Source organism: Alligator mississippiensis, chromosome 2 (genome assembly GCF_030867095.1).
Source record: "Alligator mississippiensis isolate rAllMis1 chromosome 2, rAllMis1, whole genome shotgun sequence".
Lineage (NCBI taxonomy): Eukaryota > Metazoa > Chordata > Crocodylia > Alligatoridae > Alligator > Alligator mississippiensis.
The window spans coordinates 132,197,777-132,269,632 of NC_081825.1; the positions used below are offsets into that span (position 1 = coordinate 132,197,777).

Below are 71,856 nucleotides of genomic sequence, written 5' to 3' on the forward strand. Positions count from 1 at the left end.
TAAACGTAATCATCTCACCATTAACCTGTTTTCTTTGGATTTCAAGAAATTTTCTGCTCTGTAAAGAAATAATCCTCTGTCTACATACAAATCTAAATGCTGTCAGACCTCAGACTGCCTGTGGGGAGGAAAGGATATGGAATGAGAGTTTGAAAAACTGGCAAATTTCAAAGCAATTAAGTCAAGGGACACAAACTCATTGGTGATAAATTAAGGCTTGTTGATTTATTGAGGTGAGATGGTAAATCCAAATGTTGGGTCTCTTTTTTTCCCCCAACATGAAACTAGACTCCATGTTTCCAGTGCAGATGTATTATACTGGATGTACATCTAATTGCTTAAGCAGGTACTATAAAATGTGACTGAGGCAAAATAATACTAATTTAGGATATAGATTTGGATAAAATCAAAACTCTATTTTAAGTGAAATTATGTGATTAAGATTTATCCAATCCCCATCCCATTTGAAGCACCTCTTGTTGTCAGATAGGCCTAAACTGTTAAAGAGGTCCATGGGAAATGATGTACATGATTCCTCCTGTTGCTAATGAGAGCTGTGTGCCTACCTTCCCATGCACAGAACAATTCAGATGGTATTGCTCTAAGGACTAGAGAACTTGAATAGTAGTAGCTTTGGAGAGCAAAGTGAGAAAGAAACCCACTAAGGGCATATGAAAATACAGCTGCTATTTCTTTTATTCCTAAACTGTGTTGTAGTAAATAACTGTTTTCGGACTCCCCTTTACATAAGTAACATGAAAAGGATAGGAGCATGACTTGCATCAAAATCCATTCAAAAGGTGCATTTGATGATCAGCCTTGCTCCTAAAATGAACCCCCCCCCCCCCCCAGGCCCCGGCCCTAGGTTAAGAAAATGAATCCTTTGGAGAAGTCTTTAAAATGCAATAACAGCAATAAATTATTCTTAATAGAGGATTTGACATGGGCTAGGTTAAAAAAAGAAAAGGAAATTTAAAAAGAAAAGAAAGGGGTGACTAAAATGAAGTTCCTGGATCCATAGGACACAAAGTGAGGACCAGTTGCAGGGATCTGGCCCTACAGCTTTAACCATAAAGGCAGTAGGGGGGAAGGGGGGAGGGGGAGGAAGCACAGAAATCTTACACAATTTCAGGCCTTCCTTACCTCTTAGGAGGTAGTAAAAGGGACAAAAAAACTGACCTGAAGCTATGAGATGGACACCCTGAAATGAAGGCCAGACCTAGAAATAAATGGTACAAAGTAACCAACGATCTGATTTCAACCATTTTATGGGCAACGTATGGATAAGAACCAAAAGTATTTACATTATATTTATGCCATTTGTTCCATTACCCACTATGGTAAACCTTAATCTTGCCATGAGTATTGCATGAGACAACTCTTGCACTCACATAGAACCCACCAAATCAATGAGGCTGGATCCCAGGGCAGAAGTCACGACATGCTGTTGTCATTTTTTATTACCAAAGTATCTAGGACCCATTGTGTTAAGCTCTGTTCCAGGAGTATCAAACATATGGCCTGCAAGCTAGATCTGCCCCATGGAGCTGCTCCATCCAGCCTGTCAGGTAAACAGTGGGCTAACAGCTTTGGGGTATGCCTAGTGTTGGGGGTATGGCTTCTGTTTGGTGGGGTGTGGCATGGCTACCTCTGCCAATATGGTGGCCCTGGTGGCTAATTCTGCAGCGGCCATTGCTGTTGCTACTGCTGCTCCAGGCCAGATCTGGCCCACGTGGAGTCCTGCAGTCTGAATCTGGCCTAGGGCCCAACAGGAGTTTGATACCCCTGCTCTACAGAAACATAGAAAAACTAGATAGTCCCTTACCTAAAGACCTTACATTCTAAATATTCAATAGGCGTCAGCAAATGGTACAAACAGAGAGTTGGGGTGATACAAAGAAACAATTAAATGAAAGGGATCCATGTAATAGACAGTGGTAGCAGTGTACTAGAAGTTGAACTGTTCTCAATTTTTTTGTAGACATTGCAACAGAGGAGAGTTTTAAGGACAGCTTCAAAAAATGACAATGAGGTAGAATTGTCGGATGCTTACAGGAAGCTCTTCACATGGTTGAGAAGAACCTGAGGAAGGAAAAAAACCCAAAGAAACCATAAAAGTGCTTGTTTGAAAATGAAAGAAGTGGGTGATGGATGGTGGCATCATTGGCCAGCTAGTAGGGCTGTGTGAAGCTTCAGGTGCTGATTCGATTCGGAGGAGATTTGGCCCAATTCAGTGGCCAAATCTCCAAATCCGAATCAAATTGGGAGATCAATATAAAGGTCCCAAATGATTCGAAGCTTTCTGAATTGATTCAGAAAAGATTTGGAGAGCTTCAGAGATTTGGGCAGTCTCTGCTTGCCACCACAGGGAGCTGAATCTGGACTCCATGCCTATAAGTAGGGGGCAAGGGGAGGGGGCTGGAGAAGGCATGGGGGGACCATGTGGGGACTCCTGCCAGGCCCCAACCCCTGCCAGCTCCCCAGCCCCTCTGAGCCTCCCCCGATTCCTGCCCACTGTCCTGGCCCCATCAATGGCTGGCTGCCCTGACTGGCCCCAGCTCCTGGCTCTTTAAAAAAATAATTAAAAAAAAAACGCCTGCACTCACCAGCTGCTGCAGTGGCCATTGGGGCTTCTGGGAACTCATGGCAGAGCCCCCCACACAGCACAGGGCAATGCGGGGCAGCAGGGATCACCCCCCCCCCCCGCCCCCGGCCTGGTACGAGCTGGTGAGTTCGGAGCTTTTTTTTTTTTTAAAGAGCCAGGACACTGGTGCTGGGCAGGTCATCCATTGATGGGGGCAGAGGCTGGGAGAGCAGGCCGGGGACGGGGCTTGTTTGATTTAGAGATTTGGCTGATTTAGTGGCGGCTGAATCTCCGAATCAGATTCAGCCGAATTGATTCAGGACAGTGATTTGAATCACTGTCCCCCGAATCGGCTGAATCAGAATCTGAAGCAAACACCAGCCACTTCGCACAGACCTACCACCTAGAGAGAGTGAATGGAGAGTTGACAAATAGGGTGGGAGTAGGTGCAGAAAGGGTTATCCCTACACTGAATCTCCCTCATGCCCCAGCCAGTCCCTCTGCAGCATGTTGAGCTGGGGGAGCAGCCCTGGGCAGGAAAACTGACTCCCCAGACCCCCTGCCAGGCGAGGCTGCTCTGCCCCAGCTTCATGAGCTGTGCCAGAATAAACTGCAGAGCTTATTGCTCTGGAGTTAATTGCTCCTGTGTGCACGTCCAAATAGCATACCCAGGAGCAATTAACTGTGGAGCAATAAGCTCCACAGTTTATTCAGGCACTGTAATTGCACATGTAGATGTGCCCATGGAGAAGGGAAAGCTAATGCAGAAATGTAAAGAAATGGGGGGTCATGTTCAGAGCAAAAGGTATCTTAGTTTTCCATGGGTTGCACAAAATTGCATTTAGCAAGGCCAGAGAAAAAGGTTATAGTACCGGACTGTGAGGAGCTGAGAGCCAAGATGAAAATTTTAGTTTCATGAACAGATAGGAAAAGATGTATCTTAGTTATGCGGAAAGAAGCTGAAATATTTGAGTATAAGTGAATCTGAAGACCTAGAAAGAGGTCCAAATTGAAGATGATGCTCACATCAATGAAGATAGGCACAACACTAGTATCCTAACAACCAGAAAACAATTGCTTCTGCATCTTCTGTTCAGCTTTCCTTTAGGCTTCTGTTGCTGCCTAGGCTGAGCAAACCATTTAGAAAGAGATCCAAATGCAGTCAGTCCCAAAGGCATCCTGCTCGCCACATACAGTTTTGATTCTGACCATCTGCACCTATGGACTTGTGTGTGTCCAAGCTCCCTCAAAAATGTTAACCTTTTCTTCCAGCCCTAGTAATTTCAAAACAAGCCTTTTGAACAGATTGGTACTGTATTTCTGGAGTAAGATTACTGATCAGATTAAAGCCTTGGGTTGCGAGAAGATTTCATAGGATGAAATGTTATCCTGTCCACTTATGAAACAGAGGACAAAACAGAGTGAAGGATGATGAACTTATATTACTGAAAATGCTAGAAACTGTTCTGGGGAATATAATTAAAAATAGAAAGGTGAAAATACAAAAAAACACACATTAATCAATTGGGAAAGCCATTGTAGGATCTATATTTCTCATGTACTACCAGAAGAGGGCACTCATGGCTTTTTTATGGCTTAAGAGATTAAAATCGAGATTTCCCTTGGTAACATTTCCCAGGCATAAATCAAAAACAAATGAATAACCTTTGATTTATCATTCCTAATGGAGATGTACATCATATTGTCGTGTCATCACATTTCAACATTGGCCATTATGATGCCAATCATATAGTAATTTTGTTCCATGTCATAATCAGTGATGAAGACGTACATTTCCATTTAGCACAATTAGATTTTCATGCATCTAAATGGTAGCTGAGGGCATTAGGCAGCATACCTGTCTCTGACTTCTTCACGATCATACTTTTGTAAAATCATACCCAAGCTAGCACCCAATCATCATATTCCTGTACTTTAATTCCTCCTATGCATATATATGTCTAGGTGAGAAAAATATTATTACTACAAACTGCAGATGTATGCATATCAAAATTCAAGTTAAGTACACACTGTCAAAAAACAGCCAGTCTTGCCATTTAAGAGCTGCTCAGTGCACTAGGTGAAATCCGTTTGTGTTTTCAGTCTTGCTCCTAGAAGACTAATATCCACAACAGAGAACCACAGCAAACAGTAGCCTTGTTAGCAGGTAGAGTACAGAAACCAAAGCCTGGCAAGGCTATAGCCTTAGATCCCAGCATGTAAGATGTTCCTCCAGGTCTGATTTAAAATACTTTTTGCCTAGTAATAAAATGAATGGCCACTGTTCAGGCTGAAACTCTTCCATTGGTAGAGGGCTTCTTTTAGCCTTGTGGATATGATGCGGACACCCACATCTCCTGAGTCGCTACAACTTCCAGCTCTTTCAATGATTTACAATGTCATTTGGGGCCAGAATTCCAAGGGATTTTGTGTGGCTAAAGAGCTAGGCACTTCTGAAAAATCTAGCCAACATAGATCTGCACCTTTAGACACCTAAATAGCATTGACTAACTGTTCTTTCCTTTCCATGCACCTAAAGCCATGTGCTGAGGTGCCTGCAGATTCTTTGAAGGGTGTTGGGAGGTGTACGGAAGTAAACAGGTAAGTGCAGGCATAGGCTTGTCTCTGCCTGGCTGATCTCCCACCCCCATTTGGCTAAGATCATGTGTGGGGGCATCTAAATCCCAAGACCTCTGGGCTTGGGCCTGCACACAGGATGCCTGCCTATGGATTTGGAACTATCTGAAGTCCCAGAGTGAGAGTCTGGGATGGAGGATGCTCATGGGTTTGTAGCACCATACATGTGGTTTAGAACAATTGAGTTCTTCCTGCTTAATCAATATGGTTTTTGGAATGATTGAGTTCTGCTCAGTGGTATGATTTGGAACTGATTTGGCTAATATGACCCGTACCATGAGATATATTATATTAAAAAAACAGTCTCCCACCCCCATTGCCTCCTTCTCACAAGGGTGTAAGCACTGTAATATATACATTTTTTTTTAAACTGGGTGCCACTCAAAATTTATGGAGGGATGTCCTAAGTCCAGTGAGGTGTGCTGTGTGTCCAGAAAGTCTGAGAACCACTGACTAAAGTCTCCCTCCATTAAACCAGACTAATAATACTTCAATCTCTCAAAGGATCATTATGGGAATAACTGATTCTCTAAGGGTGGGAGACAGGTAAATAGAGCACAACAGCCAGGGCCTTTTATTGCAACAAAATTCACAAGCTGTCTGACCTTTAAAATGCCCTTGTGTTTTCAAATGTTATGAAGGTATAGATCCATGATACAATCCATGAAACACTACCTTTCTGTGTTACTCCAAAGTTATGATCATAGAGGTTGTATTTTTAAGGTGCAACTTAGTGTATTGTAGTAAGAGGCCCATTACAGATCAGTGGAATATGAACATGTCAGTAGAGTTGCCTGTTAAATAGCAGACAGTTTAAATGTCACTTGCCTCCTCCTGTTTCAGGCGATCAGTGAATGGGTCAATAGCAGGCAACACTCTCAAAGGGAAATTGCATTGCACATCCTAGGTTACATCCATTACATCTATGAAAGATAGTAAGCAGGGGTGTTGTTTCAAAAGAAGTCAAAATGTGCGTGTAAATGTCACATCAAGCTTTTATTTTCGGTGGCAACTTCTGTGCCGGCAAAAGATTCTAATTTATATCCCCCATCCATTCAAAAATTAGAAGTGAGCCATTTATAGAATAATCCTGGAAAAGGGTGAGGAGGCAGTTGTCAAAAGAAGATGCCAAGTGATAGAAGTTAGAGATTCATGCTAAGCCTTTGTAGTGGAAAAGGCTTCTGGAGAGTGCTAGCAAGCAGCTAAATTCAGTTTATGCACTGCACCAGAACAAACCTGCAATGCACACAAGAATCTGAAGGAAAAGCCTGTCCAGCTAGTAAACAGCTTAAGTGCCTGCTCCCCCCACCTACCGCATGGCCACTTCCCCTTTAGCATCACCCTTGTCCTTTCAAACAATAGCCACATCCCCTCTCCCTGTAATATTGTTCTTGTCTTCCCACCCAGGGGGAACACTCTAAATTCTGTCGGCGTCTCCCATACCCACAGAGCTCCTTAGCCATTTAATTGTCTTCCTGCCCACCTGCAACAGCAATGATACACCTGAAAAAGCTTTGAACATGGCTCCTGCTGTGGGTGCATTAGCCTTCTGGATGCAGCAGCGCTGCGGCAGGTGCACAAGGCAGCAGATGGAGAACATCTCCCTCGGAAACTCTGTGAACATCAATGGAGCTGCAAGCTTTGCCTGGGGAGGGGGGTTAATTGTCCCCAGCAAATGATACCCCTGCTATTCAGAGCAGTAGTTAACCACCAGGTCCACTCTCAGCAGCTTAAACCTGTCCAGATCCTGGAACTGCAAGATTTATATGCAAATAAAAGAGCATAAAACCCAAGCAGCCTCCCAGGCAGATAATGTGAGAGAATGAAGAAAGGCAGACCCAAAGCGAAGGACCTTTTTACTTTGAGCCGGAAGAAATGGGAAGGGAGTTTAATGAAAAAGATCAGCTTTGTCATTTGATTTTAAACCATGCCTAGGGATTTCCAGGGCATTGCTCATTCGCACATTTATAATGAGATGCTGCGCCTGCTTTGCTCTCTGCTGCCTTTCAGGTCATGCCTTTAGCACCACAGCCTGAAAAAAAAATCTCTCCCCCTGCATTTGCTTTTTTTGGAGGTTGCCAGCCCCTAAAAGTCTGGGTCCAGCAAAGCTATTAACCCTTTATCAACATGGGTTTGCCCCCCCTAAAGGAGACTTAAGCAGCATAAGGTTGTATTTTTTTTTTGCTCCTTCCAGGAATGCAGTCTCTAAAAATAATCAGAAGCCCGCTCCCAAAATCCCACATATCACTATGAACATGATAGCAATTAAATCCCCATGGGTTGTGTGTGTGTGCATGCACACGTGTGTGCATGTGCACATAGAGAGGTAGAAGGCTGGGCTATAATATTTCATCTCTGCTGAAAACATGCCCCTCCTGCAGCCACCGGGTGAGACAACAGACAGCGTCACCCTGGCCTTAATGTGAGCCCCTATATTTCAAAGCTGAATCCTCAACCTGAATGACAAATTAAAAATAAATGATTGATCTCTCTGAGATGGGATGGGGAGGGGGTGGGTCTCACTCTCACTTTCTGCTTTCTTGGAGTATCCTCTTCTTCCTTTTCCCCCTCTATCCTTAGAGAAGGAGAGGGAGAGGGAAGGAGGGCAGGTTGTCTCATGGTTCAGGTGGGGAGAAAGATGTGGCAATGGCAGCTTCCTCACTGCTGGGTTTGTTTTGTTCCCTGCTGCGCCTGAGTAGGGAGCGCTCAGTGGAAGCAAAGCAGCGATCAAAAAGAATGTGCTCTTTTCCATTCAGCACAGCAGAGCAGGGTTACGCTTCTGTGATTAGTGCTTTGTCTGAGCCCAGGCAGAGCATTGCTGATTGCAATTCTCTACAGTCTAGCAGGCTGGGAAGAGGCAGCCTGGCTAAGAGTGGCATTTCTTTTAATATTGTTTTGCTCAATCCCTAAGCAGTATGTACAGAACAAAATGTACCTCGCGCAGCAGCTCATGTATTCTGGGAATAGATTTAAACAATTCCACTTTAGAAAACTGGCAGGGTTGTGTGTACAGTAGGAGTCCCCCCAAAAAACATGATCACCCCATGGAAAACACACTGTATAGATGCAAGATTATAGGACAAGACAAGTAAGGGCTTTGCAGAAGCCAGGGACAGGAATGGAAAGGAAGGAGAAGGAAGAGGAAAGAAAGACAAAAATGCCAAAAAAGAAAAAAAGGTGAAAAAAACCATTATAAAGCAGTCCTGTTCTGCTGCAAACTCCTCTTTAGTACTTGGTTGCTTGTTGTAGGTCCATTCCCAGTGCCACTACTAACTTTGGGTGATCTGAAGGAAATCATATAGCTATCGAGCTTTCAGACGTGCTCAGCCCTCCATATTCCAACTGAGAAGGCGCTGTGGATACTCAGTACCTCTGAAAGGAAGCCCAGGCTCACCTCATCATTCAGAGACTATGGATTCTTATCCCTTACCTGGAGTAGCTATTAACTCCAGCTGTTTACTCCTAGACCCCACACCCCCATATGTTAAGTGCCTTGTTTATCCATAACTATCTATTCAACTCACTGCTGTCAGCAGTGCCCTCTCCCCCCATCCATTTCCTTTTTATTTAAATTCCTTTCCACTAAAACTCCTTTTTTCTTGCAAGTCCATTCATAGCATCTGATGAAGTAGGCTGTTGCCTACAAAAGCTGTGCTTCTCTGAACAAGATAGGGCCTTGTTGTACAGGACACTTACTATGTGTTAAATTTGTGCAGTATTAAAGTTAGAACATGTTCTGAGCAGGTGCACAGTAATGTTTACAATGATCTCTAGCTTGCACAGCTCATCGATTGCTGGTCCCAGCCTGGGCACCGCACAAGGAATCTTGAACCAGCTCCAGTGTTGTGCCCAGGTTGGGACTGACTGCTTTACTTTTTGTTTTCCTAATTTCTACCTATTTACATTCTCACTGACATCCTATCACATTTTTAGCTTCTCTCATTCCTTGGAGTCTCAGAACAGCAAAGACTCCCTAGGCCTGAAGAAGGGTGACTGCACCTTAAAGCTTGCTATGAGCTTTTTTCCAACTACTCAGTTGGTCCAATAAAAGATATTGCCATCTACTGAAAGAACCTTGCCTGCTACAATACAAGTGCACTTATCATGTGTTTTACTGTTTGAATGTGTAGTTGCACATGTTTTAAGCACTTTTAACACCTAAGTGTAATGCGCAACATGGCCCATAGTTTTTATCCTGCCCCACCTTCTGCCTGACTTCAGACTAGCATGGCTAACCACCCCTCTGCTCTTGCTATCCAGGACCCAATCTATGAAATAGGGATAATAATCCTTTTCTGCTGCCCCCTATCTATTTATCTTGGATATTCTTCAGCAAAGAAGCTATTTCTGGGTATGCCTATATGGGACAAGGCAGCACCATACAAAGATGCCCATGTTCAGTAGCTCTGTGTACACTAGAAGCAGTATAGCTGTATGAGCATGGTGCTGCATCCAAGCTCATACAGCTCTACAGAAAGGGGCGCTCTGAACAGTGCTGTCTTGCACCAGACAGGTATAACCTTTGCCTTCTGTGAGTCTAAAATGGCATGGCCCATTCCTCTTTTGAGAAATCTAAACACAAGCATCACAGCCAGGGTAGAGATGAACCTTATAGACTAACATTAGTTTAAGGTGCGTCACTACCCCTGCCTTCTGCCTGACTTCAGCTTAATACAGTTAATTACCTTTCTCTACAAGCGTAATAGCAATAGTACACGAAACTAATAATGTAATAAAAAACAGAAAAGGGAGAATGAAAAGCTTCAGAGAGAGTGAATCAGTACCTTGAAAAGAAAGAAACTATTTTAAAGAGAGTAAACATGGTGATGAGGGGAGGGTAAATTGGGGAGAAACAGAAGAAAAGAAAGCCTGAAAGAAATAGATAGGAATAACTCACAAGCCCCATGATGTATGAATCTTGAGATACTTACATGTTTTAGCACTAGTGCTGTTTAGTTACACTGGTGTAGAACTGGATTCACAGAGAAGTCACATTTTCAAAAGCTAATCAGTAGGTGTTAGCATGGTCAGAGCAGGACACCTGTAGACACAACGCAAGTAATACTAAGCCATTGATTACAAAGCAAATAGAGTACAAATGTGCCAGTGCACAATATTTTATACACAGTGGGCATGTCTACATATGAGCTTTAATGCACAGTAGCCTATTTAAGTGTGCACTAAAGCGACGTGTAAAAAACCATGCTATTATGCTAATGCACAGTAAAATAGGCTACTGAACATTAAGAATCGCCTAAAAAGCATGTGCTTGTGCTACTGCACATTAGGGCAATCTAATACATATTTATTTAGTACCTCACATTCAAGGTACTAAATTTAATGCGCATTAGGAAAAGTGCATTAATGCACGTGTAGATGCACCCAGTTTTAATTTCACTGTAAGGCCTTTTTCCTTAGAAACCTGGTTTGATGACCAAACACAAAGGAAGCCAAGCAAAAAGTGGTTTAGGTGGTTGCTGGAAAGAAATGTGTAGGATTAATGCATTAGAGAGCACTGCATTTTGTTATTTCATCCACAAAACATGAGGAAATCCTGCTCCTACAAGTTGATATTGTTTAATGCTGGTGACTGGCATCAAATGCCTCTTTAATCTTGGGGCAACCATAGACTTTGCTAAAGCTACTGGATATGTTTGACACTTTTTATTCAGGTTATATGACTGAGCAGTTAAATGCCATTGGTTAAAGTAGATAGCTGAAACAGGAGAAGCTACCACCGAGGCCATGGATCAGAAGGGAATGTTTAACTAAAGAATCAGGCAAAGAGAATTAAAGGAGTTTCCCTAAAAATTGATAACAGGTACTGGAGCTGAAGCATAAATTGACAAAGTAGTCTGACTGTAAATCAGAGGCAGACAGCACCAAACAACTAGTGAAGCACATGAATGTACAGCATTGCCTTGAGATGCTTTGAACCAGGCAGTCTAGTGAAATGGCAGAACACATTATAGGCTGTGCCTTGGTACACTGAGTAGGTAAAGTACTTCCAAAGTGATTAGTTTGAAAGCATTAACGTATTACTTCCAATGTAAAATATGAATTCCTGACAAAGAAACTAGCTTGTTTCCTAGCAAGAAAAACATGTCAGTTCTTTCCTTGACTTGGGGAAAAACTTCCTGCTTACACTCTTGTCAGGTAAAGCCTGAAGGTTGTACATCTGTTTATAAACCCAGAGAATTGCTTTCCTTCCAATGCCTAGCAGAACTAAGCTTCAGACTCAAATTGAACTGAAAAATTGCAACTAGATTTAGAAGGTAGTTTTTCTACATTTATATTGGTATCAATATGAAAAATGTCTTTTTCTCCCTCTCTATATACGTCTTAAAGTTATGTCCTCTCCTCTCTTACCATGTCAAGCAATGGTACAATGTCAGAAATATGGCCCCTCACTGCTTTTGCTATACATGCTCCTGATGAGTCTGCTGAACCATATGAGATTTGCTGCTGAACAAACCAGGTTTTGCTAATGAACTTCAAAAAGTGGGGAGGTTCCAAATGAACCAAATAAGTGCCTAGAAGTTCTGATACTTATCCAGATCTTTTCTGTTTGCAAAACTCAGCCAGATGTCTTGCAAGAAGAGGGTCCCTCATGAAAGAAAATGTAAATTACAACAAAAAAATGTGGACAGCACCAAATATTAGAATATAATTCTTTTCTTAAATGGGGGGCCAGATCTTCAAATACTAGAATGCTGATTTCCGTGAAATAAATACAAACTGCCATTGACTTTGCATCAGTTGTCATTTATGGCACCCCAGAAGCATTCCATCTTAATTGAATACCATTAATGGAAGCAAAACAAGCTACATCATTTTCATGTTAACAACAGCTAAGATAGTGTAGATCCACTTGAAGGTGTTCATATGCAACTCAATGGAAGTGAACAAAAATTGTGTTTAATGGAAGTGCCCATTCTTGGAAAAAATCCATATACTAGCTAATTATCAACTAGGAAAAAAAGAAGAAAGTCAAAGTCGCTTTTGTCAAAGAGAGGAGGAGACAATTAAACTTTACTTGTGCTAGCTTTTGTTAGTCCTGCCTCTTCACACTCAAGCTAGTGTAGACTAGGGGTAATTCCTTTGAAGTTAGTGATGTCAGATTGACGTGAAATCTGTGAGAAGAGAATGAGACCTGTTGACCATCCTCTTGATACGCTATGTGCTACTAATGAATGAAGCTAGCTGCAACAGGCAGTATAGATGTGCACCTTATAGACTAGCTAAATCAGAGATATATAGCTTAAGTTTTTGTGAGCCCAAGCTAACTTCATCAGATGCTGTGAAAAGACATGCACAGAGCCATACCATTCTCATCTTTCTTGTTTTTGTTTTCAGTTTTGTTGATGTTTTTTTTTTAATTCAGACTGAGGAGCTGAATTGAGCTAAGGCTTTTATCAGTAAGTTTAGGTCAAAACCATAATTTTAACTCTGATCATCTTTGAATTTTTGTGGGAAGAGGTTTGAATTTAAATCCTCAGGTGAATTCAAAGAGCAGAAGGTTTGGATGTTGATATAATTTTGCAAGAACATCCAACTGTGATGGGTTTGGGAAGTGATGGAAAGTGAGAGAGGGGAGACACTTAGTGGATGTTGATTGGAACAGTTCTCAACAAGAAGCCACATGTCACAAGCCATGGCAAGACCTAAGAAAGGGCAGTTTTTGTCCAAAACCTTGTGTAACTTCTCTCCCAACTATACTGTTGGTCCAGTAAAAGATACCACAAGAGAACACTGCCCTCTTAAATATTTCCTGGACCATCCTGGCTATAGCAATGCTCTCCCCCCTTCACAAGGACATGAATCAGCTGTAGGTAAAGCAAAGAAAGAGCACACGATAAAGAATATCTTGCATTTGAAAGCTTCTCTAACTTTATCCCAACTATATAGGTGGTCCAATAAAAAGATGCCATCCTAAGAAATCCTTGACTCTCACATAATTTCTGGACCATCGCGGCTACAATATCACTCTTACACTGCAATTACATCCTGTCACACTTTTAGCTTCTTTCATTCCTTGGAGATCTCAGAACAGCACAGACTCCCTAAGCCTCAAGAAGGGTGCTTGTGCTCGAACACTTGCAAAGAACAATTTTCCATCTACTCAGTTGGTCTAATAAAAGATATCACATCTACCCAAAGAAGCTTGCCTGACAATTACATTAGATCATTTATAAACTTTGAAACAGGGATCATCAAGTGCATATACAGTGTCTACTACAATGGGCCCCCAATTTTTCTTGGTCTCTAACCATTTAAATAATAGCCATTTAAAGAATATCAATAATAATAAAAGATGAAGCCAAAGTTATGTAGCGAGGCTGCAATCTCAAATCATACATGTGTAAATCTCAAGTCAAACCACTGACTGGGACCACAATTTAGCCCCTTGAGAAGGAAGACTGAGTTAAATTCAAAGGAAAGGGGACCCAATGTAGAGATTAGAAGATGTGTGTGTGAGAACAAGAGGAGAAGGAGATATAAGATCAGAGCAAAAGAAAAAAAAACAGACAGACTGGATTTGGACAGATAAGAAGGGAGGGTCTGAAGAGGGAAGCTAAAATAGGGAGGGGACGTTTTAGAGCCTAAGACAGTTTTAGAAATGATGATAAAGCTTTATTGATTCAAAATTAGCATAGCTTGATTGAAGTCTATGGTATTGCATCAATTTACACCAGCTGAGGAGCTATGCTCTTAAACTGAAACCTATGCTTCTTAAACTGTTTGAAGATGTTCCAGGAGAAAAGATGTAAACTACTGCTACTCTCCTCAGTACTTGAATCAGTCTTAAACTGCTAATCCATTACTCATTTTTTTCCCTTCAGTCACACTGAATTTCTTCAATATATAAAAAACAGCCTGCATTTTCTTATTCAATAGTGTAATTAATTTGGGTGATTCTGAAAGGGCAGCTCTAGCATGTGGCAGTGAAGACTAGCAAAATTATTCTGCATTCTTAATTTCCTTTCTGAGATTTTTGATGAGTTGATATATATTTTTCCCCTTTTGGGATGAAGCATAGCTGAAAGCTTTCCCCTTCCACACCACGTCCCACATTATTGACTCAGGGTATTGCTATTCTCCTGAAAGATGAGGAATTCTTTCATTGGATCAGCCGTTTTACTGCGTGTGTGGGTCTGAGAGATAAGGAAGTGGCATTCAATCCTTGAAAAGAAAGGATGTGCTTCTGAAGAGGCGCGCGCGTGCGTGTGTGTGTGTGTGTACGCGTGCACATGCACGTGTGCATGTGGGTGTGTTTTATCTGCAACTGTCATTTATTAACTCCCCACATGTGACCTCCCCTCATCTTTTGAGGAGGTCCAAGAGCCAATGTTTTGTCATAGGGCTCAATACCACACCACCGAGAGTGCGTCTGCATGTGCCCCCTACGCTGCAATTGTTACTGTGCCATCATTTGCTTTAGGAAGTACTAAATGACAGTGCAGTAACAGCCATTACTGCACAGTCCTGGTTGTGCAAAGTTTGGGGTTTTTTTAGAAACGTTGCTGTAGTGACGCACTATAGCAAGGTAGCTCATCGCTACGGCGACACAGCATCATGTGTAAATGTGCCCTGAAAGCAACGGATTTATCATTTAATTTAATGAGTGCTAGATAAGGCCCCTGGTGATTGCTTACAGAAACAGTAGCCAGATCTTTCCATGAGGCCAGCATCAAACTCTTCCTTCCATTATAACTTGCTGGGTGTAAATACTGTCCCGGCTTCTTTCTCTGTTTCACGGGGAAATATGATTTTTATATTTGGGCTTGAGAAAATATACTTTGCTTAAAAATTATACAGGATTCAAATTTTCCCCTTTGTTTCAATTCCCAAGAAAAAATGAAATGTATTGTTTAACCCTATGTATAGCCAAAAGGCTTGAGAACTCAACGCACTGAAGAAATTAACTTGGAAAAAAGAGGTGTTTCAGACTCTTTCAAGATCTGACCCATAGCTATTATGTTAAGCGTGACTGATTCCTTCTGTAATAGTATTGTTGAGGGCGTGGGGGAGGAAATGAAAGAACAAAAATCCAAATGGAATGAACTTGATTTTCTGTCATTTAAATTTCAACACCACCTGCCTTGCAAATGTGACAGCAGCAATGTAATGACTTGGTCTTATATTGCACACTCCAATGCCATAGATCTCTTTGTCTATTCCACCTCCTCTTTTTTATATATTAACAATTGCTGATATACAGCTTCCAGGGAAACATGAACATCTTAAAATCACCTGATCTCTATAATTTAACTCTAAAGGTTACTGTTAAACTTCAGTGGTTAATTATTAAATTGTAAGTGTATTCAACCATTTAAAACATACTCTAGTTTTTATTTAAAACACAATTCGGCCACAGAAGAGATAATAAACCTGTGATAGAAATCAAAGCCACTTGTACCAGTAACATAAGTGCAAAGCTAAAGGATTAACTCTTGTGTTTCGGACACAACCCTGTATTGGTGTTGGGTAGATCTTTAGCAAGTTAAGGTGTTCTTCTCCATCCTGAGCAGGAGCTAGCCACAAATTTTGCCCTTGAGTTTTAGTCTCGTCTTCTCCATCCAAGACACAGATACTCTTTAGCAAACACTTATGCAATGAAGGTCTGTTGGTTGAAGATCTGTTATGTAACCTTTTATATTGGAGAAAATGTTTATGGCCTTTTTCAACCAGGCTAGCTGGAACTGAACTCTAGAACTAAGAAGTCTAGCAACACAAATGACACTAGCCTTTTTATTTATAAGCATAATTTGAGAGCAAAGCATAGATATTACAAAATCATTAAAAGATCCTGATAGAATTGTAATGCACAAGTTGTACTAGTGAGCTAGGAATACCGCAGAGTGCATGCTGCCTTTTTTCATTGTTTCATACAGCCGAAACATCAGTGCCCCTGTAAGACAGTTACGATCTGAGAAACTAAATAAAGGCTATATATTTAGGGCCAGATCCTATTCCACCTATTACAGTACCTAAATGTGATCGTATTTATCCCTGCTAAAGTCCCCCCCTCCCCTGAAAAAAGCCAATGCAAAAGATAGATGGGTCCTCTTCCTGACCCTACTTTAGTCTTAAGGCTAAGGTGATGGTGTGTTACAAAAGTAGGTGCACTTTTTTCATTCCTGAGCGGAGTAGAATGGGATGATACTTAGGGGTTTACTAGGTTTTGCACTTTAGATCATATTTGGGAATCATAATAAAGTTCCCAAATAATCTGTTAGGGTGGACATGTGCTCTCATGAGTAGCACCGAGGGTAAAGAACATGGGCACTTTTCACAGCTTCATCTATAACCTGCCATCTGAGTTCAGAAAATTCACATCATCCCGTTCCATTTGTTTGGCTTGGCAAGTCAGACTAAAGATCTTGATGGCAGAGACTCACCTTCATTGTTTGTTTGTGCAGTCACAATGGTTTCTTGAATTTGATTGAGACCTTCAAACAATATAACAACACAAATGTAAAGGAGTTTCTGCCCACTTTCCATGATAATGCTAGAAAAACAAACCAAGGGAATTCTTACAACTACTTACATGGGTCAACACCTGCTGTTGTGTATCTTATGTGCAGCTGAAAATTCCTTTTCCATACTACATGGTTTAAATAGAGCAATTCACAAGAAATTATTCATGCAACCCATGGAGCCTGTTTGTTAGTCCATAGAAAATCTGTAAGGGGACCATGCTTCTCTCCATCATTTGTTCAAATGTGTTATTCAAATTTACTCCATGATTTCATCACCTTTTTCAAATTTTTCCTCTGTGGATTGATGGCTGATCAACATTGGTTCATTGTAAATGGTCAGCTTCTGTTCCCTGCTCAAATGAGTGTATAAGTACTTTGGGTGTGAATATTTCCACCTCAAATTTAAATTCTGGTGCCCTAAAATAATTCTGGGTACAGTTCTGAAACACATTTTCCCACTAACCTCAGTGCCAGTAAAATTTGATTAGCTATTCCCAGGAGGCAAACACGAACAAGGAGCAAACATGGCTGAAGGGAATTAATTTAAAAATTCAAGTGACTATTCAAATGAAAATGTTTCATATTATTCTCCCATCTGCAAATTTTAATGTGAGATACCACAAAATGCCAGCTGAATGTGTCTTGTGCTTTTGCCAGACAAAATGCAATTAACATTTATTTACTTGTTGTGTGTCTATTCCCTAATGATTTATTCTTCTTTCTCTTTAACTTTTTGCTGATTTTTGTTTCCCTTGATTAGTTTGGTATATCTCTATGCCAGCCATTCCATATTTTCCCTAGTAATAATGTTTCCATATATACATTTTTAAATTCCAGTCGTAATCTCTATTTTCAGGCCATCACTCCTTTCCTTTCCAGATACGGGACCTGATTCACCTGCGTGCTTCAGCTATTTTGTGTTACTCAACCAAAGGAAAGCAGCTGCAACACATGGAACCTGTTCATCAGACTCCATCCATCTTAATCAATTAGGCCTGTTTTAAGGCTGCTTTAATTTTCTAGAGTAATATGAAGCAGCCAGAATAGAAGTCTAGCCATTAGGTTTCTTTTTCTTATTATGCGTCTTTTCAGCATCCCATCCCATCCCTCACCATGCCCTCCCCCCCCCCCCCAGATTTCCTTGCATCATACTCCCTCTTCTTTGGAATTATGAACAACTGGCTGAAAACTATTCATGGGTGATATTGTTTGCAACATTTTCTAGCAATTCATTAGACAACATATTCAATTATTACTGCTTTTCAATATTCAGCCAGTTCTATTCCAGCTTTTATTCCTTCAATCAGTTCTCTTGTCCCATTCCTAAACTTCTTTTTCTTGCTCTCCCCTATTTTGTTTTATCCTCATCATCTCAGAAGTAAGGCTAAAATAATGATGATTAAGAATAACAAGCAAGATAAGATTTTTATAATCCGTCTGTCAAATAAGCCCAATTTTTCACACCCCAGATATTTAAGAAATGAAGAGCTGAATACATCCACAAACCTGGGAGAGTATTTAAATGACCACTACCATGTATCCTCTAGGGAAAGCAAAGGTTGCGACTATACCTGGACTTCAGAGCTCAGGCCAGACCCCCAGAAGGACTAAGGCCTCTAACTGCCACTTCAGGAAAATATGCTCTAATTTAGATAATCAACATCCTCTCCCCCTCCCCACCTCCCCCTCCCTTAGCTGAAACCTAATCTTGGAAACACCTGTAGTCTGTGGGTTTTGTTCCCAGAATCTTGTATTCAATTCTTTCTTCTTTGAACTACTGCCTAGGAGATTTCCCTAACCACCAGACCCAAGGGAATCCTGGGACGGTGAGATATTCTAATTCCCCTTGCTCAGGTATTAACCTTTGGATGGGATGATCAAGTGTTTATTAGGTTTACTGGGCCAGAGAGTACATGTCTCTATGGCCTACTGATTAGGGCACTCAACTAGGACAAGGGAATCCTGGGTTCCAGTCTTGTCCATTGAATATTTCCCTACTTTTTATCAATATTCTACACAGCAAGAATTGGACCACAGGTCTGCCCCTCCCTGGCAAGTGCCCTAACAACTGGTTACAGCATACTCTTTCTTTGGGCCAATGAATACACACTTACATGAAGTGGAGCAGCTAGAATTGGGAGTCTCCACACCCCAGAATAGCCTGTAGTCTGGTTGTTAGGGCTCTCTTGTGGGAGATGTGGGTTTGGATCACCTCAAAAGAGGAGGAAATTGAACCCAGACCTACCGAGCTTCAGACAGTGTTCTATCTACTCAGTTACTGGATAAAGAGCACCAGCTCCTCCTGCAGATATATTTTGATTTCTCCCTGCTCTTTGGAAAGCAAGGACACACACTTCCAATTCCAGAACGTTATAAAGGACCAATAAAATATCATCTTTACATTCATGCTAACCAAGTCTCATCTGTACTAGATCATAGGGAACATTGCTGTGCCCTTGCAAGATACGCTTTACTGAAACCAAATTACTTTTCTATACCCCTAGCTTGTCCTCAATAAAATAAAGGTGATTAGTTCATGAGCACCTGCTCTGAGATTCCTTAGGTGTTGAATTGTTTCCTCCTTGATGGGCAATGCCAGATTCAAAAAGACTTTACCTCTAAATGACTCTTCTATTCCTTCAAAATTGGAATTGTCTTTCATAGTCCATTGATAATTGATGGTTTTCTGTGTGTGTCTAACAGTTGTCAGTGTAGTTATAATATCCCATGAAGACTAGGTCTTCCTGTGATGCTGTCATCTCTGACATCTGTTTCAGAAGCAGTTTATCATCAGCCCCTTCATCCCAAGGTAGTGATCTGTATCAGGAGCTACCTGTACATTTTCTTTCATTTCATCTCTTTCTTATCCTCAACCATAAAATATCACTATTACCACTTCTTTCATTATCCACCTAGGCTGCACAGTTTGCATAGTGGGCTTTTGATGTACAATGCAGCCTTTCTTCATTTTTTTCTTTCTGCCCCTTCTGCACAGATTGCATCCATCAATATTAACATTTCAGCTCCGTGATTTATCTCATTACATTTCTGTATTACCAGCCAAGTCATAATTTCCTTCCTGTAATGTCACCTCAAGCTCATTTCCCCTACTCTTTGCATTTGTATATAGACAATTACTGGGTTTATTGCTCATTTCCTTCCTACTATCCTTGGTTTTTCTCCTTTGTCTTCCAACATCTAATATTTATGGAAATTCCCTGTCTGATGAATTGAACCATCTTGTGCTAAATTCAGATTCTTCTGAATGGCTTCACTAGTTGTGAACCCAGGCTCTTATAGTCTTATCTACACAAGTGGCAAAATTTGAATCTGATTTGTCCACCAACCACACAAAAGGTGGGGATTGGCTTTCTTTCATTCCATAGTGCTGTGCAGTGAGCCCAAAAAGAGCTGGATTCTATAACTTACTGGCTGATATGGTGTATTTGTGCACTCTACATGAAAGGCAATAATGCGTGAGGGGCTAACAGAGGAACCAGTCATACTTCAGGAGCACTTAATCCTCAAAATAGGATTCAAGGGGTGAATAGACTGCAGCACGGTGGGAGAGCAAGTAAGACATCTCACTATGACTCCAAAAAGAAGACTGAGCCCCACTCTGGACTCATGCTGAAGGATACTCCACACCAAACCAGCTGTAAACAGAAACCATGGTAGCCTGATATTGTGACATTCACCCCTGTATAAAATGGTCAGTACAAAGGCTAGCAAGATAAAATGTCCTCTGGAATCTGGATAGCCTATGTACTAGGGGCGTGCAAAGAAGGCCCTATTCAATTCGGATTCAGATTCGGCCTGAATCAGGGACAGTGATTCGATTTGTTGATTTGGATCACAGTCCCTGATTTGATTTGGCCGAATCCAAATCTGAAGATTCAATGCTGATTCGGAGAATCGGTGATTCGGACATAGACACAGTTTTAAAAGTTTTTTCTACATACCTCGAGGTACCAGGCGCGACTCATGAACGCTGTGATGCTGGGGTGCATGAAGCATCCCACAGAAGTGAGGCAGAGCCCTCCACATGCTTGATGGTGAACCCAGAAGTGGACCAGAAGTACCCACCACGGCTCAGTGATCGGCTGCAGGAGGACCCCAGGTGCCCCTCCCAGACTCAGGAGGCACCAGTTGCCAAGCCAGGGATGGGGGCACAGAGGGAGGGCCTCCTGCACGCTCCCCGGCAGACCCGGAAGTGGACCAGAAGTGCTTCTGATCCACTTCCAGATCTGCTGCTGAGCGCGCTGGCGAATGCCCCCATGCTCCTGTGGGATGCTCCTTGTGCCCCAGCGTCTCAGCATTCATGAGCCACCTGCTACCAAATTGCTGAAACTTCCAATTCAATTCAGAGAGATTAAAGGGTCCTCTGATTCAATTCGGATTCAGAGATTCGGCCACCAAATCAGGCCAAATCTCTGCTGAATCAAATCAGAGACTGAAGCTTCGCACAGCCCTATTATCTACACTAACAATCTGTGAACAATGAACCAAGCATTGCTTTTGAAAGTTTCAAGGGTGGCTAGCTTAAGTGAAAAGGACTTTGCGCTGCCGAAGCCCTATGCATTACATAATTATGTTAAGGAAAAAATCCTGTCCTTACCTCTGCAGGTGCAGAAGCTCTTTTTGGCTTTTCAAAGGGATAGAGGCAGATATGGAGGTGGATACACAGTCTTTCTAACACACTAAGTTGAGTGGTACTTGCCTGAAGGTGGGACAGAATTGAGTCAGAGGGATTCTTCCTCTCTACACAAAAGTGAAGAAACTACTCCAGCCACCCAATTGGAATAGTGTCTCCTGAATGACTCTGTTGCTTTAGTGAATAATGTTTATTATAGCAAGCAGATCTTTGAGCACCCAGCTTAAGTACTCAGGCTGCATAGTGTAGGTTGCAAGTGCTTTGACAGGTCGATGTGGTAAACTGAGTTTGTGAGAGTCTTCTGAATTTCTCCTAAATGCTTACCCGATGATCCACACATATTGAAAATAATTGTTCTGATCTCTAGCCTTTTTCCGTTTGCCTGTTTTGTTCTTTAAAAGATGAATGCTGCCGTGATGGTTTGGTTTCCCGCTAGAGGGCGGTCTTTAATTAGAAATGAAAGTTTCTTCTACATAAGTCACAAAGGCCAGGTAACAACATCACACTTTTACCTGTATAATTGATTGGAAACTGCTGTATACATGTAACAGAACAGAAGTTTGGGGCACACAGACTAATTTAAAAACAGTGGAGCCTGGTCTAAGATTTGCACTCCCTCCCCTGCCCTTCCCTCTGCCCACCAAAGTGCAAATATGTGTTCTGTTCACTACTGATCTAAACAACATGGTTTACAGAAAGCCACGCAACTTAGATTGTTTCTGCCCCAGGATTTTTGAATATCTGTACCTAGCCAAATTGTTTTTAATAAGACTTATCATGCAACTGGAGAGAATAAATGCATAGAATAAAACACTCATAGGCAGCTCCCAAAGTAGAACATAGGTTAAGAAAATATTTCAGACATTAAGGCAGGGGCAGGCAAAATAGGGCCCATGGGCTGGATCCAGCCTGCCAGGCCATTCTATCTGGCCCACAAGGCCCCTAAAAAATTTAGAAAATTAATACGTATCTGCCTCTGGCTGCTTGTCAAAGATGACAAGGCACCAGCAGCAGCAGAACCCAGGAGGAGTCTGTGGCAGGACTCAGCAGCAGCAAGGTCTGCCCAGCCCCGCCCCACCTTGCAACCCCCCAACCACTAGCCAGAAGCTTCAGCCCAACAGAGGCTTCTGGCCTGGCGACCCTGGGACTGTTCCTCAACTCCCTCTGTCCAAGAGTAGAAATGCAGCAGTGGCAGGCGCAGGGGGAAGTGGCAGTGGGTGGAAGCGCAAGGGCCCCAGGAGTCAGGGATGGTGATAGTAGGAGCCAGCTGGGAACTGCGGGGGCCAGGTTGGCTCCTGCTGCATTCTGTAGTCCCAGAGTTGCAGCCAGAAACCGCACGCAGCTGGGAGGTGCCCAGCTGGCTGGCCAGCTCTGTACCATGCCACACAGTTCCCAGCTGTGATGCCAGGACCTCAGAACGCAGCAGAAGCCAGCCCAACCACCATGGGCTGCTGGCCTCTATCGTGGGGGCCGCACACCTGCAGCTCCCACATTCACACTGGGGGAAGCCGGTGCTGAAGCTGGCTTCCTTCCCTGCCCCCTGCTGTGCAGGTCTGTGGACTCTTCCAGGAGTGGAGGGAGCTCCACTCCCTGCCTCCCCGCAGAGTCCAGAACAGGGCTTCTCCTAATATGAGTGCAGGAGCTGCAAAAGCATGACTCAGAGCCCCCGTGATAGAGGCATCCAGACAGGCTAGGCTCGTAGCCCCACACTCAACACTGGCCAGAGCCATGCCCCACCAGGCACAAGCTCCCTGAGCTCCCCTGCCTGCTGCTGCTGCCAGCAGCGGGTGCTGCATGTCATGGGGGAGTGTGTGGGGGTCCCCACCCTCCCTCACACCCCACAAAACTCACACACCCACACCTCCCTCCACAACCCCCCCCACACAACACCCCAACAAACCCTATGTCCCCCACAAACCTTTCCACACACCCTCACACCCCTCCATACAAGCCCCCACACACAATATAAAAGAGTGACACTTTGTTTTTAAGTTATTATGCATTCCCTTCTATGTTCATTACACAAACACAAATTATGACAAATATTTTTGTAATAAAATTAAAATATGTTTAGTAGGTGTTTGACTTCTAGTATATGATTTTTTTTTAATATAATTCTAAGATAGCAACCCCCCCTCCCAAAAGGAGTATTTCTGGGGGGTAAGGGGAAGGACTTCTTGTGGCAAAGATCAGGGGCTAGGGGGTGGGACTTCTGGCCCCAATAGGGTGTTAAAGGGTGGAACTACCCATGTGGCCCTCGACAGCTCACCCAAATTTGTTAAGCAGCCCTCAAGCTGAAATAATTGCCAGCCTCTGCATTAAGGACACTAATGGACATACAAGTCCCCACTGTAACTCATGACACTTGACAGAAAGCACCATGAGTTACAGCAAACCCCCTCCTCCCCCCGCAACAGACATTCACTGTTAGATCACAAGGGTTGGGGATTGATCTCAACTTCCGGGCCCATCGAGGAAGAGCTGCATGTCTGCAGCATCTCTCCCCTAGCCCCACCCCACTTCCCCTCTGAGTCCCTGCTCCCCAATCGTAATCTTGGAGATGGGGGCTTGGAGCTTCCTGCTGTCAGGGCAGGGGGACATAGTTCCCACCTGGGCTGCGGTTGTGGAACCCACCTCATCAGCAGGCGGCTCCTCCCCCCTACTGGCTTGCTCCCAGTCAGGCATCTACACAAGCACTATTGCACAGTAACTAATTGCAACTAAGTTTGCTACTTGCACTTTCAGGTAACAAATTTACTCATGATTAGAGCAGCCTACTGTGCAGTAAACATGTGCATATGTAGATACACATGCTTGCTGAGCAGTAAACTGCTCTACTATGCAGTAAAGCATCTCATGTAGACGCACCCAGTGTGAGATAAATGTGGAATGCTTCCTTGATATCTAATTAAATCACCTGTTTAAAATATGATTCCAAGGTCCTGTAGGAATTAATAGAATACTAGAATTATATGCCTGTCACAGTATCTGCACATTGGTAAATAATGTACAGCATTGTTACTCAGCCATAATTTTGAAGTACATGAAGTCCCCTTTGTCTGAAAACAATAATACAAAACGGTTTTGATCCATAATACATCCTTACAATTTAGTTGGAAATAGTGTTGAAGTCAGAAAAGCTGACAAGTGGAATATTTCCACAAGCTAGCATGAATCCCTGTGCCCTTGAAGGAAGCACTTCAACAGATTTGCTGGGGATGAAAGAGTGGTATTGAGGCACTGTGATGATGATTCAGATAACTAACAGGTGGTGCTGCTGTCCCATTGGAGGAGAATGTAAACACTTCTGACAAATACCAGATATGTAGACTGGGGCCATCAAAACTATTCTGTGGTACAATTCAGATTCTCTTTGATGAGAACAGAAACTCACTTCAGTGGCAATAGAGTTAGGCCAATTATGAGTGCTCTTGAAAGTGACCCCCTCAATATTTTTTTCACAGTGTAACTCTCATATTCCCAGAAAGAAAACAAAGAGACAACCTTGAAGTATATTAATTTAAAAACCTAAATTGGATATGAACTCTCTTGCATTTTTCACATAGTTTTGCTTATAGAACAGGCATTGTTGAATTAGACTGCATAAGTCATCTCTCGATGAGAATGGACTAAGGAATGTTTGTGCTTTCTTTGGACAGAAGAGGTCAGCAACAACACTTAAGTGTGCTAATTCATTTATTATTTTGGAATTTAAAAGGGAGTTGATCACCTATGACAAGAAAGATGCCATGGCTCAATATTGTGTGAACATAACACTGTTTTGAATTGGTGGTCATTAAGAATAATAATATAATATTATAATTATATTACAGTAGCATAATATAAAATAATAATAAGGCCAAAAAACTGCTATAGTGTTTTTTTATAGCAGTATCTAATAACAAGACAGGTCATGTGCACACTTGAAAATAGGGCACAGTAGCAGAATGGCTACTTGTCTTGCTATATCTCTGAAAGTAGAGTTTAAGCCGTACTTTAGATTTACACCAAAGGATGCTCTATTTGACTCAGTTTAAATGAGTACTTGGATATTCAGGTTGGGGAATCACAGTGTCAGCTAGCCCCATTTCTGTGTGTGCTAATGGCTACAGAAACTGGCATGCATTTACTAGGCTCAGGTGGACTTTTGACTTTTTCAAACAAAAAAGCAGCAATTCTTGGGGCACAGCGACGTGTTGTGAGTATGTGCCGTGGTCTGGAAAACTCCATCCTCGCTTTGTCTGCCCATTTGTAACTTTCAAACTACATACTGAAGTAGTGGTTTATCATCTTGATATGCCTGTAGGATGCTCAAATAGTAAATGAACACAGTTGAATTTAAAGTGTGTGCTTACCATCCTGAAAACAAGCCCAAAGAGTAAAATGAAGTGAAGAAAATGAATGGGTAAAGCCACATTTAGCACAGAAGGCTGATGACAGACTATATGAACTATTTAATTTCCCCACAGAGCCTGAAGAGACTGCAAGTAGCTATGGATGCCTTTGCACACTGCTCTTTATGTTGACACACAATGAGCTGCCCTGAAAAGCTCAGTTTGGCTGGTCCAGTGGCCAGCCAGAAAGGGGCCAGAAACAAATATATACAGCCTCCTGTGCCACTACTGAAGACAGTGTATGACTATAGCATGAACTGAACTAATGTAGCTGATGTTAACAAAGAGTGTAATAATAGTGAAATGTAACCATGTTAGTCTTGTCCTGTAAGCAACCTGAAAACTCCATTTTGTATCCTTCTGCTTGACATAAATGAATGAACTTTGCATAGCTTTTATGTATGAGTGCGTGTAAAATGGTGAATGGTGAGAGAATGGCATAGACAGGAGAAGAAGATTCAACTGTTTATGTAAGCAACAAGGCACCAAATGTAAGTTACTAACCACTAACTAACTAACAAATGGCTGAAGAATCCCTTTGAAGCTCAAAGGCACAAGGACATAACAGAAGAAGAAATTCTCCCAGACAGGCAACAAAAACACTCCAAGTCTGAGATAAGCTGAAGGCAAAAACAGAAGCTGGGTATGGAAAAACCCCAAGGCACTGAAACAAAGGATGCCAATCCCTATAAAAGAACACTTTGAAAATGCCAAGTTGGGTGAGTCTCTTTCTCTACTGCTGTTTCATCGGAGCACGGATGCATCTGTTCACCCCGCTCCAGCTGTTATCTTTAAATCTGCTATCTTCAAATCATCATCATCTACTCAATAAGCCTGCGTTGGCCACCCTAGGTTGATATTGAGCAACTATTGCTGGTAACTATATCTGGTGTATGTGTAGATGAAATGGTTGTTTTGTGTATGTGTGTAATGATGTGTATGATGATTTGTGTGTGTTTGTATGAACAGCGTGCCTGAACCTCCATGTCTAACTCATGTAATCAATAAACGCAGCACCTTGCCTTATCCCCCTTTATAAAGTCTCGCTCATGATTTGAGCAATTGGCAATTTATGTAACATGACCACTGGTGCTCTGTCTTAAAATTTGGAGGCATTTAAGTTTTTCAGTGAATGGGTAATGCTGCACTACATATGGTGCCTGTACATGTGCAGTAAGGCTACTCCAATGCGCTGCAAGCAGACTCGATTAATCAAGCGTGGTGATTACTGCACTCCAGCAGACTCCAACATCACTTGTATCAGCATCCCTGACATGAAAAATGGCGTCAGGGGCACCTTAACTAGAGCTTTTCAAACAAACTTTAGTTAAAGTTCCCCCATTGCCATTTTTCAGCTTAGGGTAGCTGACACACATGACACTCTTAGTGCTTTAATTAGAGTGACTCTTGGGGCCACTCTAATTAAAGCTCCCTCCCCCCTGGGCATGTGTATAAATGCCTATAGACTTCAAGAAGGACTGTGCACTGGAGTAACAGTTAAAAGGGCTAGGCCTGGTAGGGGGGGATTTTTCTAAACTGCACTAGCAATACAGGCAAAGAAATCCTCATGATCTTTCTTAAAAAGTCACTTACACATGGTTTATAACATATGCAACTGCTTCACCCTTTTTCAGTTCAGGACTATTGTGGTTAATCCAGAACCCTTTTAGAATGTGATTTATTGATCTGACAGCTGTCAAAAAAACCTCACGAGAATCCATAATATTTTGTCCTGTCACTCCTAGCTTAGGGACACTAAACCCAATGCATGGAGATTATGCTTGTGGAATGATACATCTGGCTGCTTTCAGTTTGCATACAATGCCTAGATAATATATCCACAGGCTAATCACCACCAAAACATTTTTATTGAAAAATAGTTACTGCTCCCTCCCCAGTTGCATACAGCCCTGAAATGTCATTTTAATTTCTTGTCTGTTCTTCCTACCAGATACACCCTGAACATTAAGGTAAATTTTTTATCATCATGTCCCTGAAACCTGTTTTTTTCATATAATCATAGAAAATATAGGGCTGGAAGGGACCTCTGGAGATCATTGGGTCCAGGGGTGCTCAACCCCTGGCCTACGGGCAGTTTCAGCCCCTGGCACAGTGTCAGCCAGCCCACAGAGCTTCCCACAGGTCTGTGGGAAATCCTGTGGGCCATGTACACTAGATCAGGCATGCAGGGTGGTACAGGCCCAGGCCGCGATAGAGCAAGGCCCCAGGGCCCAATCCTGCCATGTAAGAGTGGCATGAGACTTGATCCCTGTGCACGGGGGCCAGCAGAAGCTGCATGGGGCCAATCCAGGCATGAGGATCAGTCCTGGTATGCAAAACTCATGGATTGGCCCTGTATCACTCTTCTGGCCTGCAGGGCGTAAAAGATGAGCATCGCTGATCTAGTCCAAAACCCCTGCTTGAGGCAGGATCATCCCTATCTAAATTATCCCATACAAGTCCTTGTCTAACTTGTTCCTGAAACTATATAATCAACCCTGATGCATAACTATCTGGTATATTGCCTAAAGACACCAAAAACTCTAACCTGCTACAAGTAAAGCAAAGGGGTGATGGCTGCCAGGGCTGCTAACAATCTGCAAGCATTCTTAAAATACACTTGAGAAATCTAAGGAAGAGTGCCATGCCCCCCAGAGTCCATGCCAATCTGACCATGGGGTAAAATTCCATCCTAATCCCTAATGTGGCAATTGGGCTGACCTCAAGCATAAGAGCTCTTGCCAGGAACCTCTAACCAGGAACCTCCAAGTTTTAGTCCCAGCAGGAGCACTAGCACACCCCAGGCAAAATTCCCAGCCTCGGCTGCAGGAAACACCCAATGTTTCTGAGGAAGGCAAAAAAGGAGGGTTCTGACCCCTGTAGCAACAGGAGTAGGGGAAAAATTCCTTCCTGGCCCCATGTGCAACCAAAGTCTAGAAGCTTAGGAAAACCAAATGCTCTTCATGCTTTTTTACAGCTTGGGGATGGCAGGCATAACCCCACATATAAAACCCTCTTATTGGAAAGCCAGAACTCCCCTTTCTGTATCCCCTTTATAAACATATCCCAGCTCCTTTAATCTTTTTCCATAACTAAACCAGTTGCTGTCATGCCCCCTCTTAATCGCCTTTTCTTCAAAGTTGAACATCCTTGTTTTTTTCAACCTCTCCTCGTATGACTTAGCTTCCAAGCCCTTGATCATTTTTGTCGCCCACCTCTGGATCTTCTCTAAATTCTCCATGTCTTTTTTTAAACTAGGAAGTCTCAGATTACCCACAATATTCTAGATGAGGCTATACAAGGCCTGGGATTTCTTGGTCAGTTTGGAAAACTGCCCTCAACAAACTAGTGCACGAGCCCAGGAACCCCACTTCTGATGAAGGCCTTCTTTCTCTTGGGATTTGGCTATGTCCCCCACAGTCCTTGAGCTCCTACACAGCTCTCCAAGGCTTTCAGGCAGCCTGCTTTCACCATTACAAGTTTTCCGGCACCTTGCTAAGTCTGAGAGTCTCTGGCCTTTTACCACAGTCTCTGGGCTTCTAGTTGCCATCTATCTCTATCTCAGGGCTTCTGGTAGCCCACAGCTTCAGGACTTCTAGAGTCCCATTATCTCTATGTCTTCCTGACACTAATCATGGCTTCCACCCTCTCCCATAGGCACTCCTATGCCCCATGGAAACCTTAAGCATTTATCTGCTAAGGGATCCTTTGCAGTATCTCCTTCACTTCACTGTCTGTAGGGCTTCCTCATCCACAGAGCACATGTGCTCTTATCCTCCAGATCCTGTGAAGCTCCTTCTGCTCAAGGAATGCTGAGTCCTGTTTCATCCCAAGGAGAACCCAGCCACAGGTTACAATAGTACTTCTCTTTGCAAGGCTCATGGCCAGACTAATTTCTCTGGCTCAGGAACCAGGGTTTATATCCCCTTAGTTCCACTCCTCCCAGTCATGCGCTCCTTTGACCTGTCATAGGTGATGGTGTGTCCCTTTAGCTCAATGAGCAGCCTGCTCTTATCTACTGTGATTTGCTCAGCTGAGCTGCAGTTATTGCCCTTCCCCCAGGTAGCCACTTGTAACTCTGTAGCCCCTGTCTTAGCTTTCCCCTGGCTGTTTACTCTAAAGTAGCTGGCCTTAGTTCAACTATCAACCACAAAATGCTGCCCTAGTCTGCTGTTCTTCCCCTCTTAATGAGGCGTAAATGGCCAAGTGAAGTGGCATTATCACCACCAGCTGGCACAAGTGCCAAGTGAAGTAACACTATCACCTCCCATGCCTTGCACCCAATATTCCTGCTTTTCCAGCCTAATCTGCATTCACCTGTTTTGCAACTGCATCACACTTCAGACTCATGTTGAGTCTGTGATCCAAGACTCTTAGTTCCTTCCCTGCAGTACTGCCATACAGTCATTTATCACCCTTCTGTATTTGTGATTTTGATAATTCTTCCTAGATGTAACAGCTTGTATTTGTCAGCACTGAACTTCATCCTCTGAGCATTAGCCTAGCTTTTCAGTCTATCAAGAGCCGTCTGCAGTGCACTCCTGCCTTCCTGTGTGTTTGCAGTCTTTCCCAGTATCACGGTGTCTGCAAATTTGCTCGGCAAGCTCTCTATTCTAGCATCCAAATCATTAATAAAAACATGGAACAGCACTGGGCTAAGACAAACCCCTGTAGGACTCCACTCAAAACCTCCTGCCATTCTGACATGGATCTATTTATAATAATCCTTTGCTTCCAGCTATTGAGCTAGTTGTCTACTCCCCTTGTAGCAGTTTTGTTTAGCACACATTTCTTCAATTTAGTTATGAGAAAGTCATATGAGGACAAACCGCTTCTGCAAAAGGCTAGGGTAAGGTAGGAAAAGGCCAGGGAATGCTTGGGATGGCTGAGGAATCAAAATATTCCCTGTGAAACCCCATGGATGTTGCTCCCACTACCCTTGATTCCCACTCAGTTATATTGTGCGGGTGTTGAAACCCCATGGCCTCACTTTGAGATTGTCCACCACCCACCTCAGCCCTAGCCCACATTCCACTCAATTGTGGGTATGTGTTGAGAACAGCACTACTTCAATTAAATCAGGTATAAAGACCCCTCATTTTTTTTACAGAGGCACAGGTGCTATCTTGGTACTGTGGGTTCCTCTCAGTTCACCTGCAGTAGAAAAGCAATTAAGCAAAAGGCTCACCTTGCACAACCCTGCAAGAGCACAATAGTTGAGCCACAGCCTCAGAGAAATTCTGCTCTGCCTGGCTTCATGCCCAGAACTTGAGACAAGGCATTAGGCACCATGTTGAGGAATAGAGGGTCTTGCCTAACCCTTGCTATTACACCTCTTTCTCACAGCCTGGGGCTTGCCCCTACAAACTTTCTAGTAGCTTGGTCACTGCCATGAAGGAAAGCAGTAGTTTACCCAAACCCTACTCTCACCAATTCAACTCAGGGCTCGGGATGCTCCAAGCGAGTCCAATAGGCATCACCCCTCACCTTTTGGTCCTCCTTCACTAACTTAGCAAACAGACAGTATTTTTGGCATTTTCCACAACCTCACACAATATAATGGTTCACCAGGACCAACAGGCCTAGGGATACAGGCTGCCACTAGGATTCAAGCCCCTGCAGGGCTTCTCCATGGCTGAGGCAGGAGTAGGCATCCCAGAGCCATCAGCCAGGAGTATGCTGAAACTGGAACCAGCATTCAGCAATGGACACTGGTGATTGGTGAGACCCTTCACAACAAATTAGGGGGCAGCACAAGCTGGGAACACACTGTATGCATTGCATGTGCTTTGGCCTCATTGGACCCACACCATGCTCACATTTATGGAAAGGTCCAGCAGGATGGGAAAACAGTACTGGGCACACAGACCTTGTGAAGTTGCATGGTTTGGGGCTTCTGTTGGGTGTTTGCTTTGTGGTTGGGTTGCTCTTTTGCTTGTGTTTGGTTTCTGGTTCTGTTGATCCTATTTTGGGCATTCTTGGAATCTTCTGTTCTTCTGTTGTCTGTGGTGTGCATTGCATATATAGTGCTGGTCAGCTGGCACAAGCATTAGGTACAAAGAAAAACATTTAAAAAAAAAATAGCTTCTGCAGGAGCAGCTTGCCTGGCCCAGTCCCAGTCCCAGCTCTCTCTTCCCCATGCTCAGGATGCTGGCTAATTAGCCAGAGGCCCTCCCTGCCAGTTGTCACCCCCACCAAATCCCCATGGCCACACTTGGGCCCCTTAAACACTGCTTATACCAGGATCAAAATGGCTTGCCATGAACTGGAGGCTGTGAGGGGTATCAAGCTTCCATACTGTGATGGTGATATACTGTTCAATGAAGAAGGGTACCTTCCTCCCAGTAGACTACTACTGGAGACAGTACAGATCTCTATGAAGATGCCCTTGGACATGCAGCATTCACTACTGCTCATGTCAGATGGCCATGACAATCCAGTCCCAACAGTTACTGCTCATGTCCCTGGCACAGAAATGCCACTCCTTAGTTTAAAGATGTTTCCACATCAGCCCAAACATATTGTGCTGACCTGTGGCCAACACATCTGTAGTCTGGCAGCTGCTGGCATAGGAGAGCTGGATGTAGCCAGGGGCCTCCCTGCAGATGGGGCCAGCAAGTGCATGAGCATCTTCCTCACAAATTATCCATCCCCATTCACTGCATGAATGGTTAAAGACAAGTCAACCATCATCAGGGCCTGCTGGCAGTGCCTTTTTCACATAATCCTGAGCACCAGCTCCTGACACTGGGCCAATATGGCCTGCAAGGCTGGGTCTACATGCATATCCATTCTGTGGGCTGGCTGATAGCTTCAGTGGCAGCAGTAGCAATGCCAAGCAATCCAGTGCAGAAGTTGTATAGTCACTTCCACAAAAGTCCTTCCCACAAAAATTTTACCAGCTACTCCCATCTGGCCAAACACCCATAGGTATTTTGCTTGGTACTGGGGAATGCCCAGAAATCTACAGACATTTGACTGCTGCAAGGCATGCTGGGATGCATGTTCTCCATGGCCACCTGCTTGTGAAGAAGCAGCAGTGTATCCAATTCAATTGCTCACTGAGCTCCAGTTGGAAGGATTGCCAGTCCCATGGCTTTTTGAATCTAGGATAAACACAGGAACAGCTGGGTGTAATGCAACATCTGTTCATACCCAGACAATTTAGGAAGACCTCTGTCAGGGACCTGTGGAGCAGTAGGTGTCACCTTTTCTGTCTAAAGTACCTAAATACTGCTGGTGAGACTGAACAGCTCATTTCTTTGATATTTATGTCTGCAAAGAAGACTCCCAAGAAGGTAATTTGGATAACTTTTATGATGAATGGGAAAATGCTATTAAGCCAGGGACAAGTGGAGACATCTTGACAGTAATGGGTGATTTTATTCCTAAAATAGGGTTGGTTGAGTGGAGGACAGAGTTGGAGGTCATGGGTTAGGACTCAGGAATGAAAGAGGACAGAGGGCTGGAAGGGACCTCACAAGATCATCAAGTCCAGCCCCACTGCTCTAAGGCAGGAAAGACTACTGGGATGAGATGACCCTAGCGAGGTGTGCATCCAGTCATCTTTTGAAGACTGCCAGGGAAGGTGACTATACCACCTCTTGTACTTAGCGTCCCCATTTCAAAATGGTATCCAAAGCTTTTTTGACAAGTTTTAGATAAAAATCGCCCTTGCCACCCTTTTGAAGTGTGGGGATGCTGATACATGAGATGCTCAGGCTGCTTTAATTAGAGCAGCTCTCAGAGCCGCTCTAATTAAAGCACCCCCTCTCCACACCACTCCCAGAGCACATGTATAAATGCCTTTTGGGTTCATCATGTGAATTGTGTTTGTACAGCTAAAACGCTAATATTGTGTGGCACACATAGAGCCCCTGAAAGGATCTCAAGGCACCCCAGGGTGCCAGGGCATTCTGAGTATCATTGGCCTATTCTATGAAGAGACATGCATGCAAGAAAGTTTGCATGCGCAGTAGGGTAGAGGAAGATGGGTGGACAACTGATCCCAACTGGAAAACACATTTTAAAATAGTGGTAGCATACAGAGCCCGATTCACTAAACATAGGGCATAGATTATATAGCCACAGCATTATCACCCTAAGGATTCCCGACAATAAGAACCACATCTAGAAGCATTTCTATAACACCCACAGCAAAACAGATTTTAAATTAAGAGATTCCCCAGATTCACGTGAAGTTGCCCAGCTGAGCTTTTTCTTGAGAAAAGCAGCCGTTTTCATCATTTCCTGCTGCTCATAAAATTGGTAAGAGACACCACAGGCTAGATCTACAGGGGAACTTAAGGCACACTGAAGTGGCAGTTAGATGCCTACAGTTAGGCATCCCAATGTCCAAGTCCCTTTGCCAATTTAGTCCCACACACCTGTTTCCTACCTGTGTATGCTTTTATCTAAAGGGGCAGAGGTATTATTTACACCACCTGGAAGGAGCTCTTCAAGCAGAAATTAACTGCCTTGAAGTATCTTTGGGAGTTGAAGAAGCCCCAGTGAATACAGATCTGAATGATCCAGACCCTGTGCATCACTGAAGGTCTGGCAGAGGAGGATACATTGGGGAAGGGATATGTGCTATTTTATCCCTCAGTGATTGTCTCAGGGGTATTCTTTCCAGTTGTTCATTATCATGCTAGAGAAACATCTAGGCTGCTGTAGCTTATCCACAGGTCCAGGTGCATAAATGGGGATTTGGAAATAGCTCTGAACCCTTTCCCTTTATTGCACCCAGTACTAAAAATAGAACCAACCAACAGACATTACCCAGTATGGTGCATCCTTAATTTTTTTTTAGTTCTACACCTTTTACCAAGTTCTTACGCTTACTGAAAGTTACCCCCTGAACAAAGACAGATAGATTTTAAAAAGATCATGGTCTTTGTGTATGGCCTACAGTGCTTATGAACTGAAGTGGTGTTTTTGGTACAATACTGCTTTTTGGAATTGGGTGGTCTCCTATGGCAACCAACCATGAAGCAGCCTCAGACTGCATCTTGAGGCTACAGTCTTGTGGACTGAGCAATAGACAAATCTCCAAGAACTGAATACCAATTCCAACTCCAACTCATGTGATCTTGGATCAGTCATCCCTTCTGTCAATTTGTCCCTGGGCATCAACTTCCTCATATCACAGAGGGGCATGACACCAGCCATGGTTGTATTTAGAGTGTTTTGAAGTTCAAATACTATAAAAAGCACCTAAATGCCTGGATGCTTATCAGAACCTATAGATCTGGGCAGGAAACCACATTCTTAAATTCATGGCTTTGGGTGTGGCTGCACATGCTAGGAGAATGGTCTTTTGTATTGTATTTCTAGATGTTGTTCCCAACCCTTCCCTGGGAGTAAGAAACAGAAGAAAAGGGATATGGAGAATTAGACAAACTGATTGACTGAATGTCAAATTGTTGAAGTGGAGACCTGTAATCCAGATCCACGTGCCCCTCAACAGAGCAATGTCCATGTGGAGCTTGCAAACCAATTCTGCCAAATGTACTCAAAGAAAAAGCAACTGTTTAAAGAAAGAGACCTGGGACTTTCTGCAGAAGCAGTCCCTGACAGTCTTCTATTTCCTGTGAAAAGTACTCAGATACTACCCAGTAAAAAGAAGTCCAGAAAACATGGCAGCATCCTTTCCTGTAACACTCTTCTCCTTGTGTCCTCTCTCTAGCCCTGACATCCACACTGGTCAGTGATTAAGGGTGAGAGCCCACAAAGTCTCATCTGCTTCTACAGGACTCTCCCCCACACCCTCTTTGAAATTGCTGGGAAAGGGGGTAGTTGGATAATAGTCTAGATACTCCACTGCTTTATTGGAGGCAACAAATGAAACTTGTCCAGTCATGCTGCAGATTCCCATTCAAAATAATCTTCATCTATTGGAAATGTAAATGAGTTCACTTCTCCCTCCCTCCAGGGCTAAATTTTCAAAAAAAGAAAAAAATTGAGGGACAGGGTACATCAGGAGTTAAATTTAGCTCAGAAGAGCTAAGCCTGGTGCCCCTGGAAAAGTTCAAGAAATCAAGAAGACTGTATGCAGTCGTCAAATATATTTTGTTATAAGGTCCTGTGAATTCAATGTTCATCTCAGCAAAGCGCAATAGTTATTGTAACTATTATAAGAAACTATTATACATGGTTGTGAGTGGAGTCAAATAGAAATAAACATGAGAACAGTATGTTACAAAAGAAGAATAACTTGCTTCATTTATGGGTGTGCCCAAAGAAAAACACCATAGAGGAAACTGGAGGATGGTTAAGATTGAAATATGCACAACTGCCACATCCGTATTAGGGGTAAAAAAAAATATAATGCTAAGTAATCATGGAGAACTAAAGATATCATGAATCTTAGGCTAGAAATTGATGTCACTGAATGAAGCAGATCTGTTGTGCCACAATGTGTTGCAGCACAGCAGATTCACTTCATCGGGCAAAACACATGTTGGCCCTTGTCTAGCTCCTGATATACTCCTTTGATTATAGGGGATGGGTCTCCCTGAATGGGGAAGGTTGGGCTTTCTCCTCTCACCCAGACACGTTCCTGTGATTGTGGGAGATAGGTCTGTAAAATCAGGTACAAGTAGCCCCCAAACCTCCAAACATGCATACTAATCAGGATATGCAGAGAAAGAATACACAAAGTTGCCATAACAGTCATAACCATAAGAAAGCATATATTACATAAGCAGGGTTACAAGTGTAAGCACATTGTATGTCTGAGCCCTTTTTAAGGCCGGAGTTAAGGACGCAGTGTACCACAGGATCTTGTAGTCTGCCTTCCTTAGGATTGCCAGGAAACGCTTTATTCTGACCTTTCAACAAACCTACCCAGATGGCACCAAGCACTACTGTCACTAGATGTGGAATGAGCTGACCTGATATCTAGTCTTAAAATGTTCTTTCATCAATGCTGATCTTGCTTATTCCTGTATTCTGGATAGCTGGTGCCTACAGGTGTCTCAGTATGTCTCACTGAGCCTTCTGACCTATGCCCAAGGGGCTTGATCCTCCCTCAAATAGCAAAATATTTGCTGGCACTTTTAGGCCAGGTACAGACATTACACCTTTACCAGTATAAGTGATCAGAAACCAGTCTATACCCATAACAGAACAAAAGTTCAGCACACAAAACTGGTCTATACTTGTAACAGGTTAGATGTTTGGCACGCATAGACTGGTTTAAAAATGGCAGAACTCAGTCTAAGATTCGCTCCCGCCTCCCCCTCCCACCAAAAGGCAAATGCGCATTGTGTTTACAACTAATCTAAACTACACCACTTATAGAAAACCATGTAACAGATCAATTCTGCCTCCGGCCTTTTTAATGTTTTTTATTTAGCCTTAACCAGTTCCTCTCAGCTATGCTAGCCCACCAAAGGTCAACCAGCCAAATCACAACAGCACTACCAAAGGTCTTTGGCTACAGAACATCAAACTGGGGAGTTCAGACTTTTAACCATGCAAGTAATAAGCAGCCAACCATGTGGCTGCACAGTGTATATTAATGGATGTGGTGGAGCCTTCATCACTTGAAGTCTTGCAAATAGGACTAGACTTCTTCCCTCAAGATGCAGTCAAGTTCACGGGAGAAGGTGTGAGCTAATTGCAGAAATGGTTTTATTAATTTTCCCATAGGAAGCCAGACTGGCTGTACATATGATCCCTTCTGGCATTTGTATCTATGAATGCATGAAAAAGCAGGCTGGACAAAAAATGATTACCCCTGCAGATGTGCACAGCCTTTACAATATGGGCAGCAGCCTCTGAGCACAGTCACCTGCCCCTGTACTGAGGCGAACCAGATAACAAGAGGAATGCTGCCCCAGACAGGCTGGCTGGAGATGGGTAGCAGCAGTGCAAACTGATAAGGCTCCTGAATCACTAGCTTCACATACATGCTCTTGGCCTATACTAGGTTTTCAAGGTCAGTATATTCCTACAGTCCTATTTTGCTTCATCCTAGCAAGAAAAGATGGCAGGGGTTATTTGAGGATGGTTATGATCCAAGAGACTGTAGAGTATGGTCCAAACACACTTGTACTGTCCTACTGTACATCTCTGGGCTGGTTGCAAGCAGGCAAATATCCCAGAACTCTAAGTTAATAAAAGAGAGGTATTACAGTTTTTACTTCCACCTTCAGGGCTTCTTGAGATAGGTCTTGCTCAAGACACTTGGGTTCCATTCAACTCTTGATCAATTGTCTCACGCTTAGTTGGCAAAGCCCCTCTTTGGAAAAGCAATGGCAAAATCTTTGGGAGCCTTAGACTGTATCTGCCACTTACATTGCCAGAGAACTTGTGCCCAAATCCCACATTGCTAACAGATGAATGGGAAAATTAAGAGATTCATTTCTAGAGCTGGATGAACTCTTTTTTTTTGACCAAATAGCTTATCTGCAGTTTCAGGTCCTGGCTGTGAAATGATTCATACATGTGGGTCAAATTAAGCAAATAGTTTTGGCTGAAAAAAAAATGGCAAAAAAGAATTTTGAGAAACCCACAATGCTTTACTATCACATTTTCAAAATGCAAATCTTTGATTTTGAAAGGATCTTTTGTTTAGAAATGTAAATAGTTTAATGGAAAGAATGAAAACACCAGAAATTGCAAGAAAAGCTTAATTTTAGTTTGCCTTCCCCCTCCGCAATGTGCAGACCCTGGCTGAGGGTCCATTCCCCCTCACCCACTCCCCCACGGCTGACAAGTTGGGGACTGGTTATGGGGCAGGGCTGGAGCTGGGGCACTCAGAGCCTAGCAGAACTGTGCTGTAAGGGAGAAAAGCCCCCACCTCAGAGGTTTTCCCACCCCTTCCACACCCGCTGTGCAGTCCCTGGTTGGAGGGAGCTGGGGCTGGGGCAGGGGTACATTCCCCTCCCCTCCCCCGCCCCAATCCCCAACCCTTTGCCACTACCAGTGGGGCTGGGGAGACTGCCTAAGCTCTGTGACAGCTGCGGGCGGCCTCCCAGCTGGCCAGGAGCAGACAAGTTGGGGCAGAGGTTAGCCTACCCAATCAGCAGGGGGTGTTAGTGAGGGCTGGAATACATCCTGGGATGCCGGTGGACTGAGACCTAACTTATGTCCAGAGGGGATCTGGGACAGAAGTTCAATAGATGGGTTTAACCTGAATCAGTTAAGTCTGATATTACATCCATCCAGGCCTCTCTTAAACTAGTTTTGACCATTTTGAAGCTGTTCTATGTGCACTGAACTTCTGTTCTGTTACAGGTTTAAACCAGTTTCCAATCACTTATACCAGTTTATGTATAATGTCTGTCCCTAGCCCTTAAGTCCAGGACAAAGAAAGCAGTGCACAGGCTGGTCTAATGGACTCTGAGGCTGACTTGCATTTGATTTCTAAAAGTTCAGGCATCAGAAACAGCTTTGAGATGTGGCAACTACAGCCAAACCTAATTGTGGAGCAGACTGAGTGGAAACTCAAGGGAGAGCAGGTGAAGACTTTCACTAGGAATAGTTGAGTATTTCCAGTTTGCTTGAGAAGGACCCCTCATGTACACACCAGTATTTTATAACCAGTTCCTCATCCCAGATCATAGTACCATACTTCTATTTGTGGAGATATGTCCTTGCCTATGGAGGGTTTCCCCCTCCTTCCTGTTTATCTCCTTCCATGGTTTGGAGGTACTACGCAAGGGAGATGAGCAACATTTTTCACACCAATAAAAATATCACCCCTGGACCTTCTCAGCTCTTGTCAGCCTATAGCTACTTCCAGCTCTAGTGGCTTTGAACAAATTGCCCTGCCTCTTATGCTGTATTGGGGATAGTGCACTGTAACTTGAGATTCTGTGGGTGGGGAGGCCAAAAATCACTGTTCCTCCCACTCTGTGCTTGCTTAGATAAAATGGGGCATGTCGACCTTTTAGCCTTGTATGGTGCATTCTCAGTGGTTTCTTTTTTTTCAAAAGGTGTGTGGGAGGGAGCAGGGAGTTTCCTAGCTGAAGACCCACAGGTTCATTGGCCTCTTGAGCAATGGTATGTTTGCCTACCCAGAAATAAGCCACACCTCTGACTTTGTTATACATGGAGCGTTTTTTTTTGATACAGTATCAGATGAGATTATCAGGGTGCAAACATGGTTTTCTCACTATGAGCAAAGTCTATACCAATTTGTCCCTGAAAGACCAAGGAGACGGGGAATTCTAATAACAGGTTGGAAGCTGTTTATTTACTTTTCTGGCATCTGTGCAGGAAGTCTGAGCTAAAATAGGTGCAGAGACGGGAATATAATTACCATAGGAAGCCTGCATTCTTGCTGTGCGATCAGTGTGTGCAGCGACTTGCGGGCCCAGGCATACCTGAGTGACAAAAGAGAACCTCATCTTTAAAACTCATTGCTACCAGTGTGAATACCTGAGAGACACAGCCATGCTGAAACAGATTTTGGCAGATATGTACGTTGATCCTGACCTGCTGGCAGAGCTCAGTGAGGAACAGAAACAGATCCTCTTCTTCAAGATGAGGCAAGAACAGGTCAGACGGTGGAAGGAAAGAGAAACTGCCACAGGCAAGAGCTCAACAAAAAAACCTGCACCAAGGAAAGGTAAGACTCTGCCCAGAAGCAGATTCCAGCTCTCATTTCCCTCCCTGACAAACAAAGCTGCTTCAATGGGTGCTTTGCAGCCGGGTGAAAAGCATTTCTAAAGAGATATTGCTTTGGTTAGGGAAGCACAGCTGGAAATGGTTATAAATACAGTTTCCTGCCATCACAGGTGCGGTTTGGGTTCAAACCTTGGTTTCTGGCTCAGGCAAGGTGGGGTTGGCTTCCAAGACTGACCTTGGTCAAACCCCTTCCATTTCCCTGCCTTAAAAAATGGGAATAATTGTCTGTCTCATCCATGCAGACTGTAAGCTTTTTGGTACAGGAGCTGTGTGTATGTATAGTTCCCAGCCTGATGGGGTCTCTAGATTCTCCAAATAGCTGCTCAAGCACCCATTCAGCAAGACCAAGGCTGAAGCAGTATGGGCCTTTGGACCGTGCAGCTAAATGGACTGAGATATTTCAAATACTTCTCTTCTGGGTGCATACACTTGTTTTTCAGCAGCCCAGTCCATGCCGTGTTGGCAAGTCCTGTTGGAGAGGCATGCAGAAAGCCCTGTCTGGGCTGGCTATATCAGCAAGCAGGCAACAGCATGACCCTCACAGCCAGCGAGAGGTCACATAGCATTAAGGTGGTTCCAGACCTGAGGCCATGCTGGGATTTTCACTAGCAACCACATTGCTCTGTTAGGCATAGGAGTCCCTGCCATTCCTTTCTCCCACGCCATTAACCTTAGGGCCAAAGAGGAAGCATGGAGCAGCAAAGACTGGTCTCCACTGCTGAGGAACCACCTTTGTTCCTCCAGGCAGTGTCCCCAGCCATGTCTTTCATTGAAACATGGTTCAATGAATTACAGGGAGTTTAACAGAATAGGCAGGTAGCTGAGCTCCCTTACAACATCCCCAAGAAAAGGGAATAATACATGGTGTGGGTTGGAGCAAGGGAAGGGGCCCTCAGTTGGGAAAAATGGCTTTGGTCTCCCTCATAACCATGATGTAATACAGAATCCCACCAACCTCAGTGCAGTTGCTTGCTACACAGCTATGGGGCAAAGTGTGGGAATCTGGTCCAGCCAATACTCCGGTTGAGGGAGATATTGTTCTACAAATATATGTGGCATGTCAAATTGCTAGCAGCTTCACCCATAACCTGTGCTCCTTGCTGCCTCCCAGACCAACCTGCTTTACCCAAAAGTCCCACCAGCTGCCTGGAGGAAGGGAGGGCATGGAAGGAAAGAGCTAGAGCAGCCCCTGAGGTTGCCGTTCACCCTGCCCAGCCACATGAATGCTTGTCTTGCAGCCAAGGGGAAGTCGGTGAAGTGGAAGCTCGGAGCAGACAGTGAAGTCTGGGTCTGGGTCATGGGTGAGCACATGTTGGATAAGCCATATGACATGATCTGTGATCAGATCCTTGCTCAGAGGGCCCAGCAACAACCCAAGGAGGAAGTCAGGTAAGGCAAGCCTCTTTCTAAGAGCAGGTTCAGCAGGTTTGCAGCTGCTAGCAGGGATGTGTCACTAGTGAAAAAGGAGGGAGCCATCATATTATATAGGGAGGGTAATTGGTGCAACATGAAAGGGAGATCTAGGATGGAGGCAACTATTGTGGGTTCTTCAATCTGGATCCTGTCAGACTGGATCCTCCTTCCCCATCAGTTTCATGACAAGCAGCTGCAAAGCTACTGGACCTACTGTGTGTGTCCTAACTGGACCTATTGTATGTGCCAGAGCACTGCGTGGGCTGCAGGGCATACACTCAAGTCTCAGGGCACATGAGGCCTGGGATCTTTGAAATCTAGGAGGTGTTTTCTGTTATGGAGCATGTGACTTGAAGCCTGCAGGAAGCCAGATATCAAGCTAGAGTTGTTCGACCTGCTCCTGAGCAACTAGCAGGGTGTGGGCGTGTGTTGACATCCCAGTTCATTTGCAGATGCCAGAGGTGTGAACTAAGGGGTTCCCAAGTGCTCCCTACCTCTGCCATGCGGGAGCCACATTTAGCCCTGCTGCCTGCTGTGCCAATAGGAGGGGAGCTCAAATCCAAACCCTGGGGTGGTGCCCTTGTAAAATGGGTCAGGAGTAATACCTCTGTACAGTGCTAGGGGTGCAGTAATACCTGTGTACAATATTTGGAATGGTCAGTGTCTCTGCTACCAGAGTAGGTGACATTTGAGACTATTAACAGGGGCTCCTGTTGCGCAGGAGTTAACCTGCCCAGTGAGTGATACCTTTACTTGCCCTGGGGCTTGTGGTGCTCCTCAGTCTGAGAGCCTTCCACACAATTGCTGTGTTTGCATATGATTTCCCTTCAGTTGCATGGAAGGCACCAGGCTTATTTGATTTCCAAATCCCATTTTTATCTCTTCACAGAGAGAGTCAAGCATTGACCAAGCCTTCCATAACATGGTCTCTGCATTCTCAGCTAAGAGCCCTGGACAGGATGGATGCCCACAGGAATGACAGAAACACTGGAGAGGAGAGGGAAGAAGAAGCAATGAAAGTGGTAAATGCCAAGGATAGAAGTCAGAAGCAAACTCAGGTACTTGTTCTCTGGTCTTCTACCACTGCTCAGAAGTGCATACATGTAGGAGTTGAAGATTTCAGATGCTCCAAGTGGATGGAGCTGGTGTTTTATAGATAGACATTTCAATTAGGACAAGGCATTTGATTTTTAAGGTTGTTTTCTTCTGTGCTTTGGAAGGATCATGTAACTTGGTGGAGAAACGGTTGTAAGAAAGGAAATACAGCCTTGTGGTTAAGGTACTGGCCTAGATGTTGAGAGATCTGAGTTTAATTCTCATCTCTACCACCCATTCTGAGCAAGCCTCTGGGGTTTTCTCTGCTTCCATTCTCCGTTCCTACCATTTCTGTCCTCTGTTTGGACTGTAAGCTTGTGAGGGCTGAGACTGTTGTTATTGTGCATCTGGCCAGTGCCCAGCACAATGGAAGCCCTATCTCACTCTGAGTGTCAATGTCTACATGGTGGCAGCACTGAGAATGCCCAGTCTCGCTGCCAATGAAATAAGCCCGTCCTACTCACTCTTGTTCTCAAGAGGTAAATCCTGGAAATGAGATTAGGCTCCCCCAGGGGCTCTCACTTCACCACAATCAAATCCTCAGTTCCTGGAGTGGTTACTGGGAAAATATTATGGGATTTCCCTCTGCAGTCCTCTCACATGTATAAAAGATGCAGTAAGGCCCATGAAACTACTGGCATTTTTTAACTGCAGTTTTCCTTCTGAAGAAGTGCACATTAGCCTTCTATTTTGATACCCTGAGAAAGCTTGAGGTTACAAAGAACAGGATGTATATTTTGCTGAAAGTGCTTCTTTTTGAAAATCTATTTTCCTTACTTACAAATAAATGAAAAGCAAAATGTCCTAGAGATGTGTCATATCATCTTCTTTGCCAAAAAAAAAATAGAACAAGGCTTGTGCTCTAAACCTTTATTATCCAAAAATATTGTCAGGAAACCTAGTACCTAACCTAAAACCCCTTGAACTTACTGGAAAGACTCCTGTTTATTTCAAAGGACTTTGGCTTGGGTCCTTTATTAGTATTTTGTAGAACTACATGTATGGGTTTAAAACAGCCAGTAGCTACATAATAGTGTACAGAAGCAAGGTAATTCAGGTCTTCCCTTTGACCAAGCTTGAGTTTACTGCAGAATGTGCATGGGAGGATCTCCCTATTGCCTAGTCCCATTATTTTTTGTCTGGTGCCTTCTGAAACTGGCTGGGTTTGGGATTTTTTTTTTATTTGTTTGTTGAATCCTAAAGGCTCACAAAGCAGAAGGCAAAGAAACCTCCTGTTTAGAAAACAAAACAACCCCCCCCCCCATGATTTTTTATTTACACTCAGTTATTTTTTTCCTCTCCTCCTTTTTTGTCTCTAGTTGCTCGATTGCTGGCAACAATTGAGAATCTAGACTCAAGCTGAGGCGAGGGGAGCGGGCAGCACATTTTCTGAATTTCTGGGGCTTGAGTTATTTGCAATTCCATTCTCCGGAGCTCTATTTAGAATTGAACTGCACCTGAGTAGAGTGTCCTTGGTTTGTTATCAATTTTTTTTTAACTGGGAAAGAAACTCCCTGGATTTTCCCTTTCAAGTTTCAGCCTTACTTCCTTTCAAGATTCAGTCTTACCAGCAAAGCAAAAATGAGCAACTGTGTTAATATTTAACATTAATGAAATTAGAAATCCATATTCTTGGGAAGTTATATCGTACAGGAAATGTATTAGTCACTGCCCTGAAGGCAGCGGCTTAGATCAGACTTTGGAGGTCAGTGTATGTTTGTTCAAAGATAAAATCCAGGGTGTTTGTCTCAAAGGCCAGTCCTATGATCCAGATTTTTGCTGGTGTAACTGGGTTGCTCCAGGGTGTGATTTATGACCAACCGGGTTGTGCCAGAAAAAGCCCCTTGTGCAGATGTAATCTTATATCAGACTGGTATAGCTTGTTTTACTCCAGTAGACTGGAAACTTCTGTCCTGAGAAGAGTGCATAGTTGCCCATATAAGCTGTGTCCATGCTAGGAGTGCTTTGCTGATAGGACATACTGATATACCTTCATTGCTATGAAGCCCCATGGGCTTGAAACTCATTAACTGGCATTCTGGCAGTAGGCAAGCTGCCTCCTTTAGATGGAAAGGAAAGAAAATGGCTTTGGATGCACTCACTGCTAGATGGGGTAGGCTCTGAAATGTGACTACCTTGCTTGACAAATTCAAGGAATGAGAAAAGTGGCACACTCAAGCACACATGGGCTTCTCCAAGTTCCTCAATGTGACAGGGATGGCTTCATCCTTCTAGCTCTCAGGCAGATGTACAGGGTGCCTGAGACCCTAAATGTTGAGATCTCCAAACCTACAGCTCCTTGAATAGTTGGGATTACAGGGACTAAGGGCCATGCCGTTGTCAACAGGCTGAGAGAGGAAGAGTAGACTGAAAACTTGCACTCAAGGTCTAGGTTCAGTTTCCACTCTTGCTACAGACTTCCTATGTGTCCTTAGCCAAGCCATCTAAGATCAGTTCCTCACTGGACATGCTTTCTTTCAGCCATCATTTGCCTACCTTGGCACATCAGGACAGAGAATGTCTTTCACTTGGTAGAGCACACAACCCAGGGGAGAGATACATGCACTAATGCTCTGTCAACCCTCTCATTGTGAGAGCTGTGTTTTTAGATGACCTGCAGGGTTCAGAACCAGCAATGGGTGTCAGATTGCCAAGGAGGGGAGCAGCGCAGCAGGGACAAGCTGGGACTATGTGCAGTTGAGCCAGGCCTGGGAACCCGTTCTTCTTTGAGCCATTTAGAGATACCCAGAAAAGTGTGATTTAAAACATCTCATTGAAATGCCCAGCAGTATATTCCAGCATAGGGAGCAGAGCTAGGCTGAAGCATCTAATAAGCAAGGTCTAAGGAGTGAGAAGAAGAATCATTAGTTGAGTGAGTCATGAGAAAGGAGAAAAGAGAGCTGTGCTGTGCCATTTCTTGAGGAGGTGTGGGGGCAGGCCAGGGGTACATGTACAGCCCGGTTGCCATGAAACCCCCTCAGAGGTACCATGATACTGCATACAGGGCTGCTGCGCATATTCGCTCCTCCTGCGTTAGAGCTCTCTGATAACTCTAAAGCAGGACAGAAAAGCCACCTTGTGCCATAGCCATTGCCTGTCTGCCTCCCCCCCCTCCCCCATCTCTTCCTAGAACCAGAGGCCCACACACCTATTTCCAGGAGGACTGCTGGGTCAGACCAGGAAGGGCTACAGCACCAGCCAGCTCCCCTGCCTGCTTCAGGGTTATCATAGACCCCTAATGCAGAAGGAGCCCATGCATGCCACAGCCCTTCCTAGGCTGATTGTGCAGTAGGGGTGCAGGGTAGTTTTACCTGAAGGCATCAACACCCAGTTGAGAAGCACCGAGGTAAACTGAGGCAGCAACAACAGCGGTTCTCAGCCAGGGATGCTGTCACATGCAAAAAACATAATGGAGGAGTTCCCTGACTGAAAATGTTGAGAGACACTAGATTATATACACATCCCACTCAGAGTCCCTGCCACTCCCACAAACCCACATACTGCTGCCTCCTATCCCTTGGTGGGACACTTGCCACAACTTGACACAACACAGTGTGTGTGTATGTGCGTACAATAGTCATAGCCCCAATGCCATTGCCTCCTGACAGTGTGGACCACACTGCATAGTGCAAAGGCCATGGGTCTCAAAGTGTCACCACAACCTGGGCTGCCATGAGATCTTTTTGAGGGTGCAGAAAAGTACTAGCATTGTTAGGTGTGCAAATGCCTACACAATTCACAAAGTAAAGCCAGAGATTTCAAATAGAAATCCAGAGTGTCAAATTATTCATACCTGGTATGAGCTGAGTTCTTTGCAATAGAAGAACAGCTCTAATATTTTTTCCATAATCAAAAAAAGGAATGAGAGCTGGCATGTTCCTAGGGGTGTCTTGAGTCTAAGAAGGTTGAGAACCACTGTGCTAAGGAAACTGCAGGAGGAATTGTCTTGCCCTTGTGCCAGTATTTCTTGGCTGAGTTATATCAGCTCTTGTGCTCTTGGAGGCATGAACAGATATTTAGAGGCTGAGAAAAATTAGAATATCCTCTGGGCTGCTGTAGCTTACCCTAGTCTCCCTTTGACTGCAAGATCCAGGCAGGTTACACCAGCATGCTGAACTTCAGCTGAGCTCTGTTATAGCTTGTGCTTAGGGAAGTTAGGCTTTCAAATCCCTGTTGAGACACACGTACCAGTGGTCTGATTTTCAGAAGTGCTGCATCCTCAGCAGCTCCCACTTCAGTCAGCAGCTAAACTGGCCGACAATCCTGTTTCACTTGGTTATTGGCAGGGCTTTTGGTCTGCACCATATGCAGGAGAAGTAGATCTGGACAAAAGTTTGTTCAAAGAGCTGAAGTCCTAATACTGTGCTTGTCTGTCATTGAATTTCTAGTCTGTGCCCAGTAAAACCAGAGACATTCATCAGATGCTGGCAGACTGCCATATGAGGGACCGTGGCTTCCAGCAGGTAAGTAGTTCTCCAATTTGCTCCTTATATAGGCCCACACAATGAGCCAGACTCTGCTCTGTGGCCTCTGAACAAGGCAGAGCTGGCCACAGGAAGATAACCCAGGCTAACAAGATTGTCAGGACCTAGACCTGGCATAAGCCTCCCATTGCTGAGCAGGGGGGCAAGGCCGGAGAGACAAGGATGTGGCTGCAGGAATCAAGCTGTTGTAAAGCCCTTTCAGGGTTCTGCCTGGAAGCTGGGTGCCAGGTCGCCCTGGGATGAAGGGAACAAGAAGGGGACTTAAGGTGACTCTGCACCTTCAGCTCAAGCTGCTTATGGACACACAACCAAGGATCAGGATGGGTCTCTCCTCCTGGTGTTTAGGGTAGGAAGCAATTCTGAATGACACTATGTAATGTAGCAGAGAGTTCCCCTGGGAACACTCTAGTCCTTCCCTGTGACCAGGTCCTGCCTGTTATTATGTAGCTGGGTCTGGGGGAAGGAGGGAAATCCCAGTTATTTCACAGGAAACATTAAAACACATCCCCAGAATCCCCAGAATAAGCTAAGGAGTGAAGTCAGCAGAAAGAGGGGCTAGGCATTAACCAGGTCACTCTTTAGCAGAAGAAGGAAGAAACAAGGAGGAATCCAGGAGACACCAGATCAGCAAAGGAGACGGCCGCTTGCTGTGAACCAAACTGCGGGGAGATGCAGGAGCCAGCACAGAACTCAGACAAGGACAACCCTGAGTGGCAGGCATCCTGTAAGATGGGGGCGGGCACTTACTTTGGGCGGAGGGCCGCTTAACAAGTTTTGGCAAGCGGTCGGGGCTGCATAGGTAGCCCCTCCCTTGACAGCTGCCCTGCCCTGGGCTTACCACATTGGGACCAGAAGCCCTGCCCCCTAGCCCCGACCTGTGCCACCGGAAGTCCCTCCCTTTGCACGCCGCTTCCAAAATACTCCTTTTGGGAGAGGGCATTGCCATCCTAGAACCAGAAAGAACCAAGTCATACACTAGAAGTCAAATACCTACTATTATATATTTTATTTTTTTTACAACGAATATTTGTCATAACTTATGATTGTGTACTGTATATAGAAGGGACTGCATAATAACTCAAAAATAAAGTGTCACTTTTTTATAGTGTGTGTGTGGTGGGGTGTGGGAGTGTGGGGGGGTTGTGAGAGGGTGTGGCTGTGTAGGGGGCCATAGGGTATGTTGGCGTGTATGCATAGGCAGAGAGAAGAAAAGGGTGGGGGGAGCTGAGCACATGTGCACGTGGAAGTCTGGGAAGTCTGCAGGGGAAGGGGCTGGGGGAGGGGGCAGGACTATGGGGGGAGTGGGACTGGGGCTGCGCTGGGCTGCACTCAGGCTGGGCCAGGTCATGGGGCAATTGGAGCCCAACACCTCCTCCAAGGGTGTGGGCAGGTGGCTCCTGCCACTGCTTGCACTGCAGGGGAGCCAGGGGAGGGGGGGGCACATCCCGCCCCCTTCGCTCCCCCATGCTGTGCTCCTGAATGAGCTACTGGACTCTGATTGCCCCACAACCTGGCCCAGATGGGCCCCATTCACGGTCATGAGACAATTGGAATCCAGTGGCTCTTCTAGAGGCATGGCACTGGGGAGCCAAGGGGGGGGGGCACATGCCCCCCCAATCTTTGCACAGGGCAAGGGGGGGCTACAGCTGTGAGCTGGGCTCTGCCTGCTCCCAGCCTATGTGCCTCACCGTCAGTGCTTTGAAAGTGGTGCAGCGCAGTGCTATGTGCCTCGTTGCAGTGGTAGGACTCACATGGCACTGTGCCACGCTGCTTTCAAAGCAGCGATGGTGAGGCACAGAGGCAGGGAACAGGCAGAACCCAGCTCACAGCTGCAGCCTGCCCTTGCCCTGTGCAAAGATCGGGGGGCACGCGCCCCCTCCCTTGGCTCCCTGTCGCCGCACTTCTGGAGGAGCCACCGGGCTCTGATTGTCCCGTGACGCAGCCCAGCAAGGGCCCCATTCACCATGAATGAGGCCTCGGACAGTCTGGGTCGTGGGACAGTCTCCACAGTGCAGCAGGGATCAGGGCAGGGGTGAATGATTTGCCCCTGCCCCTATCTCACTGCCTCCTGCACTGTGGGGGTCTTGATCTGCCCTTCCCCCCCAAGCCCAGGTAAAGAAAGAAACTTACCTGCTTGCTGGGCCAGCTATGATCCTGGCTGCGCAAGGTATCTGAGTGTGCACATTGCTCCCCCCTGCTACAGCAGCCTGCGGGCTGGGCTGCCCTCTGGCTATACCTGCTGCCTCCTGCATTTGGGGGGGGGGGGGGGGGGCTGAGCCTGGTTAGCCCCCACCCTTCCACCACCTATGGGTGTATGTATATGTCAATGGGAGCTGTTGGGGCACAGTCTGAGTATGTGGGATGTGAAGGACGGTGGAGGTGTAGAGATCCCCAAACACTCCCACCATAGCATGCAGCCCCCACTGCTTGCCAGCAACAGCAGGCAGGGAGGTCAGGGTGCTTGTGCCCAGAGCAGGTGCAGCTCCGGCCAGCACTGCATGGGTGGGCGGGGGAAGGGGGGGGCATGGGAAGGAGCAGAGCCAGCTCTATCACTGGGGCTCCATGCCCCACACCTGCAGCTCCAGAACTTACAGTGGAAGAAGCCCTGTGCTGGAGCCTGCTGCCTCCCCTGCGCCCTCCTGCACAGGTCCCCACACTCTGCTGGGAGTGAAGGGAGCCCCACAAACATGGGCCTTCCCCACTGCAAGTGCAGAACTGCAGGTGCAGGGCATGGAGCCCCTGTGATGGAAATGGCCAGCACTGCACTTGGAGCGAGGAGCACACCCCCATGCAGCCTGCTTGGCCGCTTCTATCACAGGGACTCGACGCCTGCAACTCCACACACACAGCAGGGAAGCCCCATGCTGGACTCATGGGGAAGCAGGGGGCAGGGTTTCCTCCACTCCTGGCAGAGTGTACAGCAGGGAGTGGGGGAAGCAGCAGGCTCCAATGCAGGGTTTCCCCTGCTGCAAGTGCTGGAGTTGCAGGCACGGGACACCAAGCCCCGGCAATAGGGCAGGCTGCACTCCCCTGCCCCCTGCATCCCGCACAGCACTGGCCAGAGCCGTGCCCCACTGGGCGTCTGCACCAGGCACAAGCACCCTGACCTCCTCGCCTGCTGCTGCTGTTGGCAGCTGGGACTGCACGCCATGGTGGGGGGGGGGAGAGTGGGGAGGGGGTCCCTACACCCCCCACCCTCACATCCACACTCTGTCCAGCTTAGCTCCACACTCCCACCATCCCTCTGGGCACAGGCTCCCACTTCCACCCTGCTGCAACTCCACCCCACCCCCCCAGCCCCATTGCTTCTCTACCTCCTGCCCTGAACAAGCAGTTTCTGGCTGCAGTAGGAGCTCAGAAGCTGCTGGCTGGGCAGAGCCCTTCTGCCCATGAGGGTGGGAGCAAGGCTCAACAGGGTATGCTGGGGGGGGTTGTACACATGGGTGCCTTGCTCCCACCCTCGTGGGCAGAAGGGCTGGGCAAGATGCAATTCATTGAGGGGGGCATTGTGGGAAGGATGGAAGTGCCTGATGGGCTGGTTGTGGCCTGCGAGTCATATTTTGCTCATCCCTGCTGTAAGAGATGCTTTTACACTATACTTTTCCTAAGTGGAGGATCAAAATTTTCTTTTTTTTTATGCAAGGAATTACAGCCCACATAAGTACCTCCTGAGAGGCAGTGCAAGCTTGTAGTTAAGAGAGTGGGGATGTATTTTAACTCAAGAGATCTGGGACTAATTCCCAACTTTGCTGCAGAATTCCTTCAAAGGACTTGCCCAAGGTCTTATTGTCAGCCTTTGCCACAATTTGTCATCAGTACAATGGGGATAAGGAGCTTCCCTCATCTATATTGATGGTCAGCTCCTTGAGGCTGGAGCTGTCTCTTACTATGTACAGATGTTAGTGGAGTACTCTGTGTATTTAGAAAACATGACTTGCTGCTTAGCTAGACTATTAGAAAGGGGGGTGACAGCCAAGTCTGTGGAAACAATAAAGCTGAACAAACAAAAACTAGTGCTGGGTTTGGTCTTCCCCATCCAATTCCTAAGCGTTGTGTTGAGCCATGCCATGTTTTCAAGCTTTACTGCAGAGCTGTGAGGCTAGCAACTTATTATATAAAAGATGAGATTCTCCTGTCAGGGCTCCAGAAGCAGGAGCTTCAAGCAGAGCACCAAATATTGCAAGGCTTGGGATGAAGTCTTTCTTACTGGCAAGAACTGAGTTTACACCTGGTCATCCCCGAGGATGCACGTCTCCCAAGGTTGTTAGCAGAAGTGAAATAATTTTAAAAATTCTAAAGGTGACTTTAAAATGCTGTGCCAAAAAACCAACCCCTAATGACTCATCCCGTCATGCTTGTTACAGGGTGAGGAAGGGGGTCTTAGTCTGGTTTTCTCCTTTGTTCTCAGAGAAGCAGGATACCCATCCCCTTTTTGTCAGCCAAGAGCCGAATGCATTTTTTGGAATTCCCCCTCCTCGCCAGGAGATGGCATTAATGTACTACAAGTGGGTCACATTTGAGACCAAAAGTTTTTTCAAAGTGGCTTTATTGTCTTTCTTTCTTTGCCTACAGTTCCTTTACCTTGTAACAGTACAGGTCCCCCCCCCCCCGCCCTGAATCCCTATAGTTCAGTTCTGGCTACCAGACTGGGGTCTTTCATGCCGCCATACCTCAATTTGGTCTCTAAAACTAGGTTTTTTTCTTTAAAGGTAGTTCTAGGTCTTGCCAAGACCCCTGCTCATTTTGAGGGGTTGACCTTGCATTGCCCTGGTCTATGTAGAAATGTATTTCTTCCCTTTAACTAGGAAAGACCTATACAAGCAACAGATATTGTATTTCCCAGAGAAAATGGAGACAGTGTCTAGGCACTCAATGCTGTTCAGTGCACAAATTACACTCCAAAACAGGACAGGGGATGAGTCCCCTCTCCAGGCTCTTCAGGCACAGGGATCTCTTTAAGAGGGTGTAGCAAACCCACTGGCATCCTGCCCCAGCCTGCTAACCTCTCTGGTCACCTGGTGCCCTTTCACTTCTCACTTTTATGTTCTTCAAGATATGTTTGGGAGACTGTCCTTAGATGTCCAGAACATTTCTGTCTGGAACCCCCTTCTCTGCCATGGAGATCTCACTTCATCTCCCCCTCTTTCTCTCTCATTTGCATTGGGCATGGTGACAACCCCACAAAGACTCCACAGGTCTAGCTACTGCCCTCCTTACAGCCATCTCGGGCCTTCAACAGGCTCAGCTTGCCTATAGCCCTCAGGCCTGGCTACAGCCCCAGAGGATCCAAGCCCCTTTTTCTCCATTTGCAATTCACAGGCTTATAGACAAGTCTATAAGGCCTTCCTTAGCAGCTTCCTTCCATTCCCAAGCCTTGCAGAATTAAAACAGCATCATAAACATGCTATACAAATCACTTATCCTCAGTGTAGTTGATATCTTTTATTAAACCAACAAGATCTTAAAGACAATTTTTTTTGCAAAAAGTTTGTTGGTATAATAAAAGATATCAGCTCTGCTATGAGTCCTGATTGCCTTTTCCTCTGCTCCAGGATTTCCTTTGCTCGAGGCTTTGCAGAGCTCCTTCTCTCAGCCCAGCAGTGGGTCTGGATTTCTAAGGCCCTTGGCCCCTACTCTTTTGGCCACCCAATCTGCTTCTCTCCCAAAGGGCTGCCAACACTTTCTCACAGTTCCCATTAGCCGAGTCCTTAGGTGATCTCCAGTCATTATCCCATTAGTGGCCTGTTGATCATGGCCTGGAAGCCTACAGCTCCTGGCTTTGCAACCTGGCTGTGCTTCCAGTATCAGGCATAAGGCTACAGCTTCCCTCCCCAGGGTTTCTGGTAGGCTCCCAGCAGCTCCTGTAGTATCCTGGAGCCTGCCTGTGGCTGTCACAGGATTCTTGCTAATATGCAGCCCAGAGTCCTCTTGAAGGTGCTGTGCCTCTCTCTGGCCTTCCTCTCCCTAATAAAGATTTAGGAGCCCTGTTACGCAGGGGTAGGCCATATTTGTTGGTCTGCAATTGGCCGTGTCCCCTTGAGCAGTTATTGCAGGTATCACTGGAAATGGCTGTGATTCACTGCCCCATTCATACCCAGCTCCCTTCCTGTCCTGCACCAAAACACATTATCCTCCTCAACTGGCAATCCCTGGGGGAATGAATGCTCATTGCCACTGCTCCCCCAGGCCTGAGAGCTCAGCCCCCCTTTCATACCCAGCTCCTCCTGATGCAACCATATAGAAGGAAGTCTTGGTAGATGAAAACTCAGGTGTCCTGCCTAAAAAACAAGCCTTCTTGTGTAGCCTGAAGCATGTGAGCAACAGTGATTTGTTCACTTCTGCTTGTTGGTCAGAGTAGTTCAGCGAGCACAGGCCTGCAAGGATTGTAATAGTGCTAAGGGACTGAGCTCTGGGAGCTGGGTGGAGAGGGAGAGGTGGAGATAAAGGATTATGGCTAAATTATAACTCTCCCTAGGGCTACTTCTAGGCAGAGGCTGCTTACTCACTAAAAGTAGCTCTTAAGAGGCAAGTTCTCAGCTACAGCTAGCTCAGGGTGCTTGGAAGGATAGTGGGTTCAAATTCCCCACATAGGAGCTGATGATCAGTCTTCCTTGTCTCTTCCAGTGAGGAAATTCAAGGCGGCTGATGAGAGGAGACGCAGCATTGCGAGACAAGCCAGGGATGACTACAGGAGACTGTCATTGCAGGGTGTCCAGAAAAGCAAGAGGGCTGAGGCCTTCAAGAAAGCTCAGGATGGGAAGCAGGGACAACCTTCTCATCCTCCTCTTCCACCAAAGCCTAAGATCCTAAATGATGGAGTAGTTAGGTAAGACGTCTAAGTGGCTCTGTGGGAGGTGGTAGAAGGGCCTGGGACCCTACTAATGTGGGAAGTGGGTGGCTAGCACTGTATTTCATTTTATGAGCACGGGTGTGATGGCTCTAGTTGCAGGTCTGTGCCATAGAATTTTGATGAAGAATCCAGTAAGGGATAGGGTCTGCCTGTTTCAGGAGATGCACGTACCAAGTGAACACAGTGACAAAATGGATCCCACTGATGGGTTGTAAGCTCTGAATTGGGCTTACAAATCTAATGGAACATCATCAGAGGCCCTAGACTGCAGCAGCTGCTCCTCAACAAGGCCAGCTCTCGGACTAACAGGGGATTTCCTTGTACTAAGCCCAATTCTCTTGAAATAGCAGGAAGCAGGGAGTGCAGCGGACAATCTCCAGTTCCACTGAAGAGGGCATCATCAGGTGGTTTAAAGAAGAGCAGTACCCCCTTCGAGCTGGGTATGAAAAATCTGCTGACAGCATAGCACCCTGGTTCCACGGTGAGTACTGCAGCTTTCCAACCCTGGCCCGATCCACAGAGGAACTGTAGCAATCCAACTGGTTATCCCATTGCTGATGTGAGTATTGGTAGTAGCTGGCTAGTAGGGACACTAGTAGGGGACTTGGGAGACCTGGATTCTAGTCTTGGGTGTGGCACTAACCTGCTGTGTGACCTTAGGCAAGTCATTTCAGCTCTCTGTGCCACCCTCTCTACTCAGGACTAGGGATGCTGGCTGTTCTCTTTGAAGCACTTCGGCATCTGAAAAGGCCAAGTGGTTTTATCCTGCTGGGCTACCAGGGGGACTAAGTGAGGCCTGAGCATGTGTTTTGGCTCAGTGACTTGTGGAAAGAGGTAGTCACGGAGAAGCTGATCTAAAAATTCTGGACTGAGGGAAAGAAAGAGGACAACCACCATCATCACTTCTCCCCCCTGAGTACTCGAATAACAAGCATGTCCTTGATGTCCAAATTGCCAGCAGCTGTGTCTTCAAAGGAATGTTAAGTGGCAGCAAAGCATGAGTTTTTTCAATGAGATTTGCTCTCCTAGATCATGTAGGTGCCTTCACAAATGCAATCAGGGCTCATGGTAGAGGTGATATCTTTTATTAAATAAAGAATTTTTTTTTGCAAAAATCTTGTTAAATTGCAAGCTTTCGGGCACAAGGACCCTTCATCAGGCACTGGAGAAAAGATTGTAAAAGTTCTCCTGGGTAGAAATGAAAGTTCAATTTCATAGGGTTTCACAGAAGAGTCAGTAGATGGAAAGCTCCTCTGGGCAGGCATGCCTTTGTGTACTGACAGCATATTTGCATAAGAAGGAAGTTGCCCTTTCCACTTATGTGGCAGGCAGTGGTAACATTAACTATAAATGTGCCATGATAAATATTCTAAGGGCAACAAGAACTTTTTAAAACAACAGGCTCTGTACCCCATTCAGAGAATCTGCTAAATCTTTTATGTGCTGTACTTTGTAACTTGCTAAGCAATGGCTAGATGCCTAATGGGTGGCATTGTTAGTAGCTGGCTAGTAGGGACACTAGTAGGGGACTCGGGAGACCTGATTCTAGTCTTGGGTGAAGCACTAACCTGCTGTGTGACCTTAGGCAGGTCACAGAGAATACTGATGTCTCCTATGATCAGTGCACTCTGTCTCCTAAAAGGAGAGCTGAGTTGTGGTTTTGCTACACACACAAAGTAAGGGACAGTGCCTTGCTGTGTTTTTCCCAAAGCAACCATTAAGCAGACTGTGATGTTTGCCTGGTAAATATATGGTGCTTGGCAGTGCGCCTCCTTACACTCCCCTCATGCATGCGGGGCTGCTCTGTGTGTGGGCTGCCTCCTGAACTGGAAGATGTGCAGCCATATCCATCAGGAGCTTCAGACAGACTAATTAGCATGCCAGCGGACTAACTGGCACCAGCAGTGCTCATTAGGCTTTTTGAAGCACTGCATAAACCTGGTTGCACAGCCTCAGAGTCTGCCTTTTGGTCCCCACTCCTGCACTATAGGGAAGCCCTCTGTGCTAGCCCCTACCTGGTACAGCTTACTTCTCCATGGGTACAATTGCAGCCAGAAAGGAAGGGGTAAAAATCACCCACTCTCTAGCATAACTTCTCCCAGTTGATGGGAGAGCCCTGAGTTTGCTCTTTCTGTAGCTAGTGAAGTGACGGAGTGCCACATACTCTCTGGCCTCCCTCACTTCCGGGCCATTTGGGATGCTGTCTGGCCTGGAGTTGTCTTTTAGGTTGTGAAGGGCTTATGAGATGCACAGGGCTATATGAATGTTACAGACAAGTTTGGAGGCTTACAACTGAGTGACCCACTCAGCCACACATACATGCAAAAGCCTTTCTCCTTTCTCACTTTGGCTTCATGTTGGGCAGGTATCGTAACCTCTAAGAAAGCAGAGGAACTTCTTAGCAAATCAGTGCCTGGGAGCTTCCTGGTGCGAATCAGTGAAAAAATCAAAGGCTACGTGCTCTCCTATTTGTCTGTGGAGGGCTGTAAACACTTCCTCATAGATGCCTCTAGTGACTCGTACAGCTTCCTTGGAGTAGACCAGCTGCAGCACGCAACGCTGGCTGACCTCGTCAACTACCACAAGGTGAGCCTCTATCAGTGCATGCGTTAAGAGTTCACTTTTGTAACTGCCCTAAATTTCTTCAAGACAGGGATGCTCTTTGTGGTATGTTGGTCTTTGTTTCCTAATACCCTGGGGCTGGAACTCTTGTAACATAAATGATGACAACCCCCACTAGATAGGTAAAGACAACTTGTATCAGTAACTACTTTTCCCATATATTTGCACTTCCATGAATTGATTGCCAGCCTGACATTTTAGCACTGAAAAAGAATAATTTGCCTTTTCACCAGAGACAGGCAAGACGTTACGTGGTGCAAAGGTGGTGAACAAAAGAGTAGAGGGACTGGTGCTTTTATCCTGGTGCAGCCTTTCTCGTCACATTGCCAGTATAGATGGTGTCTACTAGTGCAGAGGCGGTGAAGGTTATGCAGGGTCAACTGAAAGCCAATGGGAAAGTGTAAATATGAGGTGTGAGTTTTAATCTGATGTAGCACAAGTGTTATGGCTCACATAAGCCTTCTCCTGAAAATGTGTGGGATTAAGGGTGAATCTATGTTGTTGTCACTGCATGGTAGAGATGCCCAGGCTAGCATGAGTACATGTGGCAGCTTTATCACAGAAACATAAAGCTTAATGGGTGCTAATTTACCCTGGTTCTTGGATGGGCTTTGCAGTCTGCAAAAAGCTTGGTGCTACTGTAGCTTCAGTGCCAACAGTACCTCATGTCTGTGCTACACTGCAGTTGCTGCTGTGACCGCAGTAAAGGCATATCTTTAGGGGGGGTATATTCCCTGGGCTGACTTGCCCCATCTGAGCACTTTCTAAAACTTGATCACTCTAAAGTAGAAGGATTTTTTTGTTGGACACCATATGGTTATCAATTTGATCACCCAGAATCAAGCAAGACAATAATGATGTATTTAAGGCAAAGACTGAAATGGATCTTTTCCCCAAAAGATGCCTGTGTCATCTGTGTCCCAGAATCACTTGCTGGGCATATACATGCCAGCAGGAGACACCAATTCATGAACTGTATTTAAACATGTTTTCAATTACATTCCAATGAGGACCATTTCTTAGGATGGCGCACGTAAGTCTAGTGCAAAGCCAGCAGGGTTGGAGTGCTACATACGTTCTTAAAATTGGACACTTGAATGTTACTTAGTCCTCCTTGCTACATGAAGTTGAAACCCCCCTTTATATAGAGTAAAATGTAGCTCATAAGACAAGGGGAACTCCCACCCTCATGTTGACCCCCACCCTCAAGAACCCCAGCTCATGAAGCATATACACCAGCAGTAGAAATAAACATATCTTTCCTTGGATTATTTTCCCCATGATGTTGTAAAGATGCAGCTGCTCCTAGAACATGAGAGAACAGGATAACAGGGAGAGGAGCAGCAGCATGTGGAAAGAACAAGCTACTGCACCATGTAAGAGAGACAACAGTTGACAGGGAGGGTGGGCAGTGGTTGAGTTGGGCTAGCTGCTGCTTTCTGCATCTGCTGGCAAGGCTGGGAAGAGCAGAGCATGGCTGGCTTCTTGCCTCACAGGAGTTGTGCCACACCAAAGGGGAAAAACAGGCCTTTCTTTAACACAGCGAGCATCTGGCAGGAGGCTGCTACCAAAGGAGATGCAAAGCAAAGTTAGGAAGCTCCACTCTGTCTCAGGGCATGTGTTTTGTCACTGAAACTGTTTGCAATAGCACATTGCTTTGTTCCAGCCCAGACAGAATAGCCAGCCTTGGAAAGGTTGGAGGAAAGGCCCCCTGAACTCCCGAGGGGCTTCTCATTAGAATTTGAACTGGGCCCTAAGGATGAAAGAGGATTGCGTTAAATCACAACTGTGCTGGTTCAAAACCCATAACCAGACACCCATTGCCTCCAGTTGACTTGGAATGGGGGGCTGAAGTGCACCTTGGCTCATTTCGTTTGACAGTAAGTAACTCTGTTCTTCTGCCAACAGGAGGAGCCCATCACTTCATTGGGGAGAGAGTTGCTGCTTTACCCATGTGGCCAGCAGGATCATGAACCAGATTACCTCGACCTCTTTGAGTGAACCCTTCCACGCCCATTTTAGGCCACATACCAGTGCCAGTCCCTGAACAAACAGAAACTGTTTTCCACAAGACTGAACTCTAAGCAGAGCCAGCATCAGTCATCTGAACTTATTGACCCAAGTGCCTCTGTTTTAAATAACAAAGCAGCAGAAGGGCAATGACTACTGCATGCTTGCTGTTAGCAGCAGGGCTGAAAGAACCTACACCCCAGCATGTCATAAGGAAGCTAGAGGCACCAAACCAAATGGGCTAAAATCGGAAGTGGGAAGAACCCCGTGATCCAAAGTAGAGCTGGCATCAGCTGTTCTAAGACACCTCTGTTTGTTTAAGCTGCTTTTTGCCCTAAGGCTGCAGCCTAACATGTCAGTACAAAAGAATGCTTTGTGCCTTTTGTCATAGGTGAAGTGAGCACCAGTTTGTTTTGAATGGCAGACAATCTCACCAAGTTGACCCCAGAGGGTAAATTGCCTGATGTGAGGATCAACCCTTCAAAATGCTGAACCCTCTGGAATCAACATAGCATCCAGCACAATTCAGGAAGTGCCCCGCTGTGCAGAGGAGCCAACACAAGACCCCTTAATCCCCAAGTACCAAGCATTGGAGTTTCCCTGCCAGCACCAGAGCTGTGTGCCAGCCTCTTTGCACAGGACAAGATTGCACCCAAGAGAGCCTGGAGATGGAAACAGAGGTGGAAATGCTACCTACAACCTTCCACTTTTGTGCACAGAGCCTGGAAGACTTAAACCCAGTACCCTTGGGCAGCCTTATTGCTTATCATCAGTATTATCTAACAGTTCATGCCTGAATGTCTGCAATAAATCATGCTATTTTCCACAGTGTCGCTCTTCATTGCTTTTGAAGTCCTGTCCATGCATGCCAAACTAACATCACTGCCAAGATGTATTCAGCATAGGCATTAGCCTAGGACTTCTCCTTTGCTTGTGTCATAACAGCCTACCCCTTGTATTTGTCACGCTGCTTAAAAAAGAAATCTGGACTATCCATACCCAGGCACAATCTAGGGAAAGCAAAAGGTACAAACATGCCCCTGTCATTATTCCTAATGGATGCTGAATGTCAAGAAGGTCAAACTACCAAAGACGCACTTGCCTCCACTGCCAATGATGCTTGCAAATCCAGTGTTCTTTGAAGGAACATTAATACATTGCAAGGTTCAGTCCCCACCCCCTGTGCCGATGAGAATTTGTGAAGAACCAGGGCATATACAGAGCCACAGCAGAGAACTGTACAGCACTGCTGAGCTGCTCAAACTGTTTGCTGCATTTTATTGCCAAGGTTGTTGCTTCTTGGATCAGCTACACAGGACTGCGGATGAGCTCCAGCTGATTGTAGACACAGTGCCTTTGAAGTAAAAGCCACAGGAAACAGCTAGCCCTGAATTTGGTTACCCACTCCTAATTAAGTGGGTTGTAAATCATCTGGATACAAGTGATCCAGGTTCTACTGTCCTGAACCAAAAATCAGATCAGTTTTAGTTACCTATCCATTCCACTTCTTCTGTTGGGTTGAGGCAGCTCTGTGTAGCTTAACAAAACTACTAAGGTCTGCAGTTTATTTTTGATAAAGTATCCATGATAGACATCATTCCTATTACATGCCCTACAGAGTGAAGCAGACTCATTACTTAAAGTAAAATGCCTGCTCTGACTTAGCTACAGGCTAGTCTCCATGCTGGAGTTGCTAGGTAAGGTTCCACAGCCTTTATTCTTCAGGAAGCCAGGCTGGATGAGCACAGTAGCCCTCACTGGTCTTAATATTTATGTTTATTTTGCATAACCAGCCTCCTCAAGATGGACAGGAGACTAAGACTGTCTGCATAGTAAACATACCTTGCTCAAGTATGGATTCTTCAACCATGCAGCACTGCCCTGGGTAGGGCCATATCATTAATGAAACAAAATAGACATGTCTGCTTGGCAGTGTTACAGGTCACTGCACTAGTCATTTAGTCCAGCCACTGTTGGCTCTAAATTTAGGACTGAGAGACTTTGTGCCAGGGGCAGGGGGAGCCTACCCTCAGACCAACCACACCCTCTCCATTCAATAATAGGCAAATTTATTGATACACAGTGGCAACAGAAAAGAAGCAATACAAGCAATTAAGCAATTCTATATATCTACCAAATTCTAGGGCTGTCATCAGAGGAAAAGTACATCTGGCCCAGATGCAGTCTTCACTCTGAGGCTCTCTCTTAGGAGTCAGCATGTCATCAGTCTGGAGGTGGGATACCGAGGCCCACCTCCACCCTTCAGTGGGGTGGATGAGATGGTCTGGTCATGTGCCCTCTATCCATGGTGGTCTCGGGCACCCTTCCCAGGGAATGGGATGGGGAGGAGGAAGAAGGGACCCAGGGTGGGACAACTAGGAGTGATAGGGAGGGACCCGGGCAGAGGACAAGAATGGATACAGAGAAAGGAGGGAGGGATGAGGAGAAGGACAGGGAGGAACCTTTTGTTACTCTTAAGTCTCTGCTTTTGTATTCTCCTTCCCTCCTGATGACTCTTAATAACTCTTCATCTGTGGCTATCTCTGGTTGGTCTCTCTCCGTGGTCACACATCCATGTAGCTTTCCAGGCCTTCTCCTAATTTGGTCTGTTCCCCCAAAACCAGGACTCGGGTATCTAGATTGCCTCCTCCAATGTCTGACCACCTTCACAGTTAGAAAGTTCTTCCTAATCTCCAACCTAAATTTCCTCTGTTGAAGCTTAATGCCTTTGCTCCTAGTCCTGACCCCCAGGACAACATCCATCCCTATCCTCTTTATAATCACCCTCCAGGTATTTGAAGACTGTTATCAAATTCTCCCCTAAGTCATGCTTCCTAAGCCTCTAATCATTTTTGTTGCCTTCTGCTGACCTCTTTCCAATCTGTCCAGATCTTTGTTGAAGCATGGAGCCCCAAACCAGACACAGTACTCCAGGTGAGGTGTCACCAGCGCTGAATACAGAGAAAGAATTACTTCTCTTGATTTGCAAGAGACATTCCTGCTAATACAACACAGTATGCTGTTGGCTTTTTTTGCAACAAGAGCACACTGTTGGGTCATATTCAATTTCTTTGGCTATCCCTTGGTATGAGGACGATGTCTGCTGGTGGTGGAGTGGGGATTATTGGCAAGTTTTAAGATGGCTCAAGAGTCCAATCCATGCTTTGCAAGTTTTTCTACAGATATGACAGGTGGTGCCTTTGGGGCGGGGGGCACAGGTTTTTTAACCAGATTGTTGTGCACTTTCCTTCCTCCTCTGCCATTTCTTGGCTTCCTGAGCAAGACGGTTCTCTTCAAAATGGGCTGTAGTTTGATGTATGGTGCAGCACCACTGAGACCTGTTACCAGCCAGCACTTCCCAGTCAGTAAGGTTGATGCTGCCTATAGGTGGATTAATGGACAGGCCAGGTGGGCCCAGGCCCAGGGGCCACTACCAATCAAGGACCCCAAAATCCTCATCAGCAGGGAAGTGAAAACCGCAGGTTTAAACTTGGCACTGTTTTTGTCTCCTGGCAGGGAGACAAAAATGGCGCCAAGTTTAAAACCACAGCTTTTGCATTTGCTTCCCTGATCCCAAAGCAGGGCCCCTCCACCAACGGGGTGGGGTAGGGCTGGGAGTGCTGCACCCTGCTTGGGGTGGGGGACAGGCCAGGAGATAGCCCAGGCCAAACTCACCTTAGCCCCCGTAGCCACCCCTCCCAGTGCTGCCGCCCACCTGCAGAGACGCAGCATGAAGCTCCTGGCCTGGCCCGGCCTGGCCCTGTGCATCTGCATGGCTGCACAGGACAGCTGGGCAGTAGCTCCCTGCAGGTAAGCGTAATAGGGGCCGAGCAGGGAACTAGACAGAGCCAAGGGCAGCTTGTGGCAGGGTGGAATGGGGTGGGGGTGGCATCCTCAGAGTGATCAAGAGTGGGGGAGGCAAGAGGGGGGAGGTCCTCTGTGGGAAAAGTGTGTGTCTGGGTGTGCATGTGTCTGCCTCTGTGTGTGTGTGTGTGTGTGTGTGTGTGTGTCTGTCTGTCTGTCTGTCTGTCTGTGTCTCTGTGTGTTTCCAGCACCGCAGGAAGGGGCCGGGTCAGCTCAGAGAGCTCCTGTGGGGGTGAGAAGGTGCCTCCCATTTTCCCCTTGCCCAGGGCCCCAAAAGTCCTTAATCTGCCTCTGATGCTGCCCTTCTTGAGGTATGCATTCAGGGTATCCTTGTAGCGCTTCCTCTGTCCTCCACGGGACCTCTTACCATGACTGAGCTGAGAGAAGAGGACTTGCTTCAGGAGATGAGTGTCAGCCATCCGTACACAGTGGCCAGCTCAGCAGAATTGATGTTTCATGATCTTTGCCTCAGTGCTGGTTATGTTAGCTGCAGAGAGGATGATGGCATTGGTGCAGTGGTCTTCCCGTCTAATGGAAAGGATATTCCTGTGGCAATGCTGGTGAAACCATTCCAGGCATTTAAGATGGCTTTGATATGTCACCCACATCTCACACCCATACAGGAGTGTTGGAATAACCACTGCATCGTAGACCAGGATCTTAGTTTCCACCTGCAGATCTCGGTTGGTAAAGACACGGCAAAACAGCTTTCTGAAGGATACACTGGCGCAGCAAATCCTATGTTTGATTTCTACATCAAGACTGACTGACTGGGAGAGGTGGCTGCCAAGGTATGGGAAATGCTTGGTGTTTTCCAGGGGTTCTCCACCAGTGGTAATCTGTGGGGGAAGGGGGGCAGGTTGTGCTGGGGCAGACTGATGGAGCACCTTGGTCTTCCCAATATTAAGGAAGAGTCCCAGGCTATGATAGGCACTTAAAAAAAGGTCAGGGGTAGACTGTAGATTGGTCTCAGTGTGCATGAGGATAAGACAGTCGCCAGCGTACTGAAGGTCAGTGATGCCAGTTTTGGTAACTTTTATTTTGCTATGAAGATGTCATAGGTTGAAAAGCTGACCATCCATTTGATACTCAACCCCAATTCTGGGAGGAAGGCAGTCATGGATGAGAATCAAAATCACACCAAGATAGATGGAGAAAAGGGTTGGGGTGTTGATGCATCTTTGCTTGACGCCAGTACGGATGGTAAATGGTTCTGTCTCTGACCCATTGCAAAGGACAATGGCAGTCACCCCATCATGGAGTAGCCTGAGGATGCTGATGAACTTCAGTGGACAACCAAACCTAGCCAGCATCTTCCATAAGGCTTCACAACTGATGGAGATGAAGGCCTTGGTTAGATCAATGAGTGCCATAAACAGTTCCTGGTTGTGCTCTCTACATTTCTCCTGGATCTGTTGTGCAACAAAAACATGTTGGTCGTACCCCGTGATGATCTAAAGCCACACTGGGATTCTGGAAGGACATCTTCAGCAAGGAGGAAGAGGCGATTCAGAAGGATGTGAGTAAGAATCTTCCTGGCAATGGAGAGGAGGGCAATGCTGCAGTATTTCCCACATACTGACTTGTCTCCTTTCTTGAAGATGGTCGCAGTGTTGGCATTCTTTAAGTCAGGTGAAGTTTCCTTGTTAACCCATATTTTGCACTAGTGCTTTTCCATCAGCTTTGAAGACTTCTGTGGGAATGCCATCTAGTTCTGGTGCCTTATTGTTCTTGGTCTGAGTAATGGCACACCAGACTTCCTTGAAGGATGGGGGATTGGCAAGAAGTTCTATTTCTGGGTGTTGAGGGATGAACTCAATGGTGGCAGCTGAGACCTCAGATTCATGGTTGAGTAGAATCTTGAAGTGCCCCTTCCAGTGTTGTTTGATAGATACACTATCTGTGGGAAGGATGGAGCCATCCTAGGATCACAAGGGGGTTTGGGCCATTGGAACATAGCCTGGGGATGGCTTTTATTGCTTGACAGAAGCTTCTCATGTCATGTTGATCAGTGAAACTCTGGATCTGGATGGCCTTTGCTTGCCACCAAGAACAAGATTGATTGTTAGTGGTTTTCAGAACTCCCTGTGGGCATTAACAAATGCCTTATGACTCTCCACCTCAAGCTCAATAACAACCAGTATGGTAGTCATCAGTGTGTATGCTCCCGCACTTGATGATAAAGTTAACAAGCAACAGTTTCTACTGCACTCTTGATACAGTCCTGTATGCCACTGCCAAGTCAGACAAGCTCATCCTCATGGGTGACTTCAGTGCAAGAGTTGGGCAATACTCTGAACTCTGGAGTGGCACCACTGGGAAAGAGGGGCTGGGGAAAGTCAATTCCAATGGTATCTTCCTTCACAGCAAATAGGCAGAGCATGACTTGCTCATCACAAATACTATCTTCAGACAGTGACAGATATAAGACAACATGGAAATACCCAGGTTCCAAGTACTGGCACCTTTTTTACTACATTATTGCCAGAGCCCACGATCATAGCAATGTCCATATCACCTGAGTCCTGAGAGGTGCAGATGACTGTTGGATGGACCACCATTTAGTCAGATCAATCATGGACATGTAGCTTGCACCACAACACCATAAACAACAGAAAGGAATGCAGAAGAGATTTAACACCAAAGCACTCCAAGACCAAGCTAGATATGAGGCTCTTCAGTAACGCCTTACTGAGAGGCTCTCTGACCTACCTGTTGCATCAAGGACATCCAGGCACATTGGGGGGAACTTAAGAATGTTATTCACAAGGCATGCACTAAATCAGTTGGATACTCTACTTACCATCACCAAGATTGGTTTGACGAAAATAATGAGGAAATCCTAGCAATTATCCATCAGAAGAGAACCGTGTTCTGCAGCTGGCAAAATTAACTCTCCAGCCAGCAGAAATGAGAGGCTTAAAGCTGTAGTTCAGAGGAGGCTACAGGACATCAATATTCAGTTCATGGTCTCCTGTAACTCCCAGGTCCTTCTATGCAGAACTACAGCCTAGCCAGTCATTGTCCAGTTTGCATTTGTGCATGCAATTATTCCATCCCAAATGCAGGACTTTGCATTTGTCCTTGTTGAATCTCATCTGACTGATTGTCGATCATTTCTCCAGTCTATCCAGGTCATTCTGAAACCTAATCCTGCCCTCCATCAGACTCAAGCATTTTTCAAATGCAGGCGTATGTGTATCGTGCATCATTGTCTTCTCCTGACACTAGCTTCTGTGTCAGGAGAAATGTCAGGCTAAATGTCAGTGCTTGATGTTTCTGGACACTAGCAGTCTGCCAATAACTCCATATTTTGGGGTAATTCCAAATTATAAGGCACGTTTGCAAAAATGCTCAGCAACCACAGCTGAAGCTGGATTAAAAACACAAAACAAAACACAATGAAAAAGCTCCTTTCCCATGTAAACACTTATTTGAAGAGGCCAGTGAAGAAGGGGCACTTTTGAAAATCTGGCCAGGATTACATGACATCCATAGATCTTTGGTTCTAGTTGCAAAAACAGCAAAGACTCATTTCTATAGAGACATCAACAGCCCAGAACTGTAAAACAAGTTTTGTTTACTTGTGGGGCAGTGAAGATACTTCACTTAATGGATTACCTTTTCAAGAGATGATAGAGTCAGAGCTTTAGACCCTTTGCATAAGCAACTTGCCTCCTAAAATACTATAACTTGGCAGAGCTCCACTGAAGTCAACAATACCTGATGGACAACAATGGCAGAAATTGTGACCCAGCTCATGTAGTCAGGGGTAGGTTTCCAGCTACTGTAAATTGACATGGCCATTGGCGATGCATAGGGGGTGCATGCAGGTGCACATGCACCACTTGGGCGAAGCGCTGGTGACACATCCGCCAGCAGTAGTGATCAGCCACTTGGGGACTCCCACCCTGGTTGACGATCAGCCGCAGGTGCCCCCCCAAGTATTAGGAGGCATCAGTCACCCATGGTACAGTCATTTTTGAAGCACCTCCTTGATGTAGCAGATGCAAAACCCCAGTCACTCTCAGGGAGCCTTAACTGACTTTTGGGTTTGCAGTCAGCACTTTCTTAGGGCAGCTTGCCACAAAATAAAGAAATGCTTCAACTTTGATGACCCACTTCTCACTCGCTCACTGGCGACTTATAGACAGCAATATAAAGTAAATAAGAAGAAGATTTATTTGCATGTTTATATGCATGCTTTTTAAGTGTACAATCATTTTGCAGCAAATCCAACAATTTTTGAACTTCCAATACCATAATTTCATATTCAAGACCTGGCAATGCTGCTCCTCCAGAACCAGGGCCTCAAGATGAAGCTGAAGTTGGATCCTTATTTGCGGTTCCTGGTTCCTTTTTTCAAATCTGATCTCTACACAATTCCAGGTTGTCCATAGTGAATTCAAAATGCGACAGAGAGAGAATTTCATCACCAATGTGTATTTACTAATAAAAATGTAAAATAATATCATGTATCAAGTACATGGCCTTAAGTAAGGAGCTGAGTTTAGGCTGGGATTGTGGGGCACAATCCTAACCCCAGGCTGTGTTAAAGGGGCAGAGATATTGTCATGAGGGGTGTGGCCCAGGGCAGCTGCCAAGCCCTTGCCTAGGAAGGAGAATCATCCACCTGTTCTAGGCTTTGCTAGAGCCCTTGCTGCACATAGTAGCTGCTGTGACATCATGCTTTGGAGATGTAATGAAGGGGAAAAGCAGCACTGAATTTACTGCAGTTTTAATGGCCCTATTGGAGCACCTGGGCCTGCAGCACAGCATTGCTCTGGATTAAAGAAGGGGTGGCCGCTATTTTGTTCTTGCTTACACAGTCTGGTCAAGCTGATGTAATGCAAAGATACTGGCAGCTGAGAACTACATGGGTTTGTCACATTCAACACCTCTGTCAAATCTGCTGTAGCTGCACACAAAATCATAGATAATAAGGGTTGGAAGGGACTTCAGGTGCTCATCTAGTCCGGTGGTTTTCAACCCTTTTTGTACCAGGACCATTTGTAAAAATTGATGGCCAGTCCCAACCTAGTGCCCTTCACTCCCGACCCCCAGCCCCTAGCCCCGCCAGTGTGTGGGGTAGGGGGTGTGTGTGTGGGGCATGGGGGGCCCCAAGCAGCCCCTTGCAGGCTGGAACTCTGCCAGCCTGCAAGGGAAAAAACATAGTTTCTGAGGTTTTTTCTCCTTTAAAGGAGAATCTATTTTTAAACTTTGTCTGTGACACTTCCATATATTCTTGTGACCCACTCTTGGGTTTTGACTCATGGATTGAGAAATGCTAATCTAGTCTAACACCCTGCTCATGGCAGGACCATCCCCGGCTACATCATCCCAGCCAAGGCTTTGTCTACCTGGGTCTTAAAAACCTCTCAGGATGGAGAAACTACAACCTGTCTGGGTAGCCTGTTCCAGTGCTTGCATGGCTTTGCTGAAGTCAATGCAACTAGTTAGTTTATTCCAGCAGATGAACTAGGCCTCCATTTCAGGTTTCCCTAAGATTGCCTTGCTGTCAGATCTGCCTTCTCCTAGGGTTTCTTACAGTCTTGTGAATAAATCACACCATGAGCCTCAACATCTTGAGATGCTCTTACTTCTCTTTAAGCTGAATATGATTAAATGGTCAGCATGGTTGAGATGATCTGTCCTCCCCTATGCCCTACCTTTCCTGTGTGCCATTGGCCTCAGGACAGTGTGTGCCTGTGTATCCAGAGCAAAATGAGAGGCTGGGATCCACTACAGAGGCTCCATCCTTTAGCAGGGATCTCCTCCCAAGCATGGCTGCTGCTATGTACATTTTTAACAGAGCACCTTCCACATTTTCCTCCAGTCTTACCTGGGGCCCTCTCCTGTTTACCACTTGGCAGAGGTCAGGGCTTGTAGCAGAGCTACTGTGCCTAGCTTCTAAGCAGAGAGGCTTCTGGACCCAAAATTAGTTGGAGGACACAAGCCCACAATCCCAAGGGTGTTCTCAGATATCAAATGGGTAAGGGGCCTGGACTGGCTCCTTATGATCAAGGGCAGGTGGATGGGGGTTCTCAGGAGGTGGAGGAAGAACACAGGCAAAACTGCACATTACCAGCTCATGAACTGCATGAGTTCTGGGTTGCTGCTGCCTATAACTATGCTTGAAAACCTGCTGCAGTTTCACATGGCATCACAGGAGGACAATTATTATTATAAAAACAGCAAACAAGGATCTTTTTTGCCTCCTTCCACAGACCAACCCTACTGCATCTCTAACTTCCTCCGCAGTAGAGCAGGTTGCAAAGCCCTTACCTCTGCTGTAATTAATGAGCAGCCATTCTATAAAAGAGCACCATCCTAGAGCACCAGCTGGCTCCCATCCTTACTAATTCAATTCCATCCCTTTCCCAATCAGGATCTGCATTGTGGGGGCAGTGAGCCAGCAAGGCAGAGGCAGGGTGGAGAGCTGAGAATCTGAGCAAAGCTGTTAAAAGCTTAGCTTGCTTTGCCCTAAAAGGGGATGAAGGAAAATATTGCTACGTTGGCAAGGATGGGCAAATATGAAGATTTACATATACCCAGGTCTATCATAAGCACACAGCATAAGGGGGAGGTTGGCCGATAGAACCATATTTCTCATGGGAGTGAGGAAGGCATAAATACAAATAGATTGGAATGAGTCACATGTGTTCAGGCCCTTTTTTGGCAGGATGCAGACCCATTATATATTTGCATATGTGTAAGTTACACTGGTGTCTGGAGCAGACAGAGGACTAGCTCTCATCAGATAGATGCCCACAGGAGTTACTATTATGACAACTTGCCATGAGGTGGCAGGCAAGCCAGCATCAGCTTCTTCGCAATGAGGAAAAAAGCTGGCCTGGAATGAAATCCACTAGCCCTGTTGAGACTGTCTAGAGCTGCACACCAACGTGCTGTTACTCCTCACTTTGAAGGGGTGACTTTATCCCAGAGTGGAAGGACTCTAGGACACGTTGAGGTCTGTAACTCATTTGTCCAGTCCCCATTTTTACTGTTGCAAAGACAAACTGCACAGGTGCAAACGTACTAAGTGTCCATACCTTCAGATGCTGCACCTACTTTCAGGTCATTTTACTGCGCCTGGGGGTAGGGGGAAGCAATCAGTCTTGCAGGAATGGGCTATGTTCAAACAAGTCTCTTCCTGTGTCCTTTATTGGTGTATTAGCATTATTTCTATGATCTCTTCATTGCTTTGAAAGCAGAATGTGTTCCAGAGCTGCCATGCATGGGTAGAAAGACACTTTTTGTAGGGCCTAACAAAAGGGACTTTGGATATCTTTTCATATGGGCAATGTACTTTTTACAGAAATTGATATTTTGAATACCTATTTTGAATGCCAAATCTTTGATTCGCTTGATACCAACATACTCTTCAAACAGGCTAAATCTGGGGTCTTGAACCCTTGAATCTCTATAATTCAGTGGGTCTAGACTACAATAATGCCTGGTGCTCTCTAAGACCTTTTGGCTAGGGACACAAGTTACACATAAACCAGTTTAAGTGATCAGAAACTGATTTAAACCTGTAACAGAACAGAAGCTCAGTGCACATAAACCAGGCTAAAAATAGCTGAAACTGGTTTAAGATAAACCTGGTTGAATCAGACTTAACTGATTTGGGTCAAACTGGTTTATGGAACTTCTGTCCCAGACCCCTTCCTGGTTTAAGTTAAATCAGAGTCCCCCAGAATCCCAGCATTTTGCAGTCAGGGCTGTGCTGTCTGCTCCAGAGAGCAGGGCTATCCTCACCTTTCTGCTCCCTAGCTGGAGCAGTGAGGGCTGCCTGACAAGGGAGTGGGGGGAGGGGGTCAAGCCCAGCTAGGGATGCAGCCCAGTCTACAGGGTGGGGGGACTGGCCCCTTCCAGGCAAACCCCAGCTGGAGTCTAGGGCCAGGGAAGGGGGTTAAACACTCCTTCACCTGCTCAAACTTACTGCTGACTGCAACTGTGGACTACAAATCCCAGAGGCACCTTGAAGAGGAAGTGATGAGCAACCCTGCAGAGTCCTGCTGCTGTAAGTCTGGACTGCAAATCCCAGACACTTCAGGGGCAGCAGGAAGAGGAAGTGATAACACCCCCAGCTTCTGGCCTGAGTCACTGCAGGCATGTGGCTGTATTTCCTGAGTTAAAGGTAAATGTTTGTTCACTTCTGTTTCAACTGAACATGTTCAGCTTAGACTAAACTGCAAAGACTGAATAAATTCAGCCTGAGGCTCTTTGACTATCTGGTCTTAGATTTTATGAAAAAACATACTGTTCATCTCTAACAAGTTAAAAAGAGACAGACACTTTTACTGGCACACAGTATACTAAAGGAGTATGTGGAATGATCTGTTCTTAGCTTGCACCTTCTGCAAGAGGATGCTTCCAAAGAGTTAATTATCCAGGTGGTATTTCCCATTGCACAATATCAGTATAAATCATATTTTATTCATTGTTCAGTGCTATCTTCCATTTTCCTTCACCTGACTTTCTACAGGATAACAACATCACATCATTACAATGCAGTTGTATTTCCCAATGTCCTGGATGAATCAGAAGCTAACAAACAATGAGATCAGAGTCAAACAAAAGATAAATAAGCAAGCAGATAGCTACCCCATGCACCCAGTTTTTGACTAATAAATATTAGAACTGGAAAGACACAGCAGTCAGCGTTCAAACAATATTTATAATAGTAATAAGACATTTTAACAATGCGGTAGGAAATTGTCAATCAAAAAATATTAAAAAGTAGACCAGTTTCTTGGAAGTACTTAGGAACACTGTCAGAAGATCTAACATAAATTCTTTCACAAAAACATTTTTCATGTTAATTTAAAAAAAAGAAAGAGAGCCTACTATGACTTGAGAGAGACTTTACATTTGGTTTATACTGAATATTTTGGTATAAACAAGTCACAATGTGATCCCTCGTTCATTATGGCATCTATAACATTCCTAATTTAAAGTCTCTTGCTAAATCAAGATCACAAAATGGTATTCATTTCCTTTTCTGAGAATGGAAAGTATTCTCCTTCTTTTCCAGTGCCCAGGTGCTGTGTTAAGAGCACTCTGCTTCCAATCAGTGAATCTCTATCAATATATCAGAAACAAAGTGTGCATTTCAGC

The 71,856-nt window shown here is 45.3% G+C and overlaps 2 protein-coding genes across 9 annotated transcripts in view; one reads left to right on the top strand and one right to left on the bottom strand.

The window, feature by feature from the left end:
- The first annotated feature begins 39,732 nt into the window (after window positions 1-39,732).
- SH2D4A (SH2 domain containing 4A) lies at window positions 39,733-59,694 on the top strand. 3 transcript variants are annotated; one of them, XM_006269574.4, is made up of 9 exons: window positions 39,733-40,333; window positions 41,631-41,781; window positions 42,695-42,863; window positions 47,289-47,363; window positions 47,967-48,108; window positions 54,009-54,210; window positions 54,585-54,715; window positions 56,600-56,820; window positions 58,765-59,694. In XM_006269574.4, exons 1-9 carry the CDS (start codon window positions 40,159-40,161, stop codon window positions 58,855-58,857), a joined length of 1,359 nt encoding a protein of 452 aa, XP_006269636.2. In that variant the 5' UTR covers window positions 39,733-40,158; the 3' UTR covers window positions 58,858-59,694. The 3 variants fall into 3 exon arrangements, with proteins under 3 accessions (XP_006269636.2, XP_014455728.1, XP_019355667.1); XM_014600242.3 differs by having other exon boundaries at window positions 39,734-40,333; window positions 54,582-54,715; XM_019500122.2 differs by having other exon boundaries at window positions 39,735-40,333; window positions 47,970-48,108; window positions 54,582-54,715.
- An 11,461-nt stretch (window positions 59,695-71,155) lies between these two features.
- CSGALNACT1 (chondroitin sulfate N-acetylgalactosaminyltransferase 1) overlaps window positions 71,156-71,856 on the bottom strand; it is a 100,196-nt gene continuing 99,495 nt past the window's right edge. For all 6 annotated transcript variants that reach the window (XM_019500140.2, XM_019500142.2, XM_059722154.1 and 3 more), the window contains one exon: window positions 71,156-71,856. This exon is cut by the window's right edge and continues 1,250 nt beyond it. The gene's annotated coding sequence lies outside the window, so the exon portion shown is untranslated.

Coding starts and splice junctions, on each gene's coding strand:
- SH2D4A (XM_014600242.3), top strand. CDS start 40,159: ATGCTGAAACAGATTTTGGCAGATATGTACGTTGATCCTGACCTGCTG. Junction 54,211..54,581: donor CTAAATGATGGAGTAGTTAG/GTAAGACGTCTA, acceptor CTCTTGAAATAG/CAGGAAGCAGGGAGTGCAGC. Junction 56,821..58,764: donor ACCTCGTCAACTACCACAAG/GTGAGCCTCTAT, acceptor TTCTGCCAACAG/GAGGAGCCCATCACTTCATT.